The following is a 72,089-nucleotide window of genomic DNA, read 5'->3' on the forward strand; positions in this document are numbered from 1 at the left end:
TAATAAAGACATGATTGTCTCAGTCCTGGGGCTTGTCTCCCCTTTGTCTCAGGACTCAACAGCCAGCAAGAAGTTGAAAGACATCCTCCCCCTTCTCCTGGGAAAGTACAAATTCATCAGCTTCTATAGCCCCTGGGGTGAGTGTCCCAAGAACCATGCCCAGGCTGAGCCTCCTGCTCTCAGTTCATCAGAGCAAAAGGTAGTCCAGGGCCCACCCATTGGCAGTAAATGGATTCACAAACAGAGGCAGTGCACACTCACAACACACCATTTTCTGTACACACCTCTAGTTCTCACCACCCCTACTACACAGGAACTATTTAATTTTAGGGATGCAGAAATTTAGGAAAATTAATGGACTTTTCCCAAGTCACACCTATTATTAGATGGCACAGATGGGTCAGAAACCTACATCTGTTTTACTCCAAAACTTGTAATTTCTGAGGTATTTTCAACATTTTTCAACATTCCTTCCTCCACCTTCAGTTTTTCATCCCTTTAACATCTGAAAGGAAAAATGCATGTAAGGGAGGCAAAACCCAGACTCCTTAATCTGGAAGCCAAAGCAGCAGCTGCCAGCTGGTCCTCCCTGAGTCATTTCTACCTCTCTCTGACCAGGCAATAACAGAGCCTGCCACTAGGGTGTGTGGCTCCATGGAGGGAACACAGGGACATGAGAGGGGCTAAGGATGGACCTGGTCCACACTTTGTGAAGTAGTGGAAAGTTGGTCCTGGCCTTAGCCTCAGAACCCACTGGCTTGAAACAGGGCACCCCAACACCAAAGCAGAGGGAGCACCAACTCAATCAGACTTGGTCTACCTGGAGAGATCTTGTACAAGCTCAATTCCAAATCAGTTTTTTCATTTATAAAATAAACCACCTGTTCTACTGGCCTCGTGGGTCTTTATGAAAATGAACATGAATGCATTTCATCACAGCTTTATAAATAGATGGTATTCTGGCCCACGTGTGCTTTCCCTTGTTGGTTTCTTTGGCATTCCTGACACCTCCTTCTCCCTGCCTTTCTTCTCTTTAAACATGTGAAAGTACTACGTGCTCAACACCATGCTGGATATAGAAAAAGGCTCCAACACTGGTGAAGAAAAGACAATAGACATAATAATCATCAGGCACTGGAAGCCCGGAGCTGGCTGCAGGGCCAGATCTGCAAGGCACGGACACGGCAGGCCCATGCACTTTTGCCTGAACTTCAGGCTGGCAGCAGAGTCCAGTGTGTTGGCTTCCCCAGCTCAGGTTGTTCATTATAGGACCTCATGCTCTTTCCAAGCTACTTCCTTCCCGGCCCAGGATCCTACCAGACCTCTCCTAACTCACCTGACCTGCCTTTTCCATCCTCTACTCACTTGCCTATGCAAACTAGGGTGCTTCCACTCTTGGATCCACAACTGTTCTTGGGAGCAAGAGAAAGTTGAGAGAAACCAAGCTGTAGGAAATCTTCCTAAACGGCCCAAGAAAAAGCGAACATTCCCCTTTCTGGCTATCTTGGCTGAGAACCATGAGAGAATGTGAAGGTCAGCTGGTCTAATGGTCCCAGCACATCCCTGAAGATGTGCTGTCTGCCTGCACACATTCCAACCAACCCCAACTTCTTCACAGCCTGGAAACAAACCACTTACCTCTAAACCCCAACCCTCACGTGGCCATTTCACTATTCCATAACAACACAAATTTGATGCTTCTTATAGGGGCAGAACACATCTGTCTATACCAGACAATGTCTTGGTCTGCAAGCTTCCCAAAGACAGAGTCTGCACCAAGGCTTAATCATGACCCAATTCTTTAAAGTTAAAAAATCTGAGCCAGGCATGGTGATGTATCCCTGAAATCTCAGCTACCCAAGAAGCGGGGGCAGGAGGATCACAAGTTCAAGGCCAGTCCGGGAGATTTGGCAAGATATTGTCTCAAAATAAAACAAACAGTGCTGGGAGTATAACTCAGTGGTAGAGGGCTTGCCTAGCATGAGCTAGACCATGGGTTCCACCCCCAACTCCGCATATACATATATACACAAACAGTTTTAAAAAAAAGAGACTAAAGACTGATCTTGGCTGAAGGTAACCTGAAAGGCAATTTCATGAGAATTAAGAAGACTGGTGTCTAAGGAACTGGCAGCAATTATTTGAGAAACGGGAAGGAAGATGATTGGTTTTGCAAGATAGTGGGCTTCTCAGAAATGGAAGTACAGGCTGCAGGTAGAGGATGATGAGACTCTGTGGGCTCCTTTTTCAGCTGTTTTGGAGTCTGTACTCTCCTTTCAGGGGCAATAAAAAAAAGACTCAGAGATCTTGCTAAGTCCCAGGTACATGAGTAGCCAGACTTTTCTTGCTATTTCTCTGCCACCTAGTGGCTGCTTTGGGTCATTACATGTCCACCTCAAGGCCTTCAGTATCTCCGAAATGATGGCACCATTTAGATAGCCAGCAGGCTGGTGGGTGCTTGACCTATATGATTGCTACTGTTCAGGACACCACAAGATAGGCATGAATTCCTTTTTTAAAAAAAGGAAAAACTAAGGCTTACACAAGTCACTTATCCCAGGCTTCAGGGTCAGTAAACATGTGACATCAAAGTGCATCCTCAAGTCACTGTGCACTCTTGAGCAAAAGGTGACCCCAAAACTAAGGCAACTTCATTCCTTCCACAAACCCCTACATGCCCTGAGTTCCTCACAGCTAGCTACCAGCCTGGTCAAACAGATGGCACCACAGCCTTCCTGGCAATACATGTTTCTCCGTTCTGTTCCCCTTTCTGAAAAATGCAAGGCCACACAAAATGGGTACTTGAATGTTTGTTGGAACATTATCAATCATCAAAGAGTGGCTGGGGTGTGACTCAGTGGTAGAGTGCTTGCCTAGCATGAATGAGGCCCTGAGATCACTTCTCAGCAGCACAAAATAATTATAATAATAATAAATGTGACATACCACACAACAGAATGCCAGTTAGCCACAAAAAGGAATGAAGTAATGATACATGATACAATAAGGATGACCCTTGAAAACATATGCTAAGTGAAACAAGTCAGACACAAAAGACCATATAATATACAATTCCATTTAAATGAAATGACCAGCAAGGGCAAAGCCAGAGACAGAATGTAAATCAGCAATTGTTTAGGTCTGAAGGGATGTGGAGGCTTTAGGGGCGACAGCTGAAGAATACAGGTTTTTTTCCTGAAGTTAAAAAAAATATTCTAAAGTTTTTTTGTGGTGATAGTTTCACAACTCTGAATAGAATGCATACTACATGAGTCATATCTCAGTGAAGCTATTATACCCACCCCACCCAAAGTGATAGGTTGATCTAAATCACCTCGAAAGCCCCTTCCAGCTGCCTTTTTAGCTGACAGTCACCTATCATGTCATTCCCACCATCAATATCTTAGTCTGAATGGACACAAACTGATGCCAACACCAGTCCCATCAAGGTTAACTTAATTGCTCCATGGCCTCCCTTCACCTGTCTACCCACAAGAGGCGCATGCCCTCTCTTCTTACCTTAAGGAACCCAAACCTCAGACACGTACCCACGGTCTCCGGGAAAGAAAAGCAGGGCACATCTCTAAATCTAAATTTCCTGTAAAATGGTTATAAACAAGCTTCCATCACTGTTACGGACACACCATGCCTCACTCAGAGGTAATGGCCAATAGGCCAGGCCCACTGAGACAGACATTAGAAACACAGTCTCTGCTCTGAGCCTGCTGAAGAGCTCTCTTCTTAATTTCTACCTGACAGTCCCAAATCACTAGCACCTTCAGTCTTCCAGGCACTTGGGGTATAGTATAATGGCCCATAAGCTCAGGAGGGAAACTCCCCTATGTCTGCTCAGTTCCTGTTTTCCTATTATGTGTTGCAGACTAAGTTCAACTACTCTTCACTAGCAAGAACTGTTCATCTGATACAAAACAGCAAGCACCTGCCAGGCATAGTGGCACACGACTATAATCCTGTAATTTGGGAGGCTGAGGTAGGAGGATCACAAGTTCAAGGCCAGCCTCAACAACTTAGCGAGACCCTGTCTCAAAATAAAAAAAATGGCTGGGGATGTAGCTCAGTAGTTAAGTGCCCCGGGGTTCAATCCCCAATACAAAATGGGGAGAGGGGGGCTTCTGTTGCATACCTACTTCCTGAACTGTGTATAAGATCCAGGTTGGTTCTGCCACTAAATGAGCTTTGTATGCCTTTGAGCAAGTAGCTTCCCTTCTCCCTGTGTAAAACAAGGGACTGAAGATAATCCTGACTCTCTCCTCAACATATAAAACCTTCCTCTAAAACTTGTTTGTCACTAATACTGATTTGTTTAAAAAACAAACTTAAATAGGCAGGAAAGACACCTGAACAAGAAAGTAGGGGGTCAGACTGGGCACCTGCCAAACTCTGAGCCACATCAGGTTTCCTCTTTCTACAGGACTAAGCAGGGATTTGTTGCCCTGGCTTGGGTGGGGAGAGAGGTAGAGGGGGATGACACATGCCCCGACTTCTTGAGGACTTTATGTCTAAGACTGTAAACATTCTAGCTCTTCAAAATACTTACAGTTCTATGATACATATAAAACCTAGACTTTTGAAGACTTCCAAGGACATCCTTTCTCAAATCCCAGAAGTCTAAGGATTCAGAGATAAACAGTGGAGTCCCTACTCTGATTTCTCCTCAGCACTTAACACAATCTCTGACATGCCTTACACTTCACTCATGTGCCTGACACCCTCAACAAGAATATAAACTCCAAAAGAGAAAAGAATGTTGTCTTGTCACCCACCTCACAGTGAATACAGTATTCTAAAAACTCTACTGACAATCAGAGGTATTCCCAAAGTCAGCTCGAGCCACCCTTGATGGGATAAGCCACACTTTGTTTTTTTTTTTTATTATTATCATTATTCCCAGAGGGGCATCAGATCTACTATGGCACCAGGGACCAACACCATTAGCTCCTCTGAGAGCTCCATGAGCCAGAAGTGCATTGGTTACCATTCTTCCACCCCACAGATGGTAACCCTTGATTACCCCACATTTTAGAGCCCCCATTGAAACAGAGTAGGGTCAAGCTGCCATAAAGATCACAGGTGTAAACACAAAAGAGGCCTGGTGTTTAGTCACCAAATAGCTGTGCTAACCTAAGCAAACTGTTGTCTGTCCTAGAGCCCACACCTTTCGTTATTTTAAAACGTAATGGATTCGGAGCCCAAGCTTGCCCACCTCAGAGACTGTGGGGACACATTAAAAGGAAGTCAAACACTGTACAAATAGAAAATCTTGGTTGCCGTTTTTAGGGAAGACATGGGCAACAACACATCTTAGCACGAGCTGGGTCTTACCCAAGGGACTTGAAGGTCCAGAAATGCTACTGGGACTGCTCGGCAGATTTTTACACTGCATTCCCCACCCGCAGACACTGCTAAGTGTGATCTCCAGGGAGGGTTCGGTTCAAATGAATCTGCCATTCAGGGCATCTTTAAAGTCCCTCGACTCTTCAGAAGCAAGTTTCCCTCAAGGTAATCACAAAACAGCTTAGAGCCAAATATGGCTCTAAGCACCTTACCAATGTGAACTCACTGAATCCTCATAAAAGCCCTATGAAGTAGGTACTGTGACAAGGAAGACATCAAATTTCATATAGCTGGAACAACCTGGGCAGTGTGGCTCTACGCCCACGTTCCCACTCACTACTCTATATTGCCTCCTGTCAAATGGACTCAATACAGACCAGCCACCCTGTGACGCCACAGTCAATCACAGTAAGTGACTGACCAACTAATGTTATAAAAGTGGACATTCGGGGCTGGGATTGTGGCTCAGTGGTAGAGTGCTCGCCTCGCATGCATGAGGCACTGGGTTCAATCCTCAGTACCACATAAATGTAAAATAAAGTGGATGTTCTTCTATGTGAAAAAGTCTTTCACAAAGTTTTGAATATCTGCCCTTTCATCTGAGTGTTCACTGAAGCGGAGTAAGAGGAGAGAACACCACATTACCCTAATCTTCATGACAATTCTGCAAAAGGTCAGCAGGTATTACTGGTTCAGTTTTAGAGACAGGCAAATCAAGCCTCAAAAGCCAAAGTACTTTGCTCAAACCAGTTAGTTTAAAAGAAGCTAAAGCCGGGCACAGTGGCGTACACTGTAATCTCAGCAGCTTGGGAGGCTGACAGGAGAATTGCGAGTTCAAAGCCAACCTCAGCAACTGCGAGACGCTAAGCAACTCAGTGAGACCCTGTCTCTAAAAAAAATACAAAATAGAGCTGGAGATGTGGTTCAGTGGTCAAGTGCCCCTGAGTTCAATCCCTGGTACCCTTAAAAAAAAAAAAAAAAAAGCCAAGTTCAAATTCAGGTCTCCTACTCTGAAATGTGTATACTACTATTTCGCTTTAAAATTAAAAAGTTCTACACAAAATCTACACTAGAACGATTCCTGAAACAGAAACAAAAGCAGCAAATTTGCTACCTAATTTTGCAAGAATTATAAAAGTATCTAACTTCACCAATGAGTTGTATTTATGCTTGGATCCTACCAGTATTCCCAGAAGACAAAGTAATCCATAAGATAGGGAAATATCATGTCCACCACTGTTAAGAAGCCATATTGTACCTCCCAGCAAAACCTAAGTCAGCTTTTAGTGGACACTGCAAAAATTAAGCACTACACAATAAACCAAACCTAGAATCTCTCAAGTGTATCCATAAAAAGTCTAAACTCAGGACTGGGGATGTAGCTCAGTGCTAGAGCACATACTTAGCATGCATGAGGTACTGGGTTCAAATCCAAGGCCAAAAAAAACCTCCCTAAATTCATTGAAGAAGATCCTAAAATGGATAATAATCAAGATTCCTAAGGACAGTCTGGTGTGGTAGCACATGCCTATAATCCTCACAACTTGGGAGGCTGAGGCAGAAGGATCACAAGTTTGAGGCCAGCCTTAGCAACTTAGCAAAGCCCTAAGCAACTTAGCAAGATCCTGTCTCAAGATAAATAATTAAAATGGGGGAAGGGGGCTTGAGAATGTGGCTCAATGGTAAAGCACTCCCGGGTTCGATCTCTGGTACAAAAAAACGGAGGACTGGGGTTGTAGTTCAGTGGCAGAGCACCTGCCTCACACGTGTTGAGGCACTGGATTCAATCTTCAACACCACATAAATAAATAGATAGACTAAGTCTCCTAAAAACTCAAAAGTCTACTGGTATATTTACTACACCAATACCAACTGTATACATTTTTTATTAGCTACCTATCATTAGCTGGCAAAAAATATTCTTATAGCTATAAGAAGCTAGAGAAGCAACTCATCCTGTATAGGTAGTGTTCGACGATTCTCCTGGCAGTGCCTCAGAGGCCCCCAAAGGGAGCATACATGCATGCCCAGGACTTGAACCCAGGAGGCAGTGGTAGGAGCAAACCCGCTGGGCCCAAATCAACACAGCAGCTATTCATGACACCTTCTGTTTCTACAACAGAGTTCTATGTAAGATTTGTTGGAGTGGTGGATGAGGGGTCTATTACTAAAATACATATACCAAACAAGAACAGAAAACATAGGGCCCAAAGGAGTGCAGCAACTTGCCCAAGGCAATTCTAATGCCCCAATTAGAACCTGTGTCTCTAACTCCCAATCCAGGGCTTTTTCAAGTAGTATTATAACTAACATGGGGAAAATGAAGAAATAACATCAAACATCTTAATACAAGTTAACAGCAAAAATAGGCTCAACTAGTCACATATTAATTTACCAGGGTTCAAGGTCCCTAGGGGCTAAGGAAAGAGTGGTCTTGGAATAAACTGACAACCAAGACAAAGAAGTTTTATAACAGCAACAGAGATAAATGCAAACACAGCCTCCTTTGGTGAAATGGATAAGGTCATTCACACGAGAGGCCAATGAAGAACTCACAGGTGCTGCCCACCCTCCACAAGTTGCCAAAGGATGCATCTAACTCCCTAACACCTCAATACCAACAGGACTGTGAAATTCTAAAGTAACAGAAAGAAAAAAAAAAGGGGGCAGTCCTTTCAGAAGTACATACTTCAGAATCAAGCCCACAATCCCTCTCCATCAAACCAGGCAGACCTTGTGACACTTCACAAAGGGCTAAGATACAGGCATCAGGGCCCATGATAGGTCTAAAGCTCCAGACATATTTCCTGTGGTTAGAGTTGAGACATAATATAAAGCGAGGGAGGAGGACATACTCTCACATTCTCACATGAAGACTTTAAGCAACAGGCTAGGGGTCCCCTTAACTCCCCCAGCAGTCCAAGAACCCAAAGTTAACCGGGTTTTCTGATCCTGGTTTGCCATGAGTAAAAAATGATGATGGAAGTAATGACAACTACTGTTGATCCCATTTACAGATGGTACCTACAACTCTCAAAGTATAGCTATTTCCATCTCAAAGAAGGCAAGCCTCTAATATGTAAGTTACTTGCCTAAAGGCAGAGATCAAATGACAGAGCCACTCAAATTCAAAGCCTACACGAGCACTTTGTAAAGCATCACAATGCCAGTTGTCTAGCTTAAGTTTTGCCATCTGACAAAGAATGGCAAAAAGAACACCATCTATTCCTGTCTCCCTTACAGGCTGTGTTTATGAGTTTACTACCCAAACTCAAAACTGCCCGAGGTCCCCTCACTGTTGAGCAGCAGATACAGCTAGAGCCCCAGCACAACATTAGAGGTACTGGGTTTAAATCCAAGCCAACAGAAGGGAGACACATTTTAGAGGTAGCTTCCCATCCCCTGGCCTACGGTACTCAGCCAGGTCCAGTTTTCTCATCAAAAACCTACTCTGTCAACTCACAGGGCTGCTATAATGAAACCAAGGGCAGCGAGGCACAGACTCTAGAGGCAGACTACCCAAATTCAACTTCCAGATCCCTCGCTCAGCTCTGAAGCCACATCTGAAAAATGGGGTTGCTATGAGGATTAATTCACAAAAGGGCTTAGGAGCACAGAATAAACACTCCAATGTTCTTATTCTAAAAGACCAAATGACACAATGGACAAGGTGCCTCAAGATCCTCTAAGTCCTGCAAGGGAAAAGGATGTCATTCTCTCATGCTATAACTGATTTCAAAGCCTGTTTCTCCAAAACACTGCTTCCCAATCAACCTACCCTTGTACTGGAAGCCTTTTCTAGGATTTTACTTGCCCCGGCTACCATGAGATACTTGAGCTATAATTTCAGCTTTGTAATTAGTCACAAACACTTCATTTCCTCACAATAAGTAATAGTCAAGCCCATGGGGTTTCAGAATAAGAAAGATCTGCATTCTAACTTGACTGGAGATACTAAGCACACAGTTGGTCGGTCTGACCTTCAGAGATTTATTCCCCTGACACCCAGGAGTCCCAAAAAGACATGAGCAATTTTGAAGGGGAAGCATATAGAACTCTTGGGAAGTAATGCATTGTGCACATGAAGGCACCACCTATGAACCAAGAAGCACCCTCACTAGACACCAAATCTGCCACACCCTGACCATGAAATTAGAGAGCTTGAGAGAATGTCATCTCTGTGTCTTCTTCTTTTATATATATATACATATATATGTGTGTGTGTGTGTGTGTGTATATATACATATATATATGTATATATATAATATATATATATTAGTTGTTAGTTGTCCAACTACAACTAATATATATATATATATATATTAGTTGTAGTTGGACACAATACCTTTATTTTATTTATTTTTATGTGGTGCTGAGGATCGAATCCAGGGCCTCGCACATGCTAAGCAAGCGCTCTACTGCTGAGCCACAACCCCAGCCCCATCTCTGTCTTCTTAAAGAGAAGGTAAACTGCCTTGAGCTGAGACAGTCTACCTCTCAAAAACGCTAAATCTGCACTCCTATAGCAAATCAGAGAAAACACAAAATCCCTTACACACTCCCATGTGCACATCCAAATGCCATCAGTTCATACTTTACCCATGACCTAAACTCCTCCTACCACAATGCAAATCTGGTATCTGCTAATATTTGCATAGCACCTCTGTGTTCACAAAAAAACTTTCACAGATATGATCTCATTTCACCCTTTCAGCCTTGAGATGTAGATATTGCCATTATTCCTGATTTACTGATGAAGCTTAGGGACATTCAGAGACTTTTCCAAAATTACACAGTAAAGGCAGAGTCAAGGCTTTGGGCAATTATTTCCCTAGGGTAGACACTACCTTGAATTTTAGAGTTGGATTACCTATGAATTCCCAGGCTGACTACTAACAGTCTCTCTTGAATAATTCAATAGTCTCTCCAGTTCACCGAGGTACTGTACCAACCTCTATTATTTTATGCCATAAATCAAGACTCCATAAGAAAATGGTTTAGGTAGAGGGTGCCATGGATCCAACCACCAAAGTTTTAACAAATTCACCACTAGGTGGAGCTAATCTCAACCACGCAAAATGCTCATGGGTTAGCTCATGGGAAAAACAACAAAAAAGGCCAGAGTTAAAATTAGCTGGATAAAAGAAGCAAGAACTAGCCTGGTACTGGGACAAGCTTTCCCACTCTCATGAGGCTCTGCTACAAAACCCATGATCAGAGAGTTAGAATTTTCAGTTCAAGGCTCACAGCTCAAACACTGAGTATTTAGAAACCCACAAAGGCACACCCTCTCCAGTTCCTGCCTCTGAGAAGACGTTTTCTTGTGATTGCCTCAATTTACAAATAAGCCATAAATCAAGACACAGAAACTAAGACTTTATGCAGTCAAATGTTAATCCATTACTATCAAACTAATCCACGAATGCAGCAGCTACTTGTTTAATCATTCAGTCTTAAAATTCAAACCATCTGAAACTAGATATGCACTGATACAAATGATAGCCATATTAACACTATCCTGCCCAAAGGTCTCACAAATAATGGGGTGGGGGTGGCATCTTAGAAAGGAATAAACACTTTTTTGTTTGTTTGTTTTAATATTTATTTTTTAGTTCTCGGTGGACACAACATCATTGTACGTGGTGCTAAGGATCGAACCCGGGCCGCACGCATGCCAGGCGAGCGTGCTACCGCTTGAGCCACATCCCCAGCCCAATAAACTGTTTTTAAGTTAGCAAGAAATTTCCTTTCCCAAAAAATCCAATTTAGTTTGCCAGATAGTTTCAATTTCATTCATTTCTAGCACTAACTTGTACTATTTGGAATTTAATCCTCTATACACTCTGTGGACAAATTAAAATGTTTCTGAGTACAAAGAAAATCCATTTCCAGTAAAATTTGTCCAGTACAGGTGTCTTGAAATTAGTGGGGAAATATAGCCCTCTTCTACATTTTAGCTTTGAGTTGAAAACCTTAGCTGATCTTTACAGTTCAAATGCCTGCCCTCTCTCAAATGGCTGCTTAAGTAATTTAATTACTTTGGAGTCTACCCCAAGTATCTTCAGTGCTATTTAGCCAATAAGATTATATGAGTGCCAGGTGCAGCAGTACACACACCTGTAACCCTAGATACTCAGGAGGCTGAGGCAGGTGGATCCCAGCCCAGGGAACATAGAAAGATCCTATCTCAAAATATAAAGGACCAGGGATATAGCTCTCAGTGGTAGAACACTTGTCTATTATGTGCAAGGCCCTGGGGTCAATCCCTAGTATCACCAATTAAAAAATAAGAATTTATATGACTATGAACCCACTTTCTGATTAAGGAATCAAGAACCAAATGCTTGTTTGGGACAAGTGTGGAAAACCTTATTCCTCAAATAAAGAGCAGCTCAGTGAAAGAGTGCTTAACTAGCATGAGATAGGCCCTGGATTCAATCCCAACACTGGGAAAAGAAAAGATAAACCTTTAAAGAATAATGTCCCCAAAATAATTTTTATAAAAATGTGATAACCAGACCCTATGTCCAGAAAATGACTAAAATAGGTCCAAGCATTATTTTCCTTTTTAAAGCAGGGCACAGTGGCAGCACAGGAAGCTGAAGCAGAAAGATGTCGAGTTCAAAGCCAGCCTCAGCAACTTAGCAAGACACTGTCTCTAGATAAAATATTTAAAAAGGGTTGGGGGGCCTGGAGTTACATGTAGCTCAGCAGTAGAGTGCTCACCTAACATGTGTGACACACTGGGTTCGATCCTCAGGACCACATAAAAGTAAATAAACAAAATAAAAGTGTTGTGTCCATCTACAACAAAAAAAATTTTAAAAGGTGAGGGTGGGGCTAGGGATGTGGCTCCAAGGTTAAGTGCCCCTGGGTTCAATCCTTAGTACCTAAATAAATAAGTCATTGAAAAAAATGTCTGTAGGTGATATTCACCAAAACTGTTCTGTCACCAAAGTGTGCACTGGTCCCCAAACATAGCTAGCCAAAATTATATGTAAGAAACTTTTAAAACTTCGACTGATCCCCAAGTTCCACCCCATACCTGTAAATTCAGCATCTCAAGGAATTTTTTTAACCTTCTGGTGTAACTGCTGACCAACCAGACACCTGACTTACCTTTGAGATCTGAACACTGACTAAGTGCAGTTATTTTTCAGAACCTGCCAAAGGGAATGCTGTGAGCATAGCCCCCACCGACTTCATCGCAGTGGAGGGAGGCCTGTTTAAACTGAAAGCGCCTCATCTCTACCCTCAGAGATTCACATTCACTGAGTTTTGCAGGGTCCAGGAAGCCTGGTGACTGAGAGGTGTCCACAGCTCACACTGAGAAAAACACTGCCACGGAGCAGAGAGCTGATTATGAGCCTGTACTCTATTTTAATAGGTTAGAAAATACTTACCTTTTTTTGAAAAATGTTTTTTAGTTGTAGATGGACACAATACATTTATTTATTTATGTTTATGTGGTGCTGAAGATCAAACCCAGGGCCTCACAATGCTAGGTGAGCGCTCTACCACTGATCCACAACCCCAGCCCCTTAGCTTACCTTTTATCTTGAAATATCTGTCACTTCTACTTCATGGTTGTCCATTTACAACTATGACACCACACTAAATTTAAGGCTTTCTTTACATTTTAACCCCACTAATCTGCAAAATGACCTTAAAACTCCTAATATACTCCTTTATTATACTTTTTCTGCAATATAAGGCTTCAATGACTCACTGGATATGCCTCTAAGTTTAATAGTTCTGTGAAAAATCTAATTCTAATGCCAAAATTACCTGAAGGCAGCCAGACAAGAAGTACAGAAAGATTCTAGGAGAAACTAAGTAAAGCAGGAAGGCAGTGCTCACATTTGAGTAGGACACAAAGATGCAGACCTAAGATGCAAACCTAGACCTAGCAAGACAGCACCGAAATGGGAAGCCAGGAATGTAGGTTTTAAGCCACTATACAGCTGTGCAGTGACAGGCAAGTCACCTATATTTCCTCAACTTTCCTCCCATGTGTAAGATTAAGGGCTGATACTACCTATTTCCAATTCTGTGAATGTAGCATATAAACCAAAAAGCATTATAAAATTGTTCCACCACCCAGCTGTTCTTAGTGTATTCTAAATCCCACCACTTAAGTCCATTACAGAGTAACAACACCAAATATAAACTGTGCAAGGTATATACAAGGTATATAGAGTTGGTGCACAGGGCATCAACTCTAAGGCAGTACTCTTAGCCTCACAAAGTTGATTTGTGTATTTACTATGACAATTATAATACCAAATGGCAGCCAAATGTCTTGTTCTTAAAAAAAAAAAAATCAGAATATTATCACAACACTTTCATAGAGACTTGGGACTTTTCCAATTGGCACAAAGGTTCCATGTGGGCTGGCAATGGCCCAGATACCCACTGGGGCTCCAGCTGACCACCACACTGCAGCACATGGAACACAATGCTCAGAGTACCCTATGGGATGGTAGGTGGAAGTCTTTATCTCTGCCTGCTTACATCTACCCTGCTTGAAACTACCATTCTCCAAAGTCTCCAGTGGCCAATACAGAAAGTGCTCAATAAATAATGACAAATGAGTGTGTCATGGGTATGCACACACAGACAAGGCTTTGACTCTCTTGGAAGCAGTTTGAAGTGGGATGAAACCACATGGTTATTAAAGAAGATGCAGCTATCAAAACCACAAGGGAAAGAAAATTCCAACCAAAAGTCAGGAGATATTTATTTATTCTCTCCTATATTCTCAATGCCTTAAGCCCTTAAGAAAATAAAACTATTTACTGAATTTACAAATGAGTGTAGGAATAAGTGAGTGGCACTAACTTTAGCTTGGCTATGTGATACCATCTAGACAACAGAATATAAGAAACTGTAAATGTGTTTGACTTGGCCCTCTTTTGCCCACCATGAAGGTCCACTCAGGTAGACCTTGCTCTGTGAAGATAGTCTCCATAATGAGAAAGAGTCCAGCTGAGCCCAATCTGAAGCCTAGAGGCAAATCTGACTGTCCCAGAAGTGAGAAAAACAAGTGCTTACTGCAGTAAGCTTCTGTCCTGATGATTAATAATGCAGTATTATGGCAGCACCAGCTAATAAAATGGGGCTTTAAAAAAAAAGGTGGGGGAGGGAAGAAAGGTGGGAAAGGATAAGTACTGGGGACTAAAATGAAGCAAACTGTTATATACATTTATAAGTATGTCAAAATGAACCCCACTATTATGTATAACTATAATGCACTAAGGAAAACATTTTTAAATGTAAAAGAAAAAAAGCAGGAGAATATATTCAGATTCTGAAGTCTCTTTACTGTGGGTTTTCATTTAAAAAAAAAAAAGTGGGACCACTTTGGGTAAAAAGACTCAAAGCAATACTTAGGCAATAACATGTTGGTGAGGTCTTCAGTTGTTCTATGTAATTAAATCACCATTCTCTGAAGTTCAGTGAACATAGGGTAAGACTCACAGAGAACAAGGAAAGCTACAGTAAGAGTGATTTAAAGCCACTTTGCTGATAAAATTTATCAAGATACCCTAATCATGAAGAATCCAGCCCCTCCTTAAAGACAATGGAGCTGCTACTTCCAGGTGAGATGCTATTCCCTTCCCTGTTACATAATTAACTCCTAATGTGGGTCAGCTGTGTCCAGCAGGGACTAAGTTTCAATCTTTCTTCAACAAAGCTGTAGTACACTATGTTTCTCAGCACCCAAAACACAAATAACCATTAATAACCTCAAAACTGGAGAAAGAAAAGGGGAAAATAATCCAAACTCAACAATGAAGAAAAGGGACATAGCACTATTATACTCATTCTATAGATAACAACTATAAGACACCACTGATTTAATATCAGTTCTTCAAAGCAAAAGGGGGCAGGGGGCACAATTTTAGACATACACAAATTGGAGGTCTTCTGACTATACTGTGAAAAAAGAGTCACTTCAGGATAAAAGACACATTGCAATGGTTCCACAATCCTTTCTTCCCCTTTAACAAACTACAGAGCCTACTTCCAAGATCTTCAGTAAAACACATTTTAGAACACCAGTGATATATATTCATGATGTATCAGACTAAATACTGTAAATTTTGCTTCAAGCTAAGTCTGCAATAATCATTCACAATATTCCTTTTCCAACCTCTAAACCACACTCCCTGGGCAACATCACTTATCTACTATAAACAATTTGAACAATTTGTTGAGTCAATGAGAAAACAATATTTAAATAGAAAACCATGCCTCTTCATCTGCTCGCTACCCATGTTCTTTTGATATGCAAAAGTCAAATTGTTCTTCATTACCCTTGTTCTGATGCATGCATAATTCATCAACTCAGCCATGTGACCTATGTACTTTACTTGACTCATTCATTCTTAAAATCATGTATCCATCCAATGACTACTTTCAGAGCCATATCTTAGGTCCATCACTGCCCTAAATCAGGGGTACAGTAATAATTAAGGACCTACAAGTAAGGATACACGTCTCTGCTCTCCAGGGTATCAAGTAAGATCCAGATACCTCTCCCTCGTATAGTAAACAATAAATATGATACATTGGTTTAAAACTGGTAAAGTTTAGATGCGCCTCTTCCTAACCCCTTCCCAAACAACCCTGCTTAATTCTAGCACAGTATGAAATCGTGGGAATTATGGCAAATATAACTCCCTACGGAGAACTATCAAACCGAAATATCAACCTTAAATGAATTAAGGTTTTAAGATTCTCATACAGGTCCATATAGAGCCCTTAGAGCAAATATACTATTCTTGCCATCTAAAGAAAATGCTTCAGAAGGATAAGATGTACTTGCCTGGCATGAGTAAAGCCCTGGGTTTGATACCTAACACTGGGGAGTGGGGAGATGGAAGGAAGAATCAGTGACTCAGATTCACAATAATCTAAAATAAAATCTGAGAGTCACAGTTTGGGACAACAACCTAGGAGCACTGGTTCTCAAACTTAGCTGTACTTTAAAAATATTTGGAAATTTTTTAAAATTCTAATGCTCAAGCTGCACTCTAGTTAAGTTACTAGTCAAATTTGAGAACTACTAATGCAGATAACCTAGGGCAAACTGGCTTCTTTCCAATTAATGATTAGAGATGTGCTAACATTTCCTTCCAACAACACAGCAGTGAGCTTCCTGAACAGTTCTGCACTAAGAACTGATGCTTACCTATTCAGTGTAAGGAAAGTAGTTTCTGGGCTGCCTGTCAAACTTAGGGAAAAGGCACAAACCTGAACATACAGAGGGGAAAATATCTCAAAGTGAATGCCAGTAAAGAAACAAAAATAATAAAGCTTTAAAATCTTACTTCAAAATTTGTTAGAATTTGGTGCTATGAAAGAGTCAAGTTCCCACTCCTAAATACCTGAAAAATAAGAGGCGGAGGGAAAATAACAACCCTCAGGCTGGCTTGTGAAGGGTTTTTGTTTGTTTAATACATCTGAAAAGAATGCATATACAAAGAATTGAGACAGGAAAAAGCATTGGTTCAACACTAATGAATCTACAAGTTTTAGGATTTGGGGAAGGTGGAAAAAGATTATCTAAACATTTTTAAAAACTGGAAACTGCAACCAAATAAGCTGGAAAAAAAAAATCCCTATTAACACTTATGAAGAGTCTCCACAATCAAGACTCTTGCCATGATTTTCATTAAAGAATATCAGTGGGCTAGGGGGGCCTCATATGCAAAACAGAAATAAGGGGATTCCCAACTGGTCAATCCCCTTGTTGGTAAATGTTCTCCCACCCCATCCACCACCAGCTTCTTTATGAAGCAGGCCCACATCCTCAAACCTGAAAGGATGCCAATCATCCTGCAGGCATCTGTCTTCTAGCACCACCCCTCATAGTTCCTCTGTGTGTCAGGTCTTCAGCTGGGTTCTAGGACCACCACACAGTGAGTTGCAAATCTATGCTAAGTATATAAAACAATGACTGACAGGGGAAAAAAATGTTTTTTAATTACAAACCAAATTCATTTGGTGTATTTCAAAAGGTGCAATACTTTTCTTCATTTATCAATGAAAGAAGTTAGAAATGAACCCCCCCCCCAAAAAAAAAAAAAAAAAAAACAGCAAATGGCAAACAAATTTCCTTGAAAGTCACAGTCACATATAGAGTGCATCCTAGAAAAGAGGAGGGGCAAGACAGCTGCCACCCATTTTCATGAATTTCATCAAATACTGGATCTACTCAAGAGTGGAGAGAAAAGGCAACTTTCAAAAAGGAGTATATTATTAAACGAGGCATTTACTATACTCCTTCCTAAGAGCACCAGGTGGGGAACACATGTTCTAAACTAGATCTAGGAAGTGGAATGTGGAATCAATTTGTCCTCCTCTCCTAAGGGCTGTCCATCAGTTAATTAAAAAAAAAAAAAAAAAAAAGACTAAAAAATAAACCCCACACACACTCCCCCCCAACCAAAAGGGGGGGGGGGCAAAAGTGTCCCAGATTACTCATTACTCTCCAGGTTGGAACCAGGGAACGGCTTCAACAAATTAGTCTGTTACAAAGTCATCACAAGCATGCCTTGCTCTTAAACAAACAAACAACAACAACAAAAAAAAAGTGGTTTGGGTTTTTTTTTTTGTTTTTTTTTTTTTAAACAACAAAAACTAGTACTTATCACTTTCTGACAATACACAATTACTCAAAATTAACTAGTATGGCGGGGTGGGGGGGCATACCTATGGGCCTTGTCTCACATGAGTGCATGTGGGTAGGTGCAGGGCATTTGTCATTATTGCAGAAACGAATTTTAATTTTTAATCTTTAGTTTGATTTAAACATTGCTTTTAGTATGATGCCGACACCAGCTGTGCAGAAAGGACTCTGAAGAGATGTTCATAGCAGCACACACCTGCGGCTCTTCTTCGGTTCTGGAGGCTCCAGGGCAGCCAATATTGCTTCATCAAACACATTCTTTAGGCCTTTCTGAAAAGGGGTAGAAAGAAGAAATCGGCAGTCTGATTTTCAGTATAATAGAGTTGGAGTTCAAGTTTTCAAAACAGTCAAACCTTCAAGAGTGGGCAAATGAAGAAACATTAAGAACAACCCTGAATATCAACATCACAGTCTCACTTCACCAAGTTTTGTCCAGGCAGGGCACTGGAAGGATTCAGCAATGCCAGAGCAGAGGAACAGATACTCATGTGTAAGACAATGGTCCCTTCATACAAGTTTTTACAGACCAATGTATGTCACAAAAAGCAAACAAGCACATTTGCTCATTCAATGAGTTTTGTTAACGTGCCACTGAAACACTTCACACAGAAACAGGGCAGCAGCTCTGCATTCAAATGAAACAACTGGATGTGAAAAAGGACTGAGAGGCCACCCAGGCAGTGGCATCCTTACTGTATGGAAGGCACAGGCAAAGAGCACAGTTATGGCAGCTGCGTAGATATTCACTTTGAACTCCCTTTATCCCACCAATTAGAACCAAGGGGATTCAAGGAAGCAAAGAGATGGGTACCTGATACATCTGTAGTTAGAGCCAGTCAATGCAACAGGAATAAAGCTTCATCAGCCATTTATACAAACAACTGTATATTTTTAATTTCAAAATTTAAAGGTAACCACAATTGTATGTTTCCCTCACAACAATAAATCAGAAGCAAGAAAATATAAAGGTGGTAGCTTTACATCTCAATGTTAACAAACCTTAAGTCAACTATTAAAATGGAAGCTATTCTTAAAAGATAATGTAACAAATGAACTCATAAAGCAGTAGCAGATACATCAATATCTTTCCCACCCCACACTGACAAATACTCCACTACAGCACTGACAGCCAAAGCAATAGCAACACAAAGTTTCACTACACAAAGGAAAACCAGAAAAGAATCCTCCCTTCCCCATTACACTCTACTAGCAAGTCACCCTTTTTTCATAAAGTTCATCATGCAATTACAATTAACAATTGATCATAAGAGTAAAAAGATGTTTGTGTTGCTTTCTCCATCTAGAACTAAGATCTAGAAGTGTTAAAAACTCTTCTTATTTTCTCCAAGAGGACATTCTTAATGCCAGACTACATTCCCTTTTGCAACAGTAATTTCAAACCAAAAATCTCTGAGCATCAGGCAACTCAAGCAGCAGAAAGTTAAACAAGCCCAACTTGACTACTGATCACAAAAAATAGTCTATTAAGATATTGCATTGTTGATCAAAAACTAATACAGAGATTGCTCTAAGGTGGTGAGTAAAAAGACGCAGAGGCTTTCAAACAGGATGATTTTATTCCTTTGTTTTTAAATGAATTTTCTACAGTAGTGGGACAGAAAGCAGCAGCAAAGAGGGGAAGGAGAAAACAGTTTAGAATATACAGCACTTCCTTTTGGGTTGAGTTTCCGGAGGCTCGAGGGCAGCTAGGATAGCCTCATCAAACACATTCTTCAGACCTCTCTACAAGACAGAGGGGAGGAGAGAGAATAGCAGCCAGGTTAGAGGATTAGAAAGACTAGCAGATACAATAGCAGTCTGGATTAAATGAGCTGAATTCACAGAAGCAATGTGCTTTTAGAAAAATAAATGCCATAATGTTAGATCTTCAACTCAATATTGGGAAAGCATATAACTGAACAGGAACTTCACCTCAAAAAAAGGTTCACTGAGCACTCAAGACAACAATTTTTATGAAAGTGCACTATTTTGATTTCTAAAATAATCATACAATGAAATCTAATATTACAACATTTTAATGTAAATAATGCCTAGGAAGAAGAATGGATATGTAAACACAAGATACTTGTGTTGGAAAATTAAGCCTCGTAAAATCTCCTAGTATTTCTATGGAAAGAATGGCACACATACTTTGGAAATAAATCTATTGCAATTTCAGGCTTATGTGAATTCAGCCCCTGAATAACTGAAGGACACAAATAGCGACTAACAGGCATGCTACATGTTTCTAGATTCAGTGATATATCTGGATGGGATTAATCAGAATTTCAGAGTACATCAATTTCTTAGAACAAAAAAGTTAATTTAGAAGTGATTCACTGTGCAACAGTAGCAACTGAGAGGAGTCTTAATGAATGGACTCTAGAAACAGCATACACTTCAGTTATTCAGCAATGTTATTAGAGCAAGTAACCACCACCCGAATCATAAGAAAACGAAGAATGGGGTCCTAGAATGAGTTTTAGCAAGCAGTCGGTGCTTTAAGATGTCTGCATGGTATCAGGGCATAAAGCATGGAGTGAAAACAAATAATATTCTCAGATCTACAGCGATTAAGATGTAGAAATACACTAACACCTCAGCCAGAAACTCCACCATGACAGTGTGACTTGGTAGTAGTGGTACCTGGGCCCAGATCTATAGATTCATCTAAACTCACCTAAATCTGAAGCCACAAGTTTACCACCCAAAGCAGTTTCACATGTTCTTTAGGTCAATTTGATCCCAGGTAAAAATGTCCCCAAAAGTCCCAGAACACAGCTCCAATGGTTGTGAGCCCCAGAAGGTGTGTTCCTTCTCACACCCTTACCCCACAATGGTGTCTCAGAGGAATGGTACTCACACATTCCATTAGATTAAAAAAAAAAAAAAATAGCAAGACAGTAATCAGTACTTAAAAAGAGGGAAAGAGACTAAAAAGTTATCTTCTTTCTACCTTATTTTCATAGAAGAAATGCTATACAAAACTTAAAAGTTCCTCTACAATTCTTTCTATACATCTAGAAACAAATCCTCACAGTCAAATATAAAAGTAAGAGGTAGAAAAGGAAATAAACTTTATTTAAAAAAAAAAAAAAAGGAGGAAGATCATTAGAAATTAGGGTATAATCCATAACAAGAAGGAAATCCTTTCTTATTATGGACAAAGCATAAATACCTTAGAAACCAAACTAATCTTGGCTTTACCCACTATCTGTTTACACAGAGTTTAGTTTTAGTGAATCTGCAGTCTTGAAAGTACTCATTCATATACACAATCACAGACCCCATTTTCTATTTTCTCTTGCTTCAATGTCTAGCTTCAGAATCTGTTTAAAAAAAAAAAGTACCTGCTATACCCTTCTAAACTTATTCTCTGCAAAGTGATTCACTATGTACACCTGTTCACAATGTACAAATCTTAAGTGAAGCATCTAATTATCTAAAATAAGCTTCATCAGTGATCTAAAACTAGGTCCATGTGGCCTATTGCCTCCATTTTCCCAAAAACAGCCCATATCTAGCAACACAGGACATGAAACAGAGTCTGTGGTGTCCAACTCTGAGGTGGATGTTCCACACACATCCCTCTCACCTCACCCAATAATACATACTGGGACACTTTTCTAGGAAATGCAATGAGGCTTTTTTTTTTTTTTTTAAATTGTCATCTGTGTTGTATGAGAAATATAAATTCTTCTGGACATCTAAATATTTGCTTTTACAATAGCATTAAATAGCTTGGGAAAACTTTTAGGAAAATGTGTTCAAATCGTCTGATAGTAGGACTTGAAGTTATTCTGGGGAATATCCATTTAAGCATAAAAGGGCAGGTACTGAGGACTGAATGCAATGATGCTTTATCACTGAGCTACATCCCCAGATCTTTTCTTAAGACAGAGTCTTATTAAGTTGCTGAGGCTAGCCTCAAACTTGCAATCCTCCTGCCTCAGCCTCCTCAGTCATTTGGGATTACAGGTGGGTGCCACCACACCCAGCATAAAAGTATTATATTTAAATATCCAACCAAGCACAAAATGGGAAACACTGTTATGTGTTAGGTCCTATATACTAAATACCTAATGCAAATATAATATACATAATTATATATGCCACTTACCCATATAATCAAGAATCCAATAGTGTTTTTTAAAAACTTAATAAAAACAATTACCTAAAAAGCATGATAATAAATGTAAGTGGGTTTAATACAATTATTAGTAACTTCTACATTATCAGGCATGTCTTCTCATTGTTCAAATTTCAAAGCACCAGTACCAGTAGACGATAGAGCTCTGTGCTCATTATTTCCATAATTCTTTCCTTTGCCCGAAAAACAATACTCCAAGGAGGGGATCGGCAATAACAAAAAGGTAAAGATACTGAAGTATATAAATGGTTTACAACTCTCCCACTCATTGCTTCCTATCCTCAGAACCTGAGTTCCCATTAACTATTAGGAGAAATCGAAAGCACTCAGAAATGGCCAGAAGAGATCAGCATGAGGAAGGAATGCCTCCAAAAAGACAGGAATAGTGACACTACATGAAGCATGCTTGAGGACTATGGCAGAAATAGCCAAGGGAGCCTCTTCTGACCCGAAAAGTCTCAAAATATTTTAACTGATTCTCTGCCCCAATTGAATTGCCCCAGAAACAATATAGCATCAATTTTGTCGAAATTGGCCAAAAAAAAACACATATATTTAAATGAAAATTTAAGCCTCCAAAGAGAAAAAAAGTCATTTGTATTCTCTCCCATAAGTCTGGACCTCTCCTGAAAGTTTTTTTTTCTTCTTATTTTGTTTTTTGTTTGTTTTTAAACAGACTTGACCACTTCAAATCATTCAGTAAAACAACATGGGAACCCACCAATGCAAGAGCTTTAGAGACTAATAATGTTCTCCATAAACCCAGAGGCCTCCATCAAAACAACATACAATGTATGAAGCCAATCGTATTCTTCCTGGGAAGCTTTGAGGACTGTTGACCACTGTTAGAAATTATCTCTGCATCTCAATGCTACAAGCAACTCTCAACCATAAAGAAACATAGGTTCACCACAGTCCTTACCTGTGTGAGTGCAGAACACTCCACATACTTGACAGCCTTCAGATCACGGGCCAGCTTTTCAGCAGTTTCTGGAGTGATAGGCTTCTGTTTGTTCTTGGCAAGTTTCTCGATAGTAGATGGGTCATCTCTGAGATCAATTTGGGTCCCGACAAGCAAGAAAGGAGTCTTTGGACAGTGGTGAGTTATCTCAGGCACCCACTAAAGAAAAGGTATTTTAAATAGACCTTTATTAATCTGAAAGCCTCCAAAGTTTTTTTATGACAGATCAACACAAATTGTGAAGACCTTTTTCAGGAGAAGAGTACCTTACCAACTTACCTTTTCTTTCACATTTTCAAATGAGGACGGAGAGACCACTGAAAAACAGACTAGAAATACATCTGTTTGTGGATAACTCAGCGGTCGTAATCTGTCATAATCCTCTTGCCCTAAAGCAAAAAATTGGAGAGAATTCAGCAACTGAATTTTGGTGTTCTTATGTTAAAATCACAAGTCAGTCAACAGATTAAGCATGCAGCTTAACAACACACTAATCATTAGCCAGATTATGTAATGAAAAAAATTATCTAATGAAAAGTCATATTTTTTTTAGACTTATAAAATGGTTCAGTAATAAAATACTTGGGGGCAATATTCTCACTTAACTAATTCCATTTATATATGTCAAGAATTCAGAACAGCAACAATTATATTAATTACTTGCTTTTATTTCCAGTTTATAGTTTTCAATCATTTAGTCCATTAGTAGTAATTCAACGATAATGCAATAACAATAAACCGTTGCTACAGATATGGTTAAAAATCAGTCCTAGTCATATCTAAGAAGCAATCATAGTGAAACCACTTGAGGGAACAAAAATCTCAAACTCTGCTGATAAAATCCATTACTTCTCATGACTATCAAAGTAAATAATATGTATAGTTAATGTGTTCATAGAAGACCAGTATCTGAAACTGAGAAGACCTGGGGGGAAAATGGCAAGAATCAATGGATACTCAAAAAGAATAAAATACTTAGGAATTAACCAAAAGAGATGAAAGATTAGTAGAGTGAAAATTACAAAACTGCTAAAAGAAACGAAAGAAGACATAAATAAGTGGGAACACATTCCACACTCATGGATTAGAAGACTTAATATTGGGTTTTTTTGTTTGTTTTTTATATTTATTTTTTAGTTGTAGTTGGACACAATATCTTTATTTTAGGGATCGAACCCTGGGCCTCGCAAACACTAGGCCAGCGCTCTACCGCTGAGCCACAACCCCAGCCCCAAACAATATAAGATGTCAACGCTACCCAAAGGAACCTACAGATTCAATATAATCCCTTCAAAAATCCCAAAGAATTATTTGGGGGCTGGGGTTATGGCTCAGTGGTAGCGCACTTGCCTGGCATGCATGAGGCACTGGGTTCAAGTCTCAGCACCACATATAAATAAATAAATAAATAAATAAATAAATAAATAAGTTCAATTAATAAATTTTTTTAAAAAAGAATTATTTGGAATAGAAAAAATTTATAATTTTATCAATAATAAAAATTAAAAGCTTCATAGCATTGGACATGGCAATAATTTTTTTTATTTTTTTAGTTGTAGTTGGACACAATACCTTTATTTATTCCTTTATTTATTTATTTTTATTTATATATATGTGGTACTGAGGATTGAACCCAGCGTCTCACAAGCACTAGGCAAGCACTCTACCGCTGAGCCACAACCCAGCCCCATGGCAATGATTTTTTTATATAATAACAAAGGCACAGGCAACCAAACAACAAACTGGACTTCATGACAATTTAAAATGTTTATGTATCAAACGGCAACATCAAGGGGCTGGGGTTGCAGCTCAGCAGTGGAGCACTTACCTAGCACATGTGAGGCCCTGGGTTTGATCCCCAGCATCACACAAAACTAAACAAACAAAATAAGGGTATTGGGTCCATCTACAACTAAAAATATATTTTAAAAAAAGACAATACCAAGGTTGGGAGTAGAGCTCAGTGGTATATCCCCTGGACTTAATCCCTAGCTTGGAAAAGGGTGGTGGAGGGGAGGCCAGTATCGACAAGAGTAAAAGGTTCCACAAAAATATATGCAAATCACACAAATCACACATATCTGATAAAGAATTAACATCCAGAATCTACGGAGACATCCCGAAACTCAAAACCAAAAAAAAAAAAAACATTTCAAAAAAGGGCAAAGAGGGCTGGGGTTGTAACAGCTCAGTGGCAGAATGTTTGCCTGGCATGTATGAGGCACTGAGTTTTATCCTCAGCACATTATTTAAAAAAAAAAAAAAAAAGACTTTTTTTTTTTTAGAGGGCAAAGAACTAAAATAAACATTTCTCCAAAGACGTGCAAACAGTTAATGAATGTATGAAAAGATGCTCAAGATCACAAATCATTAGTGATCAAGTCAAAATTATAATGAAGTCAGATGTGGCAGCATGTGCCTAGAGTTCCAGCTATTTAGAAGGCTGAGACAGCAAGTTCTATTGAACCCAGAAGTTCATGACCAGGCTGTGCAAGATAAAAAGACCCCATGTCAAAACAAACAAACAAACAAAAAACCCTACACTATAATATCTTATACACATTAGGATGATTAGTATCAAAAAAAACAAAACAGTAAGTGTTGGCAAGGATGTGGAGAAACTGAATCCTTGTGCATAGTTGGCAGGAACACAAAATGGCACTGCGCTGTGGAAAACAGGTTGCTCAAAAAATTAAAAATAGAATTATCACATGATCTAACAACTCCATTTCTGGGTATATACCCAAAAGAATCGAAAGCAAGGTCTCAAGGAGGTATTCAAATACTCGTGTTTATAGCAGCTAAAATATGGAAGCAGTTCACAGCACAAGCATTTATAATAGCTTAAACCTGGAACCCAGACATCCATCAACTTGTAAATGGTATGCCCGCAGAATGGAAAACTACTCAGCAATAAAGAGAAACTATCGATACACACAACATTGATGGCTCTCACAAACATGCCAAATGAAAGTAGTCAAACACAAAAACTATACATTATTTGATTCCAGATACATGAAATACTAGAAAAGCAAACTATAGAAACCAAAAAGAAGATCTATGGTTGTCTGAGGTCAGTTCAAAGAAGGAAAAAATGGACTGTAAAAGGGCACAAGAAAACTTTTTAGGATGATAAAAAAAAGTTATATATCTTGATTATGGTGAATGTAAAATTCAAACTGAATACTTAAAATGAGTGAATTTTATTGCATTATACATCCACAAAACTTTTTAAAGTGGTATTAAAATTTTGTAAAGGCTTACAAAAATAAGCTTGGAAGTCTGGAAGCAAAATTTAATTTTCAATCACAAGTGGCCATAAATTGTCTTTTTTCAGCATACCAATTCCTCCAAAGGCACACAGAAAACGTCCTTCGCCTATCATGAGATTATAGGTCACTGTTTTCTCTATTTTTCAAGTTGCCTCTAATATGCCATTACTTTTACTACTTACAAGTCATTAAAATTTTCTCTAAACTATTTTCTATTATCTTTCCATTTCACCCTCCCAATTAAATCCAAACAGTTCCTCAAAGTGGGCGTAAACACACTCCATGAGAGCTGACAGACAATGGCAGAATTAACTCATAAAAAGAAGACAGTTTAGAATTCCTATAAAATTGAAAGATCACTTTTCTAAGATTTCTTTTAGGTTGAATTCATAAGAGACTAGAGAGAGAAGTCAGAAATTAAGACATGTAGCCACTGTTAAAAACAAGTAGAAAATAAAACTGAGGACACTGAAGAGTAAGGTACATTCAAGGAAGCAGACAGTTTGTTCTTATAATCTTGATAGCTGAAAACAAATGTAAATACTGTAAGATAAATTTGGTTCACCTGTAAAACTATTTTCAGATACAGTATAAAATAACAAGCTACTTACTATAAGCAGCTTTCTAAACACATACTACACTACATACTACATAAGCCTTCAAATGAAAGCAATCATAATGGTTTACAAAATTACAACCTTGGGCATATTTAGGAAACTCTAGGCACTAAAAAAGGGGAAGGTAGGAATGCAGTGAGACAATCAATAGTCATTTTTCCTCTGAATTCATTCCCTTAGTTACTCCCCAACCATCAACATAGTTCCCAAATCTCTGCAAGGTGTACACGTCAGGGTGTTGGTTCAATTAGAGCTTCTCTAATTCAGTCTGCTCTATTTGATCTCCTACCACACCATCCATCAGCATACTCTAAACTCCTAGTAGTCCTCCCAGGTTTGGGACTGCTCTTTGGTCATTATATTCAATCCTGCTAACTATTAACATAAGGTAAATGATTTGCTATGTATAAATTTCCCAAATGTCAAAAAAAATCAATAACTATTACATTATAAAAGACAGTAAGTTTTCACCTGCAGTATCAAAAAGTCCAAGAGTATATGGCTCTCCACCAATCATAACTGTGACTGCATAGTTGTCAAAAACCTAAAAACAAAACAATACACCATTGTTAATGTGTGAAGGGTGGGTCAAAATGGAACAGGACTGTTCCTAAGGCAACGTTTCCTTCCTAAGATTTATCATTCACATATATATATATATTTTTTTTAAGTTGTCAATGGACCTTTATTTATTTATATGTAGTGCTGAGAATCGAACCCAGTGCCTCACACGATAGGCAAGGGCTCTACCACTGAGCTACAACCCCAGCCTCCTTCCTAAGACTTAATCCTCCTTTAGTCAATCTTCCTTATATAACCAACCTTATCAACCAAACCCTTGCATGAACTAAATGGTTCTAGGAAAAAGTAACCTGGGATGGCTGCTCTACCCCCAGCAGACTAGATAAAGAGCCACAAAAGGGTTATAGGTATCATGGGAGGAGCCCCTACTTAAGCAAAATGATCCTATTCAAGTCAGAAACATTTAAGATAACAGTTTACTTCAAGGTTCAATCTGCTTTCTAAGGAAGTTTTTCCTTCCTAGACCATTTCCTTTTAAACTAGAATTAAAATCTCCTAGATCCATGATAATCTTTTTTTCTTTCAGAGTCTCAGAGGAGAAGAGCCTTGTGGCAAAAAAGCCCACATGAGAGAGGTAGTAAAGCACTCCAGGAAAGTGTGAAAGAAAAAGCTGACAGATTATTTATTTAGAATTTCATAGTGAAATTCATGTTGGGCTGGGAGTATAGGACAATGACAGAGCATTTGCCAGCATGTGTGAAGCCCTGCATTTGATACCAGGCACCAGAAAATATAGTAAAAATTCATGTTATTGGGTACAAGCTACATGACCTAAGATATCGTCTTTGACTAGATATATATTAGGTATATATAATTGGTTGTACTAAGTTATTTGTGAAAATGGGAGGTAATGGTAAGTGGGCAAAGACCCAATATTAATCCATGGATTCCTCTGAATTCGTTTACAACCAAAAAGCAATGTTTGGGGGCTGAGGTTGTGGCTCAGTGGTAGAGCGCTTGCCTACACATGTGAGGCACTAGGTTTGATCCCCAGCACCACATAAAAATAAACAACAATTTTTTTTAAAAAGCAATGTTTTTATATATATCACTGTAATTTTGTCAAAGTACAATAAAAATGTCTAAATTAAATGATTTTAATCAATTTTTTGAAAAAAAAAAAAAAAAAAAAAAGCTATGCTTCTAAACTGGAAAGTGTACCACATTTGAAGACTAGCCCTGCTTAACCTTTTAGCTCCCTACTCAAATTTTCTTGTTTATGTTTTAATAAGTTGTTTGGGAGCTTGTTAAAATGTAAATGTTGGAAGCAAGGACAGCAGTGAAATGGTAAAGAAGTCAATTCTGGTTCACAAGGAAATGGAATGAATTGTACTTCAAGTCTCAAACCACATAGGTTATTTTCTTAAGTTACATGTTAGAAGAGCCTAAAAAATAACCCTCAGCAACTTGATGATACCCTGCCTCAAAATAAAAAGAATGTAGCTCAGTGTCAGAGCATACCTGGGTTCAATTCCCAATATCAAAAAAAAAAAAAAAAAGTAAAAAGCCCTCATACACAAGACTAGAATAAGAATCAGTTGTTGCACATGGTAGCATGCAGCTATAGTCCCAGCTTCTCTGGAAGCTAAGACAGGAGAGAATCACTCAAACCCAGAAGCTGAAGATTAGCCTACGCAACATAGTGAAACAAAACAAAAACAAAAACAAAAACAAAAAACAAACAAACAAAAAAAGGGAATCATAAATCTTTAAAACAAAACAACAACAACAACAAAAAAACAGGGAATCATAAAAGCTTGTCATCCATTCCAGACTCTACTCATAACTAGTGTTTGATTACTTAAGACATCTAAGTTTCATCCCCAGGTTGGGCCTGAATTCCTCATCAATAGAAGATAAATAAGGTGATAGATATATTTGATGCTTTCAGTTCTAAATTTCTATTATCTTATGTTATCTCAGTTCATAGGTGAACACAAATATGCATTTTATACCAAATCTATTTTTATAATAACTTAAACAGGAACTATGGGTACATTATGTGTGCTTCACAGATCTATTTTTACCTAAATAATAGGTTCATTTAAAATTTTATTTTACTATTCCTCTCCCTTCTTTATCCTTTTCTCAGAGATCCATATATACACATATAAAAACCATATAAACCATATATACACATATAGAGATCCATATATATATATAAAAACTTTTATTACACCAAATAAAAGTCTTAGAATACAGACTCAGAAATGTTTACAAGTGAAACAAACACTATATCCCCAAAAGTATGTTTTCACAAGTGTGTTGTCACTCTAAATATGTTTCATCTTATTATCCTCATTATCCCCATTTTACCTCTACTCTTACAAGGAGTTATTTTAAAAATATATATATATATGGGGGAAGACAACCAAAGGCTTCTGTCTGTACTCTCATAACCAAACAGGTTTTCCCTAGAACTTCATTACTGCTAAGAAAACAGCTCCATAAGATACATACTACTTTCTCTGAAGTTACATGACTCTGAAGAGCACCCCAGAAGACCTCGAAGCATTGATCCATCATTGGCCAAGATATCAAAAAAAGTCATCTCATTCAAGATGTAAGGCATACTTCTCCAAGACCACTCTTTAGAATCTTATCTACTGGAGTTTTGCCTCCCTTTGCAAACTCTTGTGTCACCCTTTCTGGCTTTCCACTGTTTTTTTAACTGTTTAATTAAAGTGTATATAATTTACCCATGAGAAATTAAGATTTTTAAAAACAGAAAATTTCAGTACATAAAGAAATTTCTAAGGATATCAAGTTATAATACATTTCACTAACAGACAGAAGTCTTTATACTTACAGTTGGTACATATTCGGATGGAAATTTGTTTGTTGTATAGGATATCAGGAGGCATGTTTTACCAACAGCACCATCGCCCACAACAACGCACTTAATTGTCTGCATTGCGGAAATAGTTTTGTATCCACTTTAAATATTTCAAATTTGATGACCTACAAAAGATTAAAGATATTTGTTTTATTGATTTGTACTTTTATATTTATATGTATTTACATATATATACTTTCCCTCAACTAGCAACAAGTATATTCATAGAAACAGCACAATTACTACGGCTGAAAGATCCTAAAAAGAAAAATGGTGACTTGCTGAAAGTCACAATAACAAATAAGAGTCAATTTTCTGTTTCCATCCCTGGTAGTTTCAACTACTTAAGTGTTATTTTTTAAGAGTCCAATACAAAAATGAGCAGTATGTTTCTTTTTATAATGAAGGAGAAGAGGCTTCTATCAGAATCAGAACCCTGCAGTGTATCAGCTATTATTTTGTGAAACCTTTCCTTCAGTTGTATGTACACACATGTGCATTACGTATACCCCTATGCAAACTACACTGCCACACAAAGACCACTGCTTTAATGAACAGCTCATCTACTCAGCCTTAGAGCTATAGTTACTCAGGCTATAACCAACAAACAGCAGAGCACCACCACTAACACCAGAATATGTGAACAGCATGAACTGGACAAATATCCAAGTGATCCCTAGTCTCAGCAGCTACTGTAGCACCAGGTTGCATAGTTACTAGTTCAATATTCATGACATGAAGAATCCAAAATCTGCATTTCTAAGATTGCTCTAAAACATACTGACAGAATTACTTCAGCTTCATACTAATAGTCCTCCATTCTAAGAAGCTTCAATGACAGATTTGCCAAAGATTTATTGTATTTCATCAATACTGATACTTTCTGTCACATCTGTATCTCTAAAATCAGAATGTATCTTTATTGAGGACATCTTACAATTAATATCAGCCATTTTCCCCTCATATTTTGACATCTATGAAACTGGGATAAATGGAATCTTAGATTCAATGAAATACTTTAACTGTTTTCCTGGGAGAATTTTAAAAAAGAAAACACACTGTACACACCTAGATTTCAACATTAAAACCTATTTCAATTACAGCCCTGAAGGGGTTACAATTTTTGGCTAGAACTGCAACCCTATGGAATGAAAATAAAGACCCACCTAACTTTGAGTTCGAAATCAGGGCTATTTGCTTACAGAGCTCCCTTCATAATACTTAATCATGATGATTTACAAATGCCTATTAATATTTTTTAATATAGGTATATATTACTTCACACATCATGTATGAATATGACATAATGAATCCCACTATTAAGTATAAATATAATGAACCAATCAAAAAAATTTTAAAGATCCTGATCCCTAGCCTAAATCAGTAACTGGTTCAACTTAAAATTGTTCTCAAATAACAACCGTTATGGGTCTGGGGTTGTGGCTCAGTGGTACAGTGTCTGCCTAGGACAAGTGAGGCCCTAGGTTCGATCCTCAACACCACATAAAAATAAATAAAACAACTAATAAATAAAGGTTAAATTTCTTTAATTTTTTTAAAAACAGAGATAATGAAAACACTTACATAGCACTTACTAGATGCCATGCATGCACTCTTCTAAACACACTACACATACTCACACATTTCATCCTCCCAACATTCATATACAATATGATACTGTTATTACCCTACCCTACAGGTAAAAAGATGAGACATAGTTAAGTAATCAGGCCAAGGTTACTCAGCCAATAAGTGGTAGAATTGGGATTTAAACCCAAGAAGTCTGGCTCTAAAGTCTTTGCTCTTAAACATCATACCATACTTCCTCTCCTGAAAAGTAACATTAATAAAAACAAATATGATCACAGCTAGTGGAGTGGCAATTATATGGCTATGAGAGTTGCCAGCAATGCAAAGAAGGTGGCAAAAATAAAGAGGAAGAAGTAGGATCTAAGTTCATTTCCCCATTTCTTCACCCTACAGACAACTAGTGAATTTTTAATAGAAGTGTGTCAAACAAGAATAGAGAGTAAGAAAGATAGAGTAACCCACAAATCTTTCATTTCTTAGGCTTCCCAACCTGACAGCTCAGCAATTTGTTAGAAACTAATGTTATCTGTTACGAACAGCCTGGGTTCTAGAGTCAGACTGGCTCTACCATACTCTAGCTATGGGAGCTTAGGGGTTTTTGTTGTTTCTGTTGTTTACTGTTGTTGTGGTACTGGGAAATGAACCCAGAGTTTTATACGTACTAGGCAAGCATTTGACCACTGAGATACATCCCCAGCCCTTTTTTATTTTGAGACAGGGTCCCGCTAGATTGTTATAGCTGACTTCAAACTTGAATCCTTTTGCCTCAGCCTTCCAAGTAGTTGGGATCACAGGTGTGTACCACTGTGCCTAGCTTGCACAAATTATTTAACTTTTCTGTGGCTTAGCTTCCCCTTCTCTAAAAATGAAGACAGCAATACACACCATCTTCATAGGGTAAACTGAATACATAATACATGCAAATTTAAAACAGTGTCTACATACACTAAGAGTTTAGTAAATGTTAGTTATTAGTATTGACTGAGTAAAGGCAACCTTAAGTCAATATAAGGAGTTATAACGAACTCCTTAGAAAGGAATACAATTTTTCTCTTTTTTTTTTTTTTTTGGTGCCAAGAATTGAACTTAAGGGCACGTAACCACTGAGCCACATTCCCAGCATTTTTTTGTATTTTATTTAGAAACAGAGTCTCACCGAATTGATTAGGGCCTTGCTAAATTGCTGAGGCTGGCTTTGAACTCGTGATCCTTCTGCCTCAGCCTCCCAAGATGCTGGGATTACAGGCGTGCATTATGGCACCCTGTATAATTTCTTTTTATTTCCAGAATAATTATAGTACTCATGGTTCTTTTTTTAAGTTATTATTTTTATACCTTTATTTATTTTTATGTGGTGCTAAGAATCAAACCCAGTGCCTCACATGCTAGGTGAGACACGTGCTCTACCACTGAGCCACAACCCCAGCCCAGTACTCATACTTCTCACCAAATATATAATTGAATTTTGAGCTACCTACCATTACAAAGGGGGTCATTTCAGAATCAAGCTCGAATATAATTAAGACTATTCTGCAAAGCCCTTAGCAGGTATTAATAGTTATTTCATATACTAAAATGAGCACTTGCCTCACACAGGTGAGGCTCTGTGTTCGATTCTCAACACTACATATAAATAAATGAATAAAATAAAGGTCCAGGGCTGAGGTTGTGGCTCGATGGTAGAGCATGTGTCGCATACATGTGAAGCACTGGGTTCAGTTCTCAGCACCACATATAAGTAAATGAATAAAATAAAAGTCCACCAACAACTAAAAAGATATTTTAAAAAATTATAAAGATCCTTCAACAACTGAGAAATATTAAAAAACAAAACAAAACCCTTTAAAAAAATGATACCAGATGACCCACAAATTGTGGCCAGAAAAGACACTTTGCTTTTGCAATATATATACAATGACAGCTTCAACAGCTTTAGGGGAAACTAGGCCAGATATATTAGTATATCCCATGTTAACCTGTCAAAATAAGGTCAAATCACTATAGCAGGAAAAAAACGATTACCATTTGGCTATCCAATGTTCTAGTGACTTGGCTAGAACAGTTATTTTGCACCAATAATTAAACACTATACCTCTTTGATAATGATGTTCATTTGTATCATAACTTACAACTCGAATTGGGCAATTTACAGTACAAAAAATGATTCTGCCGATCATAAAAGGAAAAACATTGTGAAAGAGCATGTATCTTCCACTTTCTTTGCCAGTATTTATTCCTCCATCAGACAACCACACCAATATCCGTATCTTCTAGGTTGTTAACATTTTAAGAGTCTAATCACCCTTGAGAATCTCAAAGTTAAATCCCAAGAAGTTTTGTGGAGTCCATGCACTACACATTTAAAAAGGCTATGAACTCTCTCTTTAATTCATTATTACTGGCGAACACTCAAATAAACTCCACAATCAACAATTCCTGGGAAAAGGATTTGTATGGAAGAATGGGAGGATCCCAGCAACACATCCCAAGGTTCTCCTGGAACAAGGCACATACAATATATTGAAAGATTTGAGATTAAGTACTTACTAACAAGTGTTTTTTTGAAAATTTTATATTCTCTATCAGTATACCCCTTTTAAAACTATGTTAAGTATTAATAATAAGATCTCCCCAGACTGGTCCTGAACTTTTATTCTTCTTGCCTCAGTTTCTGTGCCCAGCTATGGGTTTTGTTATGGTACTGAGGACTGAACCTAAGGGCACGCTACCACTGAGCTACATCCCCAACTCTTTTTATTTTATTTGAGACTGGGTCTCATGAAATTGCACAGAGAATTCAAATTGGCTACAAATTTGCAATACTCTGCCTCAGTATCCCAATAGCTAGAATTATAGACATGTGCTACCACCCTGATAAAGTGTACTTTTTAAAAACATTTACTATATGATTCTTAAGAAACCACAAATGGGACAGGATTGTGGCTCAGTGGTAGAGCACTTGGCTAGCATGAGTGAGGCACTGGGTTCAATCCCCAGCACCACGTACAAATAAGCAAATAAAATAAAGGTATTGTGTCCATCTATAACTAAAAAAAAAAAATTTAAAAAAAAGAAACCACAAGTATCCAAACTAAAGATATATACTATGCACTCACATGTATGCAGATGTTGAATATTGTTGTTTAGTCTACATCACAGAATATATATAAAAAAATTAAATTAATATAGCTGACCTTATTTGTTTAACCAAGAATACGATATTGCTTAGAAAGTCCTAATGAAAGTCCTTAATGAACTAACTTTACCCCCAACATCTTACATATAAGAAAATTCTGGCCAAAACACAAGGATTAATGTTGCAAAGCTAGACAGCACCCAAATATCTTTTTTTTTTTAATATTTATTTTTTAGTTGTAGTTGGACACAATACCTTTATTTTATTTATTTATTTTAATGTGGTGCTGAGGATCAAACCCAGGGCCTCACATATGCTAGGCGAGCGCTCTATTGCTGAGCCACAGCCTCAGCCCAGCACCCAAGTATCTTGACATTCTTTTCCAACTTTTTTAGACTGCAAACACAGAACAGGCCTCAGAAAGATAGTTACAATTTATTTTCAGAATACACAATAAACAATCTTAGAAAACTTTGGCATCCCTTCAAAAAGTCAAAGAAAAAACATCCCTGCTCAAAGCATCTGTCCTAATAAAAATCCAAAAGAAACTTTTCAATAATAAATATATCCATTTCAACTTGAAAACTCAACTAAAATTGGAATTCTATAAGATATTTTTTAGTAAAAAGTAGATAATTTAGAAAGCTAAAGCAGGAGGACTGCAAGTTCAAAGGCTCAAAAACTTAGTGAGACCCTGTCTCAAAAATAAAATAAAATTAAAAGGACTAAGAATGAAGCTCAGTGGTAAAGCACTCCTGGGTTCAATCCCCCCTCCAAAAAAATAAGTAGATAACGTTGTGCTAGAAAATATAGTCCTGATGGGTCTCTTGTACCCCTATAGTTACATCTTGCTGGTAAGCCAAAAATTTAAGTTCCCCTTTTACCCAGGGAATTCCACAGAGCTGTGTCTTGGGACTAAGAGAAGTAACACAGAGATTAACATCATGCTACATACTATGCCTTAAGTAATAAACTTCTTTGTCTATGACCCACAAGTCTCCTGTCTTATGCAAACATCCATAAAACAGTACACAGCTAATGCATTAACTCCTAAGTAGGGTTAAAAAAAAAAAAATTCCAGACCATGTTCACGTGTTTGACTAAGATTTGTGAGAAATAATTTGTTAAAAGAGTTTATGTTTTCAAAATATATATATATCAATTATATAGCAATTAGATAGTTTCTTAGCATAATTATTAAAATTAATGCAATGTAATAATGTCCAGTCTTACATATTTTATTCATTACCCTAACTTTTCTTTATAAAATATGTTCCTTAAAAATTTTTTTAATTATTTTCTACCATCTTCTCTCATTTCTAGGCCAGTCAGAACATCTCTAAGAATTAAATAGTTTTCTTTTGTTTATGTTTCATCTATTCTAACAAGGAAGAAATTAATAAAGACCCAATCCTGCCATCAAGAAAGGTAGGAGCCGAGCATGGTGACACATGCCTATAATCCCAGCAGCTCAGGAGGCTGAGGCAGGAGGATGGAAAGTTCAAAGCCAGCCTCAGCAACTTAGCAAGGCCCTCAGCAACTGGTGAGACCCTGTCTCTAAATAAGATATTAAAGAAGGCTGGATGTGGCTCAATTGTTACACCAAAGTCCAAAGTCAGCCTCAACTATTTAGAAAGCCCCTGTCTCAAAATGAAAAATAGAAAAGAGCTGTGGATGTGGTTTAGTGCCCTGGGTTCAAGCCCCAGTGCTCCAACCACAAAAAAAAAAAAACCCAGCTAGGTTTAACCTGATTTAAACATTACACAATACATATACAAGGCATCACATAAACATGTACAAGTTTTATGTTTTAACACATCAGTTAACAACAAATTTAGTTTTGGGGGCTGGGGTTATGGCTTAGTGGTAGAGTGCTTGCCTAGCACGCATGAGGCCCTGGGTTCGATCCTCACCACATAAATATAAAATGAAGATATTGTGTCCACCTAAATAAAACTAAATAATATTTTTTTTAAAAAATTAGTTTTAAATTTTAAACAGTTGTAAGCAAAGTGGCTTCTCACAGTGAACACATAAAAAGAAATGAAACAATTACAAACATTAAATAAAACAATATTTAACTTGTTTTACTTTAAATTAGCAAGACTAGCCAAACACAGTAGCACACACCTGTAATCTCAGCAACTCAGGAAGCTAAAGCAGGAAGAACCCAAATTCAAGGCCAGTCTCAGAAACTTAGCAAGGACCTAGGCAACTTTGCAAGACCCTGTCTCAAAAGATAAAAAGGGATGGGAATGTGATTCATTTATTAAGCGCCTCTGGGTTCAATCCCCAGCACCAAAATAACAACAAAACAATAATAAATTAACAACATTAATCAACTTAATTTTTCAAAATAATCAAATCTCATTTTGATTTCTATCCTTAAATAGTTGTAACTTCATTTTCTCCCCAAACACTCCATTTATTCACTCTTAATATTGAATCATTATAGAAATTTAAGGGACAAGGTCTCCATGGCACAGAGTCCTACTGCTGTTTTTTTTCCTTGCTTTTGACATGAGACTGGTGAATATGTGAAAAATTGGTAGCTATTTTACCAATAGTCAAATCTGAGGTAGACTAGAACAGAAATATTAGTAACATGGGCTATATCATCTTTTGATTGTTGGAACAGATACTGGGATTTATTCCCCCTCCCCTCTAACCCATTTTGTCCCACTGTCCAAGATATCATATTTGCCCACTGTCCCTTTTTACTGGGCAGTTTATATATGTAAAAGACAATAATGTCCCATTGTCTTTTTATAGGACAATGTCTTTTTAAGATAGGATTTTGTAAATTGCCCACGCTGGGATCTTCCTGCCTCTCAAATAGCTGGCATTATTGGCATGCACCATTGCGCACAACTCATCTTACTTTATACTATCTTTCTACCCAAAAATCTCACCTTCCGTCGCAATGGTCTGACCTCCTGGTATGATCGAAATGTTTTGGGTCCCTTTAAAATTAATGAAACCTATCCCTGTGGTGATAGTTATTAGGAAACAGGGTCTTTTGGAAGGCAATTAAGTCTTAATTGGTGAATGGGATCAGTGAAAAGGCACCATCTAAGTACCAAAAAGCCATCAACCACCAGAAATGAAATCTGTTGGTGCCTTGATCTTGGACATCCCAGCCTCTAGACTTGTGAGATAAATTTCAGTTGTTTACCCAGTCCATGGTATTTTGCTATAGCAGCCAGAGCAGATTAAGACAGCTCTCAAGACAAGGCCTTTCTTAACTTTCAAAACTCCTATCACATCCTCATCTCCCCATCTTCACTCTCATGTTCTCGCCACTTAGGTTTTTGTTTTGTTTTCTTATGTACTCAAACATGCCAGTCTCTGTCCTGCCTTTGGTCTTTAACAACAGTACTCCTTCCCATTGTTCCTGAAGCTGTTGACTTCCAACCTTTCAAATCTCAGCTCAAATCACCACTTGTCCTCACAAAGTCCTCCCCTGAATATACTATGTGAGTAACAACTTCCTCCCTCCTTACACTGTATCATATTACCCTGTTTATTTCCTCTACAGTTTGGTCATAATCTATAATTATCTTGTTTATTTGTAATATTGCAGTAAAGAAGACAGATCTTTAAAATAAGGACATTTCCAAAAAGGCAAAAAGACTTGTTTTATGCCCCGAAAAACAGTACAATACCAGCCACATAGCAGTCACTCCAGTGAATAAATTAATCACATGAGTACTATCATGTTATTTCTTATTCATATGTGATTGCCTTTATTCTAACAGATTTTAAGCTCTCTGGGGGTAGTACTAGGCTTATATTTCTTTATCTCCCTCCCAAGGCTTCTAACATAATATTGAGCCATATATTAAAAGGAAAAAATTAAATTTTAAAAATTTATTTAAAACATTGTTGACTAAATAATAATATGGGAGGGAAGCATGAGCTTTTCAAACTTTTTTTATGGGGGGGGGGGGAGGGCCAGGGGTACCGGGGACTGAACTCAGGGGCATTTGACCACTGAGTCACATCCCCAGTTCTACTTTTATTTTATTTAGAGACAGGGTCTTACTGAGTTGTTAAGCACCTCACCATTGCTGAGGATGGCTTTGAACTTGTGATCCTCCTATCTCAGCCTCCCAAGCCACTGGGATTACAGGCATGTGCCACTGTGCCCAGCCTCAAACATAATTTTGAAAAGCAAACAAACCTAAGTTCCAATCTCAGCTCCACTTTACATGTGTGATCCTGGCAAGTTACTTCACTTCTATACCTTAATTTTCTCATCTACAAAATAAATCTGATTCACAAAACTACTATGAGGCAACTAAAATGAGGTAACCAATACACCACCCAGCAGTGAGTAAATAATTAATATGGCACTTTACTGTTATTCCCAGTTAAAACAAATAAACCAAATGGCCCTACTGTAAAGATCAGAATTATTGCTGTTAAGTCAGGTGCAGTGGTACACACCTGTAATCCCAGCAATTTGGGGCGCTGAAGCAGGAAGATCACAATTCTGAGGCCAGCATCAGCAAATTAGGGAGACCCTGTCTCAAAATAAAAAAAAAATTTTAAAAGGGCTGTGGACATAGCTCAGTAATAAAGTGCTCCTGGTTTCAATTCCCAGTACCTCCCCACACCAAAAAAAAGAAAAGAAAAGAAAGAAAGAAAAAACTACTTAAGCAAAAGCATCCAAACACTATAAATAAGAGGGAACTCAAGTATCCTTGCTTCTACTTGAAAGGGTATTTTGCTAATTTGATCAATCCTTTCAGAAATCTCATTCTAATCTCAAAGAGCAGTTTTAACTGAATGTAACATTTATTAATCAAAATGTTACAGAATAGAACCCACCTCTATTTTAAGAAGAGACAATATTACTTAATCAAATTAAAGTCAGCATATTATAGCAATGCATATCCACATTTATAGCAACACAATTCACAATAGTCAAACACAGAAACAGCCTAAGTGTCCATCAACAGATGAATGGATAAAGAAAATATGGTATATATAAACATGGAGTTTTATTTAGTCATAAAAAAATAAAATTGTGTCATTTGCAGGAGATGGATGAAACTTGAGAACATGACATTAAGCAAAATAAGTCAAACTCAAAAAGTCAAGGGTCATATGTATTTTCTTATGTGGAAGCTAGACAGGAAAAACAAAAAGAAAGGTAGAGGTAGATCTCATGAAAATCAAAGGGAGATCAACAGAGTAGAAGTAAGGAATCAGAGGCAGAGAAGGAGAGAGAGAAAGGGGAAATACTGGGGAATGACACTGGACAAAATATGTTGTTATACTGCATGTATATACGAATATGTAACAATGAGCCCCCATTACTTATAAATTATAATTTAGCAACAAAAATTTTAGAAAAAAATTAATATTACTTAATCATACAACAAATATTTAACAAGCCTATAATATACCAATGGCCCTACTGAAAAGATCAGAACTATAATAAGACAATAATTAGAATAGCAGCAAACAGCATAAGCTTTCAGACCAGTCAGCCCTGCAGCTCATATTCCCATTCTTGCGTGACTCTGGGCAATCTTCATCTCTCCATTTGTGAAAAGAAACAGTAATACTAGCATCATAGGTTGTTTTAAGAATCAACTAGCGGGGCTGGGGATGTGGCTCAAGTGGTAGCGCGCTCGCCTGGCATGCGTGCGGCCCGGGTTCGATCCTCAGAACCACATACAAACAAAGATGTTGTGCCCGCCGATAATTAAAATAAATAAATAAATATTTAAAAAAAAAAAAAAAAAAAGAATCAACTAGCTTACTCCATATACACTAGCATATGAGTTCCTATTACCCTTATATAATAATCCAGATAAGCAGCCAATTTAGAATCTTGTCTAGGGAATCAACTATAGGAGGCTATATTCTATATTGCATTAAAGTCAAAGCCTATTGTGCAACCCTGAAAATAAAATAAAAGCACTATCAAAGTATGTAACTTTGAGAGAGATTAAGGTAAGATTTTTCCCTCAAAATATGGCCTAGGGGCTGGGGATGTGGCTCAGTGGTGTAGTGCTTGCCTAGCATACATGAGGCCCTGGATTCAATTCTTAGCATCACAAAAAAAAAAAAAAAAAACACCAGAAAGAGAAGATTAGGACAGACAGGCAGAAGACCATGTAAAAACATTCAAAGTTAGCAATGTTTAAGCCAAGGAGAGAGGCACTCATAAGAAATTAACCCTACCAACACCTTCATCTCAGACTTCTAGCCTCCAGAACTATAAGGAAACAAATGTGTATGTTTAAATCATCCAGTCTGTGGTATTCTGTCAAGATAGCTCCAGCAAACTAATAAAGTACCAACATGGAATATCTCTAAATATTAAGTTTTTAAAAACAGGTACAAGGGCTGGGGTTGTGGCTCAGTTGGTACAGCGCTTGCCTAGCACATGTGAGGCACTGGGTTCAATCCTCAGCACCACATTAAAAAATAAAATAAAGGTACTGTGACCATCTACTATAAAAAATATTAAAAAAAAAAAAAAAAACCAGGTATAGAACAATGCGTGTAACATGCCGGTTTATTTGTGTTTTTTCTTATGTAAAGGATATACACATACTACAGATGTAGGGACCACCTGAAAAGACATGAAAGAAACTGGTAAGAAGGGCTGCTTCTAGGGAGGGGATATAGGTGTCTGGAATAAGTAGTCTCATTTTCTATCATGTTCTCATTAGTACTGAAGTTTTCACCATGTGCATGTAGTAGCTAATTTTAAAAAACAAAACTATGGGGGCTGGGGTTATGGTTCAGCGGTAGAGCACTCACCTAGCACCTGCAAGACCCTAAGTTCAATCCTCAGCACCACATAAAAATAAATAAATAAAATAAAGGCATTGTGTCCAACTACACCTAAAAAATAAATATTTTTTTAAAAAACCTACGTACTAAAATCAAAGGATCTACAAAACATATTCAACAATTAAAAAAAAAAATCCACCAGCAAATCTGAGGTCTAACAACTAACAAGTACTGAAAAACCAAAATCACCAAAATCCTTCATCTATTCATTATCTCAGGCCACTTTTTAAAAATGGCCTGCATGTATATTCAAAGTGTCATAAAAAATATTCACATCATTTGTCTAAGTCCATTTCAAACCATGTATCCAAAAGGAAGAAAACACTTCATCAACAATGTGAAGGCATGGCTGTACAGGTCTGTAATCCCAGCAACTTGGGAGGCTGAAACAGGAGGACTGCAAATTCCAAGCTAGCCTAGGCAACTTAGCAAGACTCTGCCTCAAAATAAAAATAAATTTTAAAAAGGGATGGGGGTCTGGGGTGGTGGCTCAGCAGTAGAGCTCTCACCTAGCACATGCAAGACGCTGGGTTTGATCCTCAGCACCACATAAAAATAAATAAAAATAAAGGTATTGTGTCCAACTACAACTAAAAAAATATTTAAAAAAAAAAAAAAGGAGGGGGATGGGAATGTAGCTCAATGGGAGAGTGTCCCTGGGTTCAATCCCCAATGGGGAGAGGGGTGTAAAAACAAATTAATAGTAGGTATGTCTATTAGTTAAAAAAAAAAAAAAAAAAGACCCTCAAGCACCTAAAAGACCTTCTCCAATCAGGATATAAGTTAGGACCTAAAACATGTTACAACAGGCTTCTGTTCTTCTATTAACCAAAAAAAAAAGGCAGCAAAACATCTTAGGTGCCCATTATAGTGATACACTGGGTAAGATAGAAACTATGCCTTCAAACATTTCAATAATTTACTGAATGCTTATACTGTGCCAAACACTATGCTAGGATATTGAACATACATCATCTTATACACTTTTCTAGTTATAAATATAAAAGGCTAACAATTGTAGTCTCCAACTGCTACAAATTTACACTATAAATAAGTGCCATAGGTGTTCATAGGAGTAGTAAATATGGGGCCGAATGTGGTGGCACACGCCTATAATCCCTGCAGCTCAGGAAGCTGAGGCAGGAGGATCACCAGTTTGAAGCCAGCCTCAGAAACTTGGACAGATCCTAAGCAACTTAGCAAGACCCTTTCTCAAAACAAAACATTGAAAGGGCTGGGGATGTGGCTCTGTGGTTAAGCACGCCTGGTTCAACCCCTGCCCCCTCTCCCAAAAAAAGATAGCAGCAAATGTGGAGAGCCAGCAGGCATGGTGGCACACACCTATAATCCCAGCAATTCAAGGACAGTAATTTAGTAAGGCCCTAAGCAATTAATTTAGTGAGACCATGTCTCAAAATTAAAAAGAAAAGTGGGGGGTATAGTTCAGTGGTAAAGCACCTCTGGGTTCAATCCCCAATTAAAAATATTTTTTTTAAAGTAGCAAATACATAACAGTGGTCTACAAAGTAAGAATAAGTCTCTAATTAGATGAAATATCAGGAGATAGGATTCCAAAGTGAGAAACAACAACAAAAATATCACACCTGAATAAGTCCAAGTCACAAAGAGGCTGAAAGCCAGGCAAGAAGAGATTTAACCTGGGTGAGGTACAGTGAGCTACCATTTCTTTTATATCCATCAACAACAGGGTTTTTTGTTTGTTTGACTGTTTTTAAGGAGTACCAATACCGTATTTGTATCCCCAGGTGAACTATCAAAGAAAATCAGATAGTCAGAAAACTTAGTTAAAGTACTGTAATACTACACAAGAGGCTAAAGTAGGAGGATCTCAAGCTCAAAGTTAACCTGGACAACTTAGCAAGACCTCATCTCAAAATAAAATAAAAAAGCACTGGGTATGTGGCTCAGTGGTAAAGGGCCCTGGGTTCAATCCCCAGTACCACAAAAAAAAATGTTAATTTTTAAATTTTGATCAGGTTGTGGAGGCTTTGTATAAAGGGGGGCAAATCTGAAGAACTGTTTTTGTTTCTTGCTGTACTGGGGATGAAACTCAAAAAATAAAAAGGGCTAGGGATGTAGGTCATTAGGAGACCACCCCTGGGTTCCATCCCCAGTACCACCAAAAAGAAAAATGAAAAGACCACTTGGCAGGGACTAGGGATGCAGCTTGGTGATAAACTGACTGCCTACCATGCATGAGACCCCGGTTTCAATCGCAACACTGCAAAATCTTAATAATAAATACATATCATTCAAAAAAGAATAACAAGAAATGCTGTAACATTTGCTTTGAAGGCTGCATCAGTAGGCACAGGTATTTCAGCTTGATGACACAGAAAATTAACAATATGTTTTACCTAAAAACTTTAAAAACTCAAGAGAAACAAAGAGTGGCAAAGAGTGAAAAATAACCAATACATGTTGGCAACAAACTGGGCTTTTCAAGCATACTTTGAAACTAAGAACACCACCATGCAGATTTCTACCTTGACTATCAACTGTTTCTTCAAATATTAAACACATTTGGTAACTAAGCTCCTATAATGGTTCTATAAATAGATTATGGACTACAATTGCTTAAAGTCTATTTTTAAGGAACATCTTACAAAATTAAGTTTAATACTGTCATTGATTGAAAGTGATTACAGCTGTTCCTGCTTCCTGTCATATTCTTGCCTGAATGGCTGTCACATCCTCTACGGATCTTTGCTGGTATGCCATTTTTAGAGTGAGAACTCCTCTGCCTACCCTATTTTAAAATGCAACCCAAGTTCTACTAGACCCTCAACACTTTACAACACTTTACTCCATGAGCATCTCTATACTGCTGAGTGAATACACAATTCTACTGCCTTTTTTTTTTTTTTTTTGTGGTGGTGATATGGGGGATTGAACCCAGAGGCACTGCAATCTACCACTGATCTATATGCCCAGCCCCTTTTTATTTATTTACTTATTTTATATTTTTAGTTATAGATAGACACAATACCTTTATTTATTTATTTTTATGGTACTGAGGATAAAACCAGTGCCTCACACATGTTAGGCAAGCACTCTACCACTGAATCATAACCCCAGCTCCCAGCCCTTTTAAGACAGGGTCACTCTCAGTTGCCCAAGCTGGCCTCAAATCTGCAATCTTCTTGCCTCAGCCTCCATCCAGATAGCTGAAAATACAGGTGTGCACCACCCACCATACCCAGATCTACTGACTGGTTTTTGTTTGTTTGTTTGTTTTTTCTTTTTTTGTACCAGGGATTGAACTCAGGGGTACTCGACAACTGAGCCACATTCTCAGCCCTATTTTATGTTTTACTTGGAAACAGTATCTCACTGACTTGCTTAGAGCCTCACCATTGCTGAAGCTAACTTTGAACTCCTGTCTCAGCCTCCCCAGCTGCTGGGATTACAGGAGTATGCCACAGATCCACTTCTTTTTTTTTTTTTTTTAGTTGTTAACAGACCTTTATTTTATTTATTTATTTATATGAGGTGCTGAGAACCGAACCCAGTGTCTCACACATGCCAGGCAAGTGCACTAATGCTGAGCCCCAGCCCCCGCCCAATACAGATCTACTTTTAAATGGGCAAAAACAGAACAAAAACCTTTCCTTAGAAAAGCAGCATCCCAAAAAAGTACACATGCACCACACTGTGCCTGCAACTGTATCAGAGTCAAATCCTTAATGTAAACAATCCTATACTCCTTGGTTTTGGATTAAAATATGCCTCTAATTCTGAACAACTCATTTAGATTTTTTTTACTCTGGTACTGACAATTGAACCCTGGGAGCACTCAATCACTGAACTACATTCTCAGTTCTTTTTTTTTTAAATTAGTTATTGATGGACCTTTATTCATTTATTCGTTTATATGTGATGTTGAAAATCAAACTCAGTGCCTCACACATGCTAGGGAAGCGCACTACCACTGAGCCACAACCCCAGCACATTCTCAGTTCTTTTTAATTTTTTATTTTGAGACATGGTCTTGCTAAACTGCCAAGGTTAAACTTGCCATCTTCCTGCCTCACTCTCCTGAGTTCTTGGAATTACAAATGTGCACCACCACACCAAGTTCTTTTAGATTTAAAATCAATTAAAGGGGGCTGGGGATGTGGCTCAAGCGGTAGCGAGGTTGCCTGGCATGCATGCGGCCCGGGGTTCGATACTCAGCACCACATACAAACAAAGAAGTTGTGTCCACCGAAAACTAAAAAATAAATATTAAAAAATTCTCTCTCTCAAAAATAAAATTTAAAAAAATAATAATAAAATAAAATAAATTAAAGCACATAATGTTAAGGAATCACATAACTGCAAATAATTATCTCCAGAATTTAAAAGTCGCTTCTACCAGGCACAGTGGCATATATCTAATCCCAGTGATTCAGGAGACTAAGGCAGGAAGATCACAAATTTAAGCCTGGCCTCAGCGACTTAGCAATACCCTGTCTCAAAATAAGAAATAAAAAGACTGGGGATGTAACTCAGTGGCAGAGTGCCCCCTGGGTTCAATCCTCAGAACCGCAAAAGGAAAATTTTTTAAAAAAAGGTAAACTTTTAAAGAAATAGGATAAGGAATAGGGATGTGGCTCAGTGGTAGAGCACTTGCCTAGCGTGGGCAAGACCCCAGGGTCAATCTCTAGCATCATAAAAATCAAATAAAAATAAAGAAATAGAGTAACCCAAACCAAGTTCCTAGTCCCAACCCTTATAAAGTTCCCCATTCCATCTCTCTTGAATAACTGGTAACAGCAATATAATATGTGAAATAACTGTTCTGTTCATGGTTGTGATTTAACTAGAACCAAGGACACCTGTTAAGGATAATATATCATCACTTCCATGTAATATATACGAGGGAGGGAAGTCAATCTAAAAGATGAGGACTTGACTTTTTCAGGATGGAATAAGGGGATTTGGGGCAGTATGTTAAAGGAAAAACAGCAAAACTATATACCACATTATAAAATACAAAGAAAGGGCTGGGGATGTGGCTCAAGCGGTAGTGCGTTCGCCTGGCATGCGTGTGGCACCACATACAAACAAAGATGTTGTGTCTGCCAAAAACTAAAAAATAAATATTTAAAAAATTCTCTTTCTTTAAAAAAATAATAAAAAATAAAATAAAATACAAAGAATTATGTCATACCACAAGATCCTAAAAAAAATTACATATGTGAACAATTACTAGGAAAATTTTTAGAGCAAAAATATAAAACAAATTATTTGAATCACAAATGGAACAGCTAATTATAGAACTTTCAGAATGTTAAAATATTGGCTTTGAAGTACTGTAAACTTTGCAGAATACTAGAAAACAAATTACTCAAACTAGGACCAATGACCCAAGAAGAGAAGAAATTGGAGACAATGACTCCATTTCAAAATTTCCTTTGCAGCCAGTGGACAATCAATTCTTCAGTCCCAATACTGGTCTCCCTTCTAACACACCTTGCCTAATTTTAACTTGAGATGAAGCTACACCCCAAAGATCTCTTTCATATATATCAGGTTCGGTTCCATCTCAAGAAAGTCCAAACTAAAGTACTTGTACAATTCTTCTGTGAGGTTTAAGCCAAAGCAATAATAAATCCTGTGTGTCTCTACCATTCACCTGTATTAGAAACTTAAGGGAAATTTTATTTCTACTTTTCTACTCATAGCAAACATTAATTGACACCCCCAACAGCCTTGGATGTAATGGAGATTACTAATCCACCATTTTCTCAAAACTTTAAATTTTTCCATGGTAGGGGCTGGGGATGTGGCTCAAGCAGCAGCACGCTTGCCTGGCATGCGCGGAGCACTGGGTTCGATCCTCAGCACCACATAAAAATAAAATAAAGATGTTGTGTCCACCGAAAACTAAAAAATAAATATTAAAAAAAATTCTCTCTCTTTAAAAAAATAAAAAAAAATCCATGGGTAAGAAAAAAAACTTCACCAAACAAGCATAAGAAATACCAAGCTAAACAGATTCCCTGATGATCTAACTTCTCTGAATTTTTAATAAACTTACATACATTATGAATTCCAAGATCAGGATATAATAAGTAGAATTTCTAATTTATTTGACACCCAAACCCATAGAAACATCTTTTAGGTATTATGAAATACACTAAACACAGGCACTATTCTAACAATTAAAATTATCCCCTACCTCCATATTTAGAAATTTACAAACTATTACAATGATTGAACATTCCCTTTTGCCCTATAATGAACAGAGCAAATAAATAACATAACCCAAAATAATTCATACATTTCCTAGCTTACATTTTAGGAATATATTTGTATACTCTGTGAAACAAAGGAAGATATTAGACATTGTTTAAATCCTAGCCCTGATATTAACAGAAAATATCCATTTATTTCAAGTTATCTGATAAATAAAAATTTACATTTTAAAATATAATAATGTATTTTAAAATCTTACTTTTGGGGTTGGGGATATGGATCAATGTGTTTGCCTACCATGCACACAACCCTGGGTTCAATCCCCAGCACCACAAAATATAAAAATAATCTGTTAATCTTAAACCCTACAATAGAAGTATGTTTTTTCTGGAAAAAAAAAATAAGTGATACATAGATGGTTCAATTTCAGAAGAGCTCTAAAACAGAGCTCCTCTCAAAGCATTCAGCTAGTAAAACAAGTACTAGTAGTTATAGTAATTATATTATGATGAAAGTATATGAAACAGGGTTGGGGGGGGTTGGGGGGGCGGGGTAGTTTACCAGAGATTGAACCCAGGGGTGCTCAACCAATGAGCTACATCCCCAGCCCTTTTTATACTTTATTTAGAGAAAAGTTCTCACTAAGTTGCTGAGGCTGGCTTTGAACTCAAGTTCCTTCTGATCCCGATGAGATTATAGGCATGTGCTACCACACCAAGTCCAGATATTATTCTTCAAAAAAAAAAAAAGTATTCTTTTAATTTTCCTACTCTTCTTCATCTGCTTTTAACAGATTAAAAAACAAACCAAAAATATTACAAATAAACTGCCTACTAAGAGAACAAATGGGGGGGCCGGGGTTCAGCGGTAGAGCACTCCCCTAGCATATGCGTACCCTGGGTTCGATCCTCAGCACTGCATAAGAATAAATAAAGGTATTGTGTCCAACTACAACTAAAAAATAAATACTTTTAAAAATTCTTTAAAAAAAAAAAACAGACAAAGGGACTGAGCTTAAATATTGCTTATTCTTCTAAATTTATGTTCTTCTCACACTCATTTTAGCACTAATACAGTATTCCTTTATTCCACCACAACTTCTTCCTCTGATTTCACTTGTTCTTCCTTTGAACTGTTCTCTGACAGCTTTTCTCTTTTCAGTAACAAATACTGATAATCTCTTCACTGAAAGGATAGCTTTATAGCTAACAATATAATAGATGGATTCAGACTGCCACCTGGGAGGAAGAGGATGGACACAGGTGTGCCTGAGATACTGATCCCCCAGCTCTCCTGGCATACTGAGTCTCCTCTGACCAGCAAGAACAGCCTCTCTATTTACCCTAGGGTGGCATACAGATACCCTTCTATGGCTACTTTGATTTGAAAAGGGTTGGGAAGCATTACTCTAGAGCATATACTGCACAAAAATAATGCTGGTGAATTTCTCCTACACCCAATAGTTTAAGAAAAAGGAAACATATTAGGGAAATAAATTCAATGTATTCCTTGAAGAATAGCAATAATTTTTCAGGATGGCAGCTTAAGTATTAGTTATTAACATTTCTCCCCTGAGATTAGAGATGTGGCTTATTTTTACTTCATTTATTTATTTTGGTACTGGAGATTGAACCCAGGGGTGCTCTCCCACTGCACTGAACTACATCCCTAGCCCTTTTTTGAGACAAGGTCTTGAACACTAAGCAAACTTTCGATCTTCCTGCCTCAGTCTCCCAAGCAGCTGGAATGGGCTTAGAGCATAGCACCACTATGTACAGCTAGTTATGATTTATTTTAACAAAGAAACCAGAAAATACTTTTCAAGTTGGACCACCTAAATGCCAACTTTGTATTTCACCTCTAAGCTTTCATAACCAATATGAATTATCCTGATCATAAACTTAGACCATTCCTCAACCAGAGCAACTGGTTTTCAATAAAATGTCATTTAAGTTCAAAAGTAAATTCATAAGCTAAACTAGAACTTATGATTATTACTAAGGGAAGCAATAGCACTTTAATAACTTCAAACAATTCACTAGTTCCTCATAAGGAACACAGACAAGGAGGTGATTCTACACCATAAGCAAGAAAGCATAATTCCTTTAAATGCCAAACAGAGCTGGGCACAAAGGCAGGAGGAGCCCCAGCCCCAGCATGTTTTTTTTTTTTTTTTAATTTGATCTTTTTTTAGTTGTTAATAGACCTTTATTTCATTTATTTATTTATATGTGATGCTGAGTATTGAACCTCACACATGCCAGGCAAGTGCACTACTGCTGATCCCTAGTCCCCGTGTATTAAGTTTTGAAGCATTCTTTTCGAAACTGGAACTGCTATGGTGATGTTGTAAGGTATTTCAGAAACAATGTTGGGTGCATTATTTTTTCCCCTCTACTGAAGGATAGCCAGGTTTCTTTTAGGCCATGTAAGAATTGCAAGGATTTTAATTTGAAAATGAATCTGAAGCCTGTTTGGCTTTTAAAGGAATTATGCTTGCCTTTTTTTTTTTTGGGTACTGGGTATTGAACCCAGGGGTGCTTTAACTGAGCTATATCCCCAGCCCTTTTTTGTATTTTGTTTAGAGACAGGGTCTCACTGAGTTGCTTAGGGCAACTAAAAAAAGATCAAATTAAAAAAAAAAACATGCTGGGGCTGGGGCTCAGTGGTAGAGTGCTTGCCTGGCATGTATGAGGCACTGGGTTCAATCCCCAGCACCACATAAAAAAACTAATAAACAAAATAAAGGTATTGTGTCCATCTACAACTAAAAATATTTTTAAAAAAAAACAATACAGGGGCTGGGGTTGTGGCTCATTGATAGAGAGCTCGCCTACCACATGCGAGGCCCTGGGTTCGAATCTCAGCACTACTTAAAAAAATAAAGGTCATGACAACTACAACTAAAAATAAATATTTTTTAAAAATTCAAATTATAAAAATAAATAATAAAAATTTTAAGAATACAAATAAAAATAACGCAGGGATTGCTAAAATACAGTCTGACTCAGAAAAACTGGGATGGATCCTGAGATTTCTAATGAGTTCCCAGGTGGGCTTATGTAGCTGGGTCCATAGACCATATGTATATTGCCTATCTGATTCCTCACACTCTTACTTCTATCATATTGGTAAAGATAACTTATAAAAATGTTTATTAAAAAAAAAAAAAGCCAGGTATGATGGAACATGCCTATAATCTCAGCTACTGGGAAGGCAGAAGCAGAAGAACCACAAGTTCAAGATCAGTCAGTCTGGGCAACTGAAAAAGGCCCTGTCTCGAAACAAAAAATAAAATGGGCTGGGAATGTAGCTCAGTGGTACAGCACCCTTGGATTCAATCCCTAGTACCACACATTTAAAAAAAAAAAAAAAAAAAGTGAAAAGGCAACATACCCACTTCATTTTTTTAAATTTTATGGATTTAGTCTGGGGGAGGGATGGTTATTAAAATGTTTATGTTTAGAGTAAACACAATTTCTCAAAGGTTGGAGGGGGTCTAAAAAGTTGGAATAGTGAGAGCCAACACCTATATAGCACTGTGTCACTGAAGTTAAGTACTTCACATATCAACTGATTTAATCTTCAACACTGTAAGATAGGTATTATTGCCAGCTCTATTTTATAGGAGGAAAACCAGAGTCACAAAGATGTTACTTAAGACTGTGTTTAACTAATAAATGGTAAGGCTAGAATTTGGACCCAGGAAATACAGAATGAAAATCTACACTTTGAATCACTATAATAGCAGTATATCTCCCAAGGACACACAGCGGCAGAATTAAAATGGCAAATGGAAATAAATGGCTTACTTTGAGAAATGGTGTTAAAGTGTATAGTGTTAAAGAACAAAAGCAAGGCCAAATGTGGTGGTGCACACCTGTAATCCCAGCCACCCAGGAATCTGAGGCAGAAGGATCCAAAAATTTTAGGTCAATTGGGTAACTTAGCAAGAACCTATCTCAAAATAAAAAGGGCTAGCAATGTAGGGATGGTAGAGTGCCCCTGGATTCAATCCCAGTATGGGGTTGGGGGTGACATACACAAGTGAGCAACACAGCTTAAATCAGAGGTTTTATTCAGGTGACAGAGCACTTACACTTTCTGAATCCATAACTTAACAATTCATCTTTTACTGTATTAGAAACCATTCTGGCCAGGTATGATAGCACATGCCTGGAAATCCAGCTATCTGAGATACTGAGGGAGGATTACTAGAGCCCAAGAGTTGTCAACCTGGGCAACAAAGCAGTTTTTTTGTTGTTTTTTTTTTAAGTTGTACATGGACACAATATCTTTTTTTTTTTTTTAATATGGTGCTGAAGATCAAATGCAGTGTCTCTTCCATGAGAGGCAAGAGCTCAACCACTGAGCCACAAACCCAGCCCAACATAGCAGTTACAAAAGGAAAGGAGAGAAGGAAAAGAAATTGTTTTGGAATTTTGCATAATCATAAAGCCAATAATAGGTTAAAATAATTTTTTTTTCTAAAATTGCAAGGAGGAATACCATTTTGGTGGCAAGAGATTTGATTTCACTTCATCTAATTAAGCAGTGAAAACAATGTTCTGAGCAACTAGTGAAGTATTCTGACATCTGGGATTTACAATAGCAGCAATGGCAAACACAGCTGAGATGGCATTAATAAAAAATTGTTTTAGTAAAAATCCTTTGGACTAAAGACATGAGCAACTAAAAGTAGAAACTCCTAAGAGACAAAGCATAACAGAACCAAGAATGTGATAGTGTAGAGAAGCAGCAAAACTAAGCTGTTGTTTGGAAATAAAGAAATAGAGGAAGATAAGGAAACAAATGTTAAATCAGAATAATTTTTAGGAGAATAAGCTAATCACCAAAAGAGTTTCTAAATGGTGGCAAATTGTCCACAGATAGTGCAGCTGCAGAAGATACAGGACTTAACAGATGGAGAAGGTAAAGCAGAGATTAGTAATCACCACTTCAATGGGCCCAAATATAGATATAGCTGACCAAGCACAAAACTTGTCTCAGAAAAAACAGCATGAAAGCCTAGGAAATATTCAGAAAGAGAAAATGTTAACACTCTGACATCACCAAATTCATTCATTTGATAAATATTTCTTGAAATCTATTATGTGTCTGGCAATATTCTAGGTGCTAGAAATCCGTGATGCCATACCAAGATAAAGCCCCAGTCTCTTGGAATTCACATTCTAACAGGGGAAATTACCAAATATATTTGGAAGAAAACACTGAATAAACATTATCATAAAACAATGGAGACCTTTAATATATAGGTATATAAAGAGCATAAGTGAACACAATATTAATCCTCCCTCCCTATCAGACAAAGTCTTATAGCCTAAAGTGATTATTGTCTTCCTTATCCTCTAGGGATAATCAATACAGAAATTCATTTAAAATGTATCTACAAAGAAAAGTACAATTTGATTTTCACTTTTAAGAAAGCCTGTCAATATTACAATCCAGGGGCTGAGGCTATGGCTCAGTGGTGGAGCACTTGCCCAGAATGTGTGAGGCACTAGGTTTAATCCTTAGCACCACATAGAAATAGAATAGAGGCATGCTGTCCATGTACAACTATAAAATTTTTAAAAAATATATATATACATATATTACAATCCAGACCAGGCAAAGTAATGGTACTTCAAAGTTTCTCAAATTTGACAGCTATTGGATCAAAACATTTTATTAGTGTAACTTTGTAGTATAAAAATAACTATAAATGATTCCCTAATATACCATACAAATATAAGTGGAAAAAAAATCCCAAAAAACCAATATGAATCTTGAAGCAAAAACTTCAATATATGGTCTTGATGGGCTTTAAGAATCACACTAATTCACACCCACATATTACTCTAGGCTGCAACATTTGGTTTAGATTCCTAAAAAATAATTTGGTTTACTAAGCATGGGTGTTGGCCATAATATGAAAACATATTTTAGGGGTAAGGAGAGGATTTGATCTTTCAGGCCTTAAAGAAATTAATGGGGGCTGGTGTTGTGGCTCAGCGGTAGAGCACGTGCCTGGCATGCCCGGGGCCCTGGGTTTGACCCTCAGCACCACATAAAAATAAATAAATAAAATAAAGGTATCGTGCCTAACCAAAAAAAAAAAAAAAAAATCGTAAAAAAAAAAAAATTAATGGAAAGCAGCTCATTTCCCACCCTGCCACTGCCCCTGTGTACTGGAGACTGAACCTAGGAGCACTCAGTCCTTTCTATTTTGAGACAGCATTTTACAAAGTTGCCAAGACTGGCCTTAAACTTGTGATATCCCTGCCTCAGCCTCCAGAGTAGGACATGAGCCACCACACCTGGCTAGGAGCTCATTTTTAATATTTGATTACCAATCTCTTTATCTTCTTGTCTCAGTGTAAGTATTGCAAATCCAAATTATTGTTAATATAAGAGACAAATGTGTGTATATATAAATCTGTTGCAGAAGACTCAAGAAATAGATAAGTGTTCCAATTTTATGCTTCTAAAATATGATACCATGTTAAAGTTAACAAATGTATTTCAAAAGATCCAAGCTCCATACCTATCCAATCTTCTGTAACACCTACATACTACAGAAATCTGATTTCAACCTACCACTCCTTTTAAGTGTTTCTTAACAAGTAATCTGTTCTCTACATACAAATGAGTAACAATGGGAAAGCAGTTGTTCCAACAGGAGCTACCCTTGATTATAAAGAAGCATAATATAATTGGATCTCACTTGCTTTAAAATGTTAATATTACTCGGGGTTTCTTTGATTAAAAATGCAAAATTCATTTTTAGTAACAACACTAAAGTCCCCAGCAAACAAAGATTAGGCATAAAAATAACTGGTTCTCTTTTCAACATATCTTTGCCACAAAGAGGGAGCTTGAGTAGACTTGGGCTTATTCTCTACATCAAATAAGTCATTGAGAAGTCGAACAGTCTAGGAAAGCCATTTTGGACCAAGGAATTGCTCCCTCAAATAAGTTGACTTGGGACCTTAAAGTTAACGCCTAAGAGACTACAGATGGTGTGTCTTAGGTTTTATTCCCTGGCACAAACTAATTCTGAGATGTTTTAACCTTCCTGGCTTTTAACACATTTGGAGCGGCCAATAACGCAGATACCAGAATTTCAAAACCTCATGTCTGAATCCGATGTGTTTGGGAAGCCGGCAGAACGGCCCCTGGGTGATGGCCGGACCAAGTCCGCAGGAAGCTGTCTTAGCTTGGTGAGCCCCTGACTTGTAGGAGTTAAAACTCTCACCCCTTATATACTGCGATGACGTAATCTTCCACACTGCATTTCTCTTGGACTTAAAGGGGAGGTGGGGGGGAAAGAACAAAGAAAATTTCCCCCTAGCAAGGGGAATTAAGGAAGCGGCCGACGAGGGTTTCGGGAGGTGGTTAGGTAACTCCCTGAAAGCGAAGCCTGAGCTGAACAAGAGCAGAGTCTGAGAAGCAAACGGCAAGACCAGGAACTCAACCCAAGGCAGGAGTCGGTGCAACCGGGGGCGCCGGGCAGAGACCCGCCCTGCCCAGCCAAGCACCGGGCGGAGCGGCGCCCGGCGGAGGCCCAGCCGGCAGCCGGGCGGACCCTCCCCGCCGCCACTTCCAGGCCGCGGTCGCAATTCCGCTCCCCTCCCCCGCCCGCCGCAAAATGTCCGCGGCGGCGCCCCGCGAAGCAGGAAGTCCACGCCGGAGCGCAGCGGGCAGGACCCAGCCCCCGAGCTCCGAGAACCGGCCCCAGCCCGCCCCGGCGCCCAAGCGCCCGCAGGCGGTCCTGCGGCCCTGAGGCCCTGAGCCCGGCATCCCGCCCGCAGGACCTCGGGAGCCCGAGGGCCGAAGGGAGGGGGAGGGGAGCCGGCGGCTGGATGGGTGTGACCCCTTCCTTCCGCCGCTGCCGGTGACAGCCCGGCCAGGCCGCGCCCTCAGTCCGGCACCCCGGGCCCGGCCGCGCACCTCCCGCGGGCGAGCGCCCCGCCGCGACCCCTCCCCTCAGCTCCCGCAGAATCCGGACCCGCGCGAGCCCGCGGGCGCAAGCGAGCCCGGCGCTGCCCAGCGCTCTATGCCCCTGGCCCCCGGGGGCCCCAGAGACCCGACGCCCTCGAAGACCGAAGAGGGCTGGGGGGACCGCGCGGGGTGACCGGACGGTGGGGGAGCCGCTCTCGCTGGGAGCCTCAGGCCCCGCACTCACCTCAGCTTCTCCGCCGGGGCGTTGGCAGCGCTGCGCGGGGTCTCCTCGGCTGCCGGACAGGGGCACGCACCTGACGTCAGCACGCAGGAGACGCACGGTTGGATGCCCGCGGAAGTGGGTGGGACGAGGAGGTAAAAGAGGCGGGAGCGGTCCGGGGAAGGGCGGGGAGGGGCGGAGTCTGAGTCTCCTCCCACCGGCCGGGATTGCGGCGGTTTGTCCGCCTCCCACCTTCCCAGCTGTACTCCGCACCTTTTTCCTTATGATTGAGTATAAAGCGCTGACACTAACGTTTGTTTTGAAACTTGCAACCTCTTGAAGCAAAGAATTATTCCCTTTGCTTCTGAGAGAGTAGTGACTTGTCCGAGATCACTGCAAGTGGATGACTTCCTGATAACCCCGGGCGTACGTTCAATCCGCTCTGCTTGAGAGGTGAACACCGCTCTTCTTATCTCTGCCCAGACCTCGGTGTCCCTGGCTGCAGCCACATGAGTTTGCTTTTGGGTTGGAGACTTCCTCCCTTCCCAAGGCCTTGCATTTGTTGCTCTGCCTTCCTCTTTTTCCCTGCACCTCATATGTCCCTGCCCTCCCTGATCATCCTATCTTGGTTTTTGTTTTTGTTTTCCTGGTATCGGGAATTGAACTCAGGGGCGCTCAACCACGGAGCCACATCCCCAGCCCTATGTTGTATTTTATTTAGAGACAGGGTCTCACTGAGATGCTTAGTGCCTCACCATTGCTGAGGCTGGCTTTGAACTTCCGATCCTCCTACCTCAGCCTCCCCAGGCAGGCGCCACCCGGTTTGCTTATTTCATTCATATATATATATATATATATTTATATATATATATATATATATATTTTTTTTTTTTTAAGAGAGAGAGAGAGGGCTGGGGATGTCTTCGGCGGACACAACATCTTTGTTTGTATGTGGTGCTGAGGATCGAACCCTGGCCGCAAGCATGCCAAGCAACCTCGCTACCGCTTGAGCCACATTCCCAGCCCCTATATTTTTTTTTATTATATTTATTCACCTGTCTTCCCTGACACTGTGCAAGCTGCGGGAAAATAGAGATCTTCCCTTTTTCATTCACAGATGCATTCTAATGATGGAGAAAATAACTTATTTTAATAATATTTCACATATTTGGCCAAGAAAGTCTCCTAACTCCAATATAGCTGATCTAATAGTCATGTGGTTTTTTTAGGTGTACATGGACACAATATATTTTTTTTGTTTATTTTTATATGATGCCAGGGATCGAACCCAGTGCCTCACGCATGCTAGGCAATCTTTCTACCACTGAGCCACAATCCCAGTCCTAATAGTCATGTTTTCTTTTGTATTTTTTAATTACAAGAGCAACTACATTTTTTAGTGTTTACTACAGGCCTGATGCTAACAGTTTTCCATGTGGTAATAGATTATTTATTTATTTCTTTGTGTACTGAGGATTGAACCCAGGGATGTTTTACCACTGAACTACATCTCCAGTCCTTTTTATTTATTTTGAGAGAGGTTCTCACCAAATTGCTTAGGCTGATGAACTTGAAAAATCCTCCTGCCTCAACCTCCCAAGTAACTGGGATTACAAGTGTGCAACCACCAAGCCCAGTAATAGTTACTAATTTAATACAACCAACCTGTGAGTTAGGAAGTATCACCCTCGTTTTGTGGATGCATGAATTGATTCTCAGAGGCATTAAGAGACTTGCCTAAGGTCATCACAGCAGGCAGTGGCAGAGCAGGGACTTGCTCTGCAGAGTCTGGCTCTAGTTGACAACTATGATATCACACCACCCAACATATATAATTTTTTTAAGTCTTTTTTTTAGTTGTAGTTGGACACAATACCTTTATTGTATTTATTTTATTTTTATGTGGTGCTGAGAATTGAACCTGCGTCCCACACGTGCTAGGCGAGTACTCTACCGCTGAGCCACAATCCCAGCCCTCAGCATATTTATTCTAAAGAAATCATAAGCCTGGGCTGGGGATGTGGCTCAGCGGTAGAGCTCTTGCCTAGAGCGTGCAAGGCCCTGGGTTCGATCCTCAGCATCACAAAAATAAATAAATAAATAAATAAAGGTATTGACAACTACAACTAAAAAATAAATATTAAAAAATATATTTAAGGGACTGGGGTTGTGGCTCAGTAGTAACGTGCTTGACTAGCATGCGTGAGGCACTGGGTTCGATTCTCAGCACCACATACAAGTAAATAAAATAAAGGCCCATCAACAATTAAAAAATACTTTTAAAATATATATTTTTTAAAATAAATCATAAGCCTCTGTGTAGTACCACACCTAATGATACCAACTGTGAACATGTTGGTATACATGTCTTCACAGTATGCATTTTTCTATGGATATACATTTATTGCAGAAAAATAAAACTGTAAGCTCCTTCTCTCACTCAAAAACTACACTATGGACGTCTTTCCAAGTCAAATAAAGCATCATTTGTAATGGCTCATTCTACTATGTGGGCATTACAATATTTACTCAATCTCCTACTGTTGGAATTTAGTTTGGGCTATTATAAAATTCTTTTTCATTGCTGGTAATCAAACCCAAGTCCTTCTCCATACTAAGCAAATGCTCTGCCCCTGAGCTGCACCACCTCTAGCCCAGGCTACTGTGATTTTTGACTATCATAAATGTATAAGCTTAGTTTCTTAAACTGCAGGGGGATGTGGTGTTTCCTTCCACAAGGCACTGCCCTTTCCTTCATCCCATGTCACAAAATCCCATGAATGTTCCCAAACAAAATCTGCCCTTTCCCTAGTAGCAGTATCGGCTATTAGGCTTTTCCTGCCTTTATTCTGAGGACAGGAACTCACTTAGCACTTCGTTAGGTTTTTGTCAGTCTCTCCTTGACATTTCACTGACCCCAATTAGAAAGGTGTTACTATTTGACCCCAACCTCTGCTGTGCTGCCAGCCCAGACTCCAGCTTCTCTCTCCTAGTAACTGGGAGCCGCCCGTGAGCCTCCAGCTCCCCTTTGCCTGTGGATCGCATTCCAATATCCACCATCTCTCCTGGAGGAGCCCCTGCCTCCACTCTCAATCCAAGTACCACTAGAAGAGAAGACCCTGTCCCTATATGCAGGGACAAACATGTGACCCAGGCTTGGCCAATCAGAGCACTGTAGAAAGACCCTTTGCCGCTGCATTTCAACAACTGGCATGTGATCCAATAAGCTCCAATTATGGAACTTGGACAGAACTGTCCAGTTCAATGGATCTATTTGCTGGGAGCTGTGTGTGATGGTGGCACTACTGGCAGCCAGCTTCCCACAGGGAGGAGAGAGTCTGCCTGAGAATGAGACCAAGGCAGAGGAGGGAAGCAGAGCAGAGAGACGGAGATGAGATGTAAAACCAAGTCCCAGTAACCTTGCATGAGCCACTGGGTCCAGTCTTGCTTCAGTTTTTGGTCATATGAGCCTACAAATTCCCTCTGCTGCCTGAACCAGGTGGAGTTACGTTTCTCTTACAATCCAAGATTCTACAATCCCTGTCCCCCAGGGGCCCTGTGTAATATGTCACTACCCTCTGTGCAGAGAACTTCCAGATCTCTACCTCCTCCAGCCCCTGTTCTCACCCCCATTTCCAAATCCCCAGCTTCTCCGAGGTTCCACGAGCATTGTCAAGTCTGTCCTCCATTCCTATCTTCTGCAGGTGCTACAGGACCTCTATTTGTACTTGGCTCCTGTACCCTTGACATCCAAGGGAACCCAACCTTTTCTGCCTTGTAGACTCTATGTCCATGAAACTCAGGTCCAGTCTCTAGAGGCTTCCTTTAAGAATCTGTGCTCTAATTCATTTTACTCAGGGAAACATTCACCTTCACAGATCTCAGCTCCAATGAGTCATTCCTTGGTTTTCTCTTTTGTCTTCAGAAGAAGAATCAAAGTTCTTTAGTTGGGCATATATACTGGGCCTCCGCAGTCTGGCACCAACTTGCTATTCTAAGTTCTTGCTATTTCCCTTTGGTATTAGCAGGGTTCTCCAGAGAAACCAACCAATAGGATGTAAACAGATATAAAGATCCATAGACAGGCAGAGAACTGGCCTATGTAATTACAGAGGCTGGCAAGTCCCAAGTCTGCAGGATGGGTGGGCAAGCTGGGGATCCAGGACAGTCAAGGGTTGTCATTCCAGTCCAAGTTGAAAGGCCTGAGACCCAGGAGAGCTGATGCTTAGACTCATTGTTTGAACAGGGCACAGTGGTGCACACCCATAATCCCAGCAGCCTGAGTGGCTGAAACAGGAAGATTGCAAGTCCAAGGCCAGCCTCAGCAACTTAGTGAGACCCTGGCTCAAAATAAAACATAAAAAGGGCTGTGGATGTAGTTCAGTGGCAAAGCACCCCTGGATTCAATCCCCAGTACCAGAAGGGAAAAAAAGAAAGAATTCGTGTTTTAGCTTGAGTCTGAAAATGAGAAAAAATTTTTTGCCTTACTTGGGGGAGGGTCAGCCTTCATGTTTTACGCAAGCCTTCAACTGATCAGATGAGGCTCGCCCACATAAGGAACAGCAACTTGCCTTGCACACTCTCTTCTAGAAACATGCTCACAGACACTCCCAACACAATGTTTGATCAAACATCTAGGCACAAATCAAGTTGACATAAAAGTAACCATCACACCTTCCCTCACACAGCTAGACTGGATTTCTTAGCATTACACATACAGGCACCATGATTTCTTAGCTCTCTGCCCCTGCTCTTGCTATCTAAAACACCTTTCCTGCTCACCCATCCTATCCGTCAAGTCCCACTCTCCTTCCCAAATGGACCATACCTTTCACCAACACTGACCCTGTGTCCCCACTCCGCCAAACTCCAATTCTTCTTTCCTTCACTGAGTAACCTGGGTCTCGGCTCGGAAGCCTCCTGGACAACCCCTGGCAACCAGTCGTTTCAAGATTTTGTATTTAAAACATACCATACTGGAATCATTCACTGGTGTCTACACCAGCGGCTGCTTGAGAGAAGCCTGGAGCTGCATTCCGTGCCAAATGGCAAAGACCACAAAGCCGCTGCCATCTATCTCCTGGAACCTGCCAAGGTTCACTAAAGGGGAAGAGGATCTACCTCAAAGACGCAGTTCTCTGTGGTCTGCAGTTTTAGAATTTATGTGAGAAAATCCTAATTTAAGGCTTTCAATGTGATTCATAGGCAGCAAAACTAGAAAAAAAAAAAAGGATGAAGAGATTATCCTAAAAACCGAGCTACTGGCCACATCTAAAGGGGGTTATAATCCGGAAGGGAGGGGGAGGAGGCAGTGTTGGCAACATCCATGACCTGGGTGATGCATGGGTATTTGTTTCATAATTATTTGTTATACTTGGGCGTTTTATGTGCTTTTCTCATGTGTAGTAATTCATAAAAATGAAAGTTAAAAATAATAGCATTGTGGGCTGGGGCTGTAGCTCAGGGGCAGAGCACTTGCCTAGCATGGTGTGAGGCACTGAGTTCAATTCTTAACACCACATAAAAATAAACAAATAAAGGCATTCTGTCCATACACAACTATAAAATTTAAAAAATAATAATAATAGCATTAAGATAAAATCTCTCAGCTTGAAACTGTGGTGAACCCCTATAATCCCAGCAACTCAGGAGGCTGAAGCAGGAGGATCACAAGTTCAAGGCCAGCCTCAGCATCTTAGTGAGGCCCTAAGCAACTCAGGGAGACCCTGACTTAAAATAAAAAATAGGGGCTGGGGATGTGGCTCAAGTGGTAGCGCGCTCGCCTGGCATGCATGCGGCCCGGGTTCGATCCTCAGCACCACATACAAAGATGTTGTGTCTGCCAAGAACTAAAAAAAATAAATATTAAAAATTCTCTCTCTCTCTCTCTCTAAAAAAAAAAAAAAAAAAGTTAAAAAAAAAATTTTTTAAAAAGTGGTAGCGCACTCACCTGGCATGCATGAGGCACTGGGTTCGATCCTCAGCACCACATAAAAATAAAATGAAGATATTGTGTCCACCTAAAACTAAAAAATAAATATTTTAAAAAAATTAAAAATAAAGGGCTGGGGTTGTGGCTCAGTGGTAGAGTGCTTGCCTGGCACGTGTGAGGCACTGGGTTTGATCCTCAGAACCACATAAAAAATAAATTTAAAAAGGTATGTGTCCATCTGCAACTAAAAAAATTAATAAAAATAATGTCTCTCTTGTTAAAAGGCTAATATCCTTGCATGAAATCTGTATCAACAAGTCTTGAGCTGCACCTTCATCCTGACTGCTCTGGCCGCTCATGGGCCAGGCCTTGCAGCGATCCCCAACCTGCTGCTGGGACTCCAGAAATGTTCCTGTTTGGTGGCCATACTTTAAGGGGCTCTCACTGAGGGACTGACTCCTTCTTGTGCAGCCCCCTGCTATGTCCGTGTTCCATATCATTATGCTTGCTCAGAGACCTGAACCCTTCTTGGAGTTGAAGAAAGGAGAGGAACTGACCAAACCTGTTTCGTTCCTGACTTTTCTCTAACTGGTCCAGGCTTGCCTCCCTCATCTCAGTTACACCTCTCCAGTGCAAGTGATCTGTGTCACTGCAGATAGGTGGATGAGTCGGGACAGGGGAGGGAAGAAAGTCTACCAGTAACAGAACTCCATCCCCATCCCTGCAAGGTTTGGTAAGAATCCACAGCCAGCTGTGGTGGTACACACCCATAGTCTCAGAAACTCAGGAGGCTGAGGCAGGAGGATCCCAAGTTTGAGGCCAGCCTCAGCAACCTAGTGAGGCCCTAAGCAATTAGCAAGACCCTATCTCAAAAAAAAAAAACAAAAACAGAGTATCACATGTCACAACTTCAGCTTGAAAACAATCTAGAGGGGCTGGGGATGTGGCTCAAGCAGTAGCGCGCTCGCCTGGCATGCGTGCGGCCCAGGTTCGATCCTCAGCACCACATACAAACAAAGATGTGGTGTCCACCGATAACTAAAAAAAAAGATAAATAAATCAATATAAAAAGAAAACAATCTAGAATTGCTCATGTTGGCTGGTTGGTCAGGAGCATGTTGTAGTCTATATTCAATAGTTAGTGTGTCTTTCGTGCTCAGTGCCTTGGATACAAAGAATGACATTCCCCTCTTATTAATGCCTTCAATGGATTAATGGATTTCCCCTCCCTTGGGATAAAATCCAAAGCTGTGACCTACAAGGCCCTCGGCAACCGGCCCTTGTCCATCACTCCATCCTCAAGTAGACCACGCACTCTCTGGGCTCCAGCCACACTGCTCTCTTCAATGTCCTTAGACATCCTGGGTTTATTATGCCTGCCTCGATGCCTCTGCACATCCCTGCTGCTTTCTACCTGCAGATCTTTGCTCAATGCCATCTCTTCAAGAAGAGCTTTTCCAACCACTATCACCTCACGCTGCCTTATTTCCTTCCTCAAGTTTATCACTACCTCCATATTGTCTCACTTTTTAGTTTTCTTAGTATCTCTCTCCTCCCACTAAAAAGTCAATTCAGGGGTTTCCTTCACCACTGGACCCTCAGTGCCAGAACATAGTGCACACTGAATATGTCTCTGTTGTGGAAATACAAGGAAATGAAAATCTATGCGCTACTCAAGGAACTAAGTTCTCACAGTGAGGCAAACAAGATTTAAATCTTTGGACAGATGTAGGGGAATGAGGAAAGCAGAGCACTCACAATAGTCACAGCTGCCGCTTATTAAGTTCTTCTTCTGCTTCAAGCACTGCTCTAAGTATTTAATATGTATCAGCTCACTTGAAATTCAGAGAACTCTGAAATAGGAAAACTGATCAACCAAAATCAGGCATGGAGAGGTTGGTAACATTTGCCATCATACAGCTGAAAGGTGGAGGAGCTGGGATTCAGACTCACAGGTGACCAAGGAAGGTTTTCCCAAAGGGGGAAGGTTTGATCTGGGTCTCAAGAAGGTGCCCAGACTGGGTGGGCCAGGAGAGGGCACGCCACATCCTTGCAGAAAGAACTGGCATGTCCAGGTGCCCAGGCATGGAAAACAGGATGCTCGACGTCATCTACCCAGCACAAGAAGCCACATACGAAATGATCTCACTGGTTCAGAAACAGGAAACTCTACTCTAGGGCAGTTAGAAATGCAGAAATCATATTAAAGAGCAGTTATCTCTCAGAGGATTAATGGCTGGAGGAGGACATGAGGAAATATTCAGATTTTTGTTATTGTTGTTGTTTTCATTTTGGAGACTTGGTCTCACCATGTTGCCCAGGTTGGCATGGAACTCACAAACTCAAGCAATCCTCCTGCCTCGGCCTCCCAAGTGGTTGGGACTACAGGCATGTGCCACTATGTCTGGGTCAACCTTCTATATTTCGATCTGGAGGGCAGCTATTCCAATATGCCCACTTCTACAAATTCATTGAGCTGTTAAAATTTGTGTACTTTACAAGAGGCATGCTATATTTAAATTGTTAAAAAACGAAAGATCACTACAGCAATAGTAATGACCTAAAAAACAAAACGTTTGTGATTTGCCAAGATGTAGATGTTTGGGAGTCTTGACAAGATTTGACTGTGCAAAAGATAATCCTAGGGGAAAGGGAGGCAGGGGGAGTGGGAAGGCAGGACAGGATCTGTAGAAATCAGGACTGAGAAGATGAGGCTGGCTTGGCAGAGGGGCTCAGAGGAAAGAGCAAGATCAGACAGATGGGGAAGAATGACTCAGTCCTCCCCTCACCAAGCAGACTCAGGTACGAGAGTACTTATGGAGGTCTTCTGTTCCTCCAGTGCTGTGCCAGGATGGCCTTACCTGGGAACGAGACAGGGACAAAGCCAATATAGGAACTGAAGCTCAGAGAGGTGACACAACTTGTCTGAGATCATACACCTCATTAGTGGAGATGTGACCACTGCTAGGGACTTCTCATTTGTGCTCCTAAGATAGGGCTCCAAAACACTGTGGGCCCAGCCGGGGGTGGAGTTTGGAGGGAGGAAGTGCAGGAGGCCCAGGCTGTTTTGGTGGTGGTGGTGGCTTCCTGCCCAGGAGCCACACCCAGCTTCAAAATCATCATTCTAAGCACTCAAGGTTGTTGCTAAGCACCAAAGGGGCCCTTGAGCTTTTAAGCAGAGCCAGCCAAGGGCAGTTAACCTCACCTCATTGCAAGGTCAGGTGCTGACAGAGCAGGAAGCAGCCTCCTGAGTGAAGCCTCCCCCCCCATTTTTGTTTTATTTTTACCTCCATCCCCAACCCACCCACAGGAATTAGTGGTCCCATTCTTTGTTCCCTCCCCAATGTAACATTTAATGGTCACCCATTTACTACAGTTAATTACGTTCACTAGAAAGAAAAGCCGTAAGTCAGGTAGCAGCCACGTGTCCCACAAATGTCAGGCTGTGTGCTGAGATCAGCCCTGCGCAGGCCCTATGTCAGATGACAGAAATGCAGATTCCCTCTTGGAGGAGCTCACAACCTGCCAGGGGACAGAAAGGAGCGGGTGTGCTGTAGTGTAATACCCAGAACAGGGATGGCACATCAGGTACATAATGCATACGTGCTGAATGAACAGGGACTGAGAGAGAACGACAACTAAGGTGTTACTGGAACGCATGGGAGGACCTCAAATGTAGGTTCAAAGCAGAAATCAAAGAAGGCTTCATTAAGGTCACCAGGTTCATATCATAAAGAACGAGGGGCCCGGGTACAGTTCAGGGGTAGAGCAGTTTCTCAGGATGTGCGAGACCCTGGGTTCAACTCCTAGCACTGAAAAAGAAAGACAGGCAGGCTGGCCGGCACGGTGGGCTGTGCTGTAGTCCAAGCTACTCAGGAGGCTGGGCAAGAGGATCACTGAGCCCAGGACCACAATCAATCCCAGGAGTTGAAAGCCAGCCTGGCATCATAGTGAGATCACAACTCGAAAAAAAAAAGAAGAAAGAAGGAAAAGAAAAAAGAATAGGAGTAGGCCGGCAAAGACGGGGGAGGCAAAGTGGAGGGACATTCTGGGCCAAGGGACAGCAGTGGGTGGGAAGAAAATGTCTAGAAGAACAGTCAGGCCATTGTCAAGTGCCTTGCACTGAGCCACCTATGGAAACTGACCACACATGATATTCCTGGGAAGGCCAGCTGCACCAGAGTCCTCCAGCCACCACCCCCATCGTGGTGGACTCCTCGTGGCCTCCATGTCCCCTGGAGCTGGCTTCCTCCCAGCAGCCAGGGCCTGGCACCCACTCACTGCTCAGGGAGTAGCTGCCCAAGAGATGACATGTTTTTCCATGTCACCAGTAGGTCACTAGGAATCTCAGGTTACCTGTCCTCCCAGCACCAGCTTTCACTGCAGCCACCTGGTAGGGACATTTCTTCATCACCCTCCTCCTTCCACATCACTCGCACGTCTATAAGTTCTCGATTCTTTAGAATCAGGGTCTGGATTGACTCAAGAACACACAATCGACTGGCTACACAGACATACCAGAGCCACTCAGGGAGGGGCACTAGGTACGGGGAATTTCTCTACCCTGAATTCCAAGGGTCTCGAGACATTGGAGCTGGTCCACTCTGACATTCAGATAGTGTGGCCTATAGCAAAGGCATGAGGGGCTAGGGCCAGAAGAAATGCAGATGAACTCCAGCCTCCCCACTTCTTGTTTATGTGGGAAAAGAAATCTCATCTGGAAATTCACTTCCTTGGAAAAGAACTGGTATCCCGGGGCTGTTGGGAGAAACTAGTGATGGTTTCAAAACATGGAAAACTGAGTCCTGGCTCTGTCACTCACCTCTCTAAACCTCCCCTGTGCTTCAAAGGTGTGACTCCATGCCTAAATCCTGACCTTGCACTTCCTATTGGAAAGCCGAACAAGGCGACATTAAACAGCTGCAAAGTAAAGAAAGCAAATCTCTCTATATTGGTAAGCAAAAGACCACTAGGTCTCACCGGGCAATAAAGAAATTTATGGCACAGGAAGTACTGAATGAACATCACCAAGGACTGGGTTATAGCTCAATGGTACAGTGCTTGCCTAGCATGTGTGTCACTGGGTTTGATTCTTAGCACCACATATAAATAAAATAAAAGTCCACTGACAACTAAAAAAATTTTTAAAAAAATATATACCAAACATGCTTATGTATTTTGTGTAAATAAAAAACAGTTATATAATGTGTGTGTATGTTTCTGCTCACATATGATTTTCTGGAAGAAACTAATAAAAAATTAATATAACAAGCTAATTAGTTTTTACTTTTATACCATACTCTTTTATATTATTGAACTTTTTTTATCCACAGGCAAATATTTCTTTCACCTTTAAAAAATGTCAGTAGGGCCAGGCGCAGTGGTGCACTCTTGTAATTCCAGCAGCTCAGGAGGCTGAGGCAGGAGGATCACAAGTTTGAGACCAGCCTCAATAACTTAGCGAGACCCTGTCTCCAAATAAAAATAAAAAGGGCTGGGGATGTGGCTCAATGTAAAGTGCCCCTGTGTTCAATCCCCAGTACCAAAAAAAAAAAAAAAAAATAGTACATAGCTCAGTGGTAGAACAATTAACAAGCACGTGTGAGATCCTGGTTCATACCTCAGGACAGAAGAAGAGAAGATGGGAGGGAAAGGAAAAGAAAGAAAAAAGTCAGTGAATAAGGGTCATTTTTGATTTAGGGTTCGCCCCATATTCTGTGTGTGTCAATAAATGTTATTTTTCTGGAATATAGCTCAGTGGTACAGCACATGCCTAACATGCATCAGACCCTGGGCTCAATCCCTATCATGGCCAAATAAATAAATAATCTAACTAAAGAGCTTAGAAATATGTTATTTTAAATTGTAAAATAATAATTTTTATTGATTGATTGATTGTACTGAGGATTGAACCCAGGGGTGCTAACCACTGAGCCACATCCCCAGCCCTTTTTATGTTTTATTTGGAGACAGGGTGTCACTTAATTGCTTTGGCTGGCCTTGAAGTTGTAATCCCCCTTCCTCAGCCTCCAGAGCCCCTAGGATTACAGGCATGTGCCACCATCCCCTGCTCCTAAGAGCTTCTTAAGACTTACCAGAGCCAGGCATGGTGATGCACGCCTGTAATCCCAGTGGCTCGGGACGCTGAGGCAGGAGGATCACAACTTCAAGAACAGTTGAGCAACTTTGTGAGACCCTGTCTCTAAAGAAAAAATAAAAAGATTTTTAAACGCTGCTTCTAGAAAACTACACACTTCCATAAAACTGGGTTTTGTATTTGTATTCTAGCACCTAGAACCCTCCTGGAGGCAAAGAAAGTCCTGAATGAGCATCAGCAGAAGACATAAAAGTGCCACACCGAGCAATCAGCCTCAAAAGCCATTTCTGAATTGGCACCAAGCTTGTCACAGGAGCAGATCTACAAGCCCAAGAACCAAGACAGAGGCAGAAAGGTTCCTCCAGACTGGGTTGAGCTGGGGAAGCAGCTGCTGTTTACTCAGTCACCACCACAGCCACTGCTCTGTTTCAGTTGTCAGTCAAAACACAGGTCTCAGAACACAGAAAAGCAAGCGTGATCTCTGTTGCAGGCAGAGCAGAATGGAACAGTGTCTCAGCTTCAAAGGGAGGTGTCTGCCCAAGGACAAGCAGCAGCACAGAGGGAATGGAAATGGAGAAGGAGCAAGTGGGACAGCTCTGCCTAAGTGCAACTCACCTCTTGTGACCCTGTTTAATCCCTTTCTCAGTTTTGTCCAATTTAAATCCTGTTTTGAAAACAAAGGCCACAACTGTTCCTGTCTCCGCTCAGTGAAAACGGCCATAGTTCTTACCGCCAGGTCACACCCACTCCTGAGAATCTTACCTTACCCAAACACTGACCGTGGTGATTACCACAGGACATATTATTATCAAGAACCAAATTTTAATACTTCAAGAGCGTCCCAAACAAGTTACGGTGGGGTTTCGGAAACTTTCATGTCATGTCATCAAAGTGAGAATCGTGAACTCTGAAAATTAAAGCTGATTACCTTTTTGGATACAAAAAAAACCAAAACATTAAACATATTACAAAGTACAAAAGAAGGAGGCATCTCGTAGAAGAAAAACAAACTCTTGTTCCAAGCAGCAGGACACTTGTCCTAACAAGAGGGCAAAGCAATTCCTTCTGGAATTTACAGTCCCAGGAACTAAAGCTGCTCCAGCCAAAAGGAGGTCCAGTCACGGGCTTTGAAGGATTCTTATTTCAACTAGTCAAAAATAAGCTCAAAGATGGAGGTTCAGATTTCCCAAAGCCAAAGTTGGATTCTACAACAAAGAGAAGCTCTGCTTTACTTCTCACAAGCAGGCAGAGAGCCAGTGATTCTGACTCCGGGTTGACCCCTCAGCACTTGAGCACTGAGCTTCTTAGGCAGCACAGCCTGGAACTGCTCCTCGCCAGCATCTCTCCTTCACGTGACTATCAAAATCTCAACCGCTGTTCAGCAAGCTCCAGAGATGTCTGAGGATGTCCCCGGGCCCAGCTGCAACTTCATAACAGGACTTCCTCAACCTCTCCCTGGAGGTTGAAGGGTTGAGGGAACTGCTTTGTGGCACAGCAGTGAGGGTCTCTGGAGGGAGTCCAGCAGGTTCCCATGGAACCTGAACCCAGGAAGCCAATACTAGGATGGCTTCTGGCTCCCCGGCTACCGTCTCAGTTGGTGGTGAGCTCATTTGATCACTCTGTACTTCTTTATCTGCAGCCCTAGGGAAACTTCAGTCTCCATTCTGGAACTCTGCACATATTTCAGACTCCCAGGCACAATTACAAAAGTCAAGGTCAGCTAAAACAGACCAAAAAGATCCACCTTGATCTCGTGGATCTTGTCCATACCCAGGTTGTGTAAGCTTTCCAAATTTAACAAGGTTTTCTTAAAAAGCTACTAGAAATTTTATTTTTGTTTTCTTTTTGCTGGATCAATTGACACAATTGAGAAAATGTGCGAACGGTTTGCCAAAATGAGAAATAGTTTTGTTTTATCGTTGAGGAGGCGCTGTACCAGGGATTGAACCCAGAGGCGCTTAATCATTGAGCCACATCCCCAGTCTTTTTTAAATTTTGAGACAGGGTCTCACTAAGTTGCTTAGGGCCATGACAAGTGGCTGAGGCTGGCCTTGAACTTGCAATCCTCCTACCTCAGTCTCCCAAGTCGATGGGATTAAGCAGCACTTGCCACCAACCCCAACAAAGAGAAACATGGATTCTTTTTTTGTTGTTCTTTTTAGTTATATATTATAGTAAAATCTGTTTTGGTATATTTATATAAGCACGGAATATATCTTATTCTAATTAGGATCCAAGTATTGTGAATGTATACAATGTTGAGATTCACTATGGTGTATTCACATATGTACACAGGAAAGTATAATAAATCTGACAAAAGTATCTTTCCTATTGAGAAATGTAGATTTTTTTGTTGTTGTTAAATATTTGTAGTTGTAGATGGATACTTTATTTTTATGAGGATCCAACCCAGTGCCTCACATATGCTAGGAAAGCACTCTGCCACTGAGCTACAGCCCCAGCCCCAAGAAGAAACGTAGATTCTTAACAGCAGAAAGAATAAATGACCTTGCTTGCACTTCCTGGCATTCTATCTGACATTAGGCTACAACAGTGAGAATCATATACACACACAGGAGGGGGACTTTAAAATCATGGGTGCTCGCTTCTTTTTTTTTTTTTTTTTTTTAAAGAGAGAGAGAGAGAGAATTTTTTAATATTTATTTTTTAGTATTTGGCGGACACAACATCTTTGTTTGTATGTGGTGCTGAGGATCGAACCTGGGCCGCACGCATGCCAGGCGAGCGCGATACCGCTTGAGCCACATCTCCAGCCCCAAGGGTGCTTGCTTCTTCCAGCCATCTTTACAAAACATTTTCCAGATCCATAAAACAATTGATAAAGATGTACCAAAACAGAGAAAAACTCCCCATCTACTCTACAATCTGTTCTACCTCCCTACAACTCTCAGAGCTACTTAGAAGAGCAGGGGCTAAGGCTAAAAAAACAAAACATCCCTCTGCTTTAGGATCCTCCTCCTCCTCCAGTACCAGTATAAGGGAGCATGTCAGAATCCTAGCAGTGCAGAACTCCCACCCTTTGGGTGTACGACAGCCCCAGGACTTTCAAACAGCTGTAACAGAAAGGGAGTATAGCACACAGTAATCCCAGCTACTAGGGTGGCTCAGGCAGGAGAATCACAAGTTCAAGCTCAAGGCCAGGCTGGGCAATTCAGTGAGACTCTGTCTCTAAGTATAAAAAATGAAGGGCTGGGGATGTGGCTCAGTAGTAGACCATTTGCCTAGCATACATGCCATTCAATCCCCTGCCTCAGTCTCCCAAGTCGATGGGAAAAAAAAGTGTTCAAATGACAGAAATTTCTGAATTCTCACATCGGGGTACATCCAATAACACCATTACAATGACCCTTTTTTAAAAATATTTTTTAGTTGGTGACAGACCTTTATTTCATTTATATGTGATGCTGAGACTCAAACCCAGTGCTTCACACATGCTAGGCAAGCGCTCTACCACTAAGCTACAGCTATAGCCCTACAATGAACCTTTCTAAGGATCATCTTTTTCATGAACATCCCTCCCAGAGTTCCATAGCAGGAGTATTGATATTTAGGATCCCTCTCACCTCAGTCTCTCAAATCTGTTTCCTGGACAACTGACAGAGGTAAGCACTAATCAGTTGTCCTGCATTTACTAGTTCTCAGTGCCTAGTTACCTCTTC

The 72,089-nt window shown here is 39.8% G+C and overlaps 1 protein-coding gene across 4 annotated transcripts; it reads right to left on the reverse strand.

The window, feature by feature from the left end:
• Positions 1 to 16,793: 16,793 nt before the first annotated feature.
• On the reverse strand, positions 16,794 to 56,523 carry Cdc42 (cell division cycle 42). 4 transcript variants are annotated; one of them, XM_058571070.1, is made up of 8 exons: positions 56,405 to 56,426; positions 39,646 to 39,722; positions 37,327 to 37,423; positions 30,444 to 30,595; positions 27,524 to 27,596; positions 23,443 to 23,552; positions 23,125 to 23,322; positions 16,794 to 18,322 (listed from the first exon to the last, which is right to left on the reverse strand). In XM_058571070.1, exons 4-8 carry the CDS (start codon positions 30,546 to 30,548, stop codon positions 18,233 to 18,235), a joined length of 576 nt encoding a protein of 191 aa, XP_058427053.1. In that variant the 5' UTR covers positions 30,549 to 30,595; positions 37,327 to 37,423; positions 39,646 to 39,722; positions 56,405 to 56,426; the 3' UTR covers positions 16,794 to 18,232. The 4 variants fall into 4 exon arrangements, with proteins under 4 accessions (XP_058427053.1, XP_058427055.1, XP_046324620.1 ...); XM_058571071.1 differs by lacking the exon at positions 16,794 to 18,322 and adding an exon at positions 19,611 to 19,795 and having other exon boundaries at positions 56,405 to 56,445; XM_058571072.1 differs by lacking the exon at positions 37,327 to 37,423 and having other exon boundaries at positions 56,405 to 56,462.
• Between the last annotated feature and the right edge of the window lie 15,566 nt (positions 56,524 to 72,089).

This window comes from Marmota monax, unplaced genomic scaffold, assembly GCF_021218885.2.
Source record: "Marmota monax isolate L192 unplaced genomic scaffold, Marmota_monax_Labrador192_F-V1.1 WCK01_AAM20220418_F8-fsc00008, whole genome shotgun sequence".
NCBI classification, from domain to species: domain Eukaryota; kingdom Metazoa; phylum Chordata; class Mammalia; order Rodentia; family Sciuridae; genus Marmota; species Marmota monax.

Excerpts from the sequence above, each read along its gene's own strand:
- Cdc42 (XM_046468664.2), bottom strand. The coding sequence starts at position 30,548 with ATGCAGACAATTAAGTGCGTTGTTGTGGGCGATGGTGCTGTTGGTAAA. Across the intron at positions 27,597-30,443 it reads CATCCGAATATGTACCAACT|GTTTTTGACAACTATGCAGT; the intron begins GTAAGTATAAAG and ends TTTTGTTTTTAG. Across the intron at positions 23,553-27,523 it reads TGGACTTTTTGATACTGCAG|GGCAAGAGGATTATGACAGA; the intron begins GTGAAAACTTAC and ends TTTTTGCTTTAG.